This window comes from Natator depressus, chromosome 7 (genome assembly GCF_965152275.1).
Source record: "Natator depressus isolate rNatDep1 chromosome 7, rNatDep2.hap1, whole genome shotgun sequence".
NCBI classification, from domain to species: Eukaryota; Metazoa; Chordata; order Testudines; family Cheloniidae; genus Natator; species Natator depressus.
The window spans coordinates 28,228,379-28,284,446 of record NC_134240.1 but is presented as its reverse complement, the minus strand read 5'-3'; the positions used below and the strand labels follow the sequence as shown (position 1 = coordinate 28,284,446).

The window sequence follows — 56,068 nt, the reverse complement described above, 5'->3', positions numbered from 1 at the left end:
CAAGTCTTGTATTGCCGACAAAATCTCACGCTTGTGAGGAAATCCTTGAAACAGGCAATCAGCACCAGTCAAAAATGCTTTCTTCAACAATTCACCATCTTGAAAGGGTTTTTTCTTCTTTTGGGCATCTAGGGCCAGACTGTAACTTACAAGCTGTCACACATAGGGTGTTGGGGGTGTGGAGCTGTCTGGCCCAGTGGCAGCTCTGGAGTGGTTTCACCTCCTCATTGTGAGAAATCTTTTAGCTACCTGGACATACAGAGCAAATGCACAGGATGCACCATGTTTTTTAGGATGGTGTAGCTCATTCTGCCCAGCACATCTGGCCAGCTGCATAGGATGATGCAGCCAGGCAATGGCCTTGTCTTTTCAATATCCCCATATGGGTGACTTCCGCAAATGGAAAGTAGTCTCTGGGTATGTCTGCACTGCAGTCAGAGGGGTGATTACAGCACACATAGGCATATCTGAATTAGCTTTCATCTAGCTAGCTCAACCAACAGCAGCAGCCGGGAAGCTGCAGCAGCATGTGGCTTCCTCCTCCTCCCCTCCCTTCTCCCACAAATAAGCCAATCCTCTTATAACTGAACTTGCAAAACAGAAGCGGAATGAATTTAGATGTAATTTCCTCTCTGCTCTTTATGAGGCAATCAGAAAACTGAAGCTGCTGCTGCTCCACCTCCACCCAGACTCATCAGGCAAGTTGGTCTGCATTTGTGCCCGGTTGATTCAGGGGCCTGAGGCCCTACCACCTCCTTCCCTTGGAATCAGGAGGCTCCCGGACGTCATGGAAGTTAAAGTTCCAGCCTCACTGCTTAGTGTTTGGGGTAAAATTTTCATGTAAGGAGCTCACAGCTTAGAGGAGGAAATGAAACCATTCCTGCTTCTGAGTCAGGCAATCTAAGGGAGCAGCACCACATGTAATTGCCTTTGGGACTGTGACTTCACAGCACCTCCGTGCTCCATCCAATTCGGGGCACGTGATTAATACACTCAGACATCTAGTTGTGATCACTCTGCCAGGCCCAGGCTCCTACCACACACATCCCTCTCTGCCTTTCAGACAGGACGGTTCACCTTTGAAGCAGCAGTGCCAGCAGAAGAGCAGGTAAGTGCCAAGCACATAGAGAACATGGCTACATCATAGGGTTTTGGTCATTTCTTACATTGTAATGGGCTGTTTCTCTAACTGTGATATAGAAACTATGGGGTTATTTATTTTCCTCTAGGAACTGAATTGACATGGCAGGAATCTTTGTGGTTTAAAGGACAATGTTCAATAGACTGGGCCCCAAAGCCCCTCACCTAAAAAGTTGGTTCTTATTGTCTGCCTCCCTCTGATGTGTTTTTTTAAATTAATGAAGAGACAATGTTTTAAATAAGTGAGACTAGTTCTCCGCCTTAACTTTTCTCAAGTTGTAAATGTGAGCTCTATGGGACTGTGTTAAATCTACCGAAGTTAAAAAAAAAAAAAACCCAGTCTTTAGCTTTTTGAAAACAGTACAGCCAAATACTACACAAGGAAATAGATACATAAATGTAGACTGTTAAGGGAGTGCTCTATATCAGTGGTTCTCAACCTTTCCAGACTACTGTACCCCTTTTAGATGTCTGATTTGGCTTGCATATCCCCAACTTTCAAACTCATTTAAAAACTACTTGATTATAAAATAAGACAAAAATACAGAAGTGTCAGAGCACGCTATTACTGAAAAATGGCTGACTTTCTCATTTTAACCATATAATTATAAAATAAATCAATTGGAATATAGTTATTGTACTTGCATTTCAGTGTATAATATATAGAGCAGTATAAACAAGTCCCATCTGTATGAAATTTTAGTTTGTACTGACTTTGCTAGTGCTTTTTATGCAGTCTGTTGTAAAACTAGGAAAATATCTAGATAAACTGATGTACCCCCTGGAAGACCTCTGCATACCCTCAGAGGTACAGGAACTCCTCACTTCAAGTCCTCCTGGTTAACATTGTTTCGTTGCTGATCAATTAGAGAACATGCTCGTTGAAAGTTGTGCAATATTCCCTTCTAACGGCTGCCTGCTTTGTCCACTGCTTGCGGGAAAAGCAGCCCGTTGCAGGTAGCTGGTGGGTGGTTGGAACCAGGGTGGACTGGGAGCCCCCCTATCAGATCCCCGCTCCCCTAAATTCCCTGTGCAGCAGCTGCTCAGCAGGCTATCAGTTGCTGGCAGTTCAACGGTCCCTCCCCCCACTGCCATGTGCTGCTCCTGCCCTGTGCCTTGGAGCTGCTCCCCAAGACTCCTGCTTGCTGTGTGTGGGGGGAGGGGAAGAGGGGCTAATGTCAGGGTGTCTCCCTCCCCCCTGCTCCTGCAGCCCACTTACCCCATCTTCCATAGAGCTGGGGGGACACACGGAGGGAGGGAGCTGCGGTAAGGTCTCAGCTTGCTGATCTAATTAACAAGGCAGTGTACTTCTGACCCCACTCTTCATACTTAAAGGGGAAATGCACATCTCTATCTCTCAAACACACACAGGGTGTGTGTCTCTGTCTGCCCTCTTTCCTTTCCTGCTGCCTTGTAGAGTGTGAGAGTTAACGCTTGAGGACTCAGCCAATTGCTAGTTCATCATTTAGCAGTAAGGCATTCCCTGGGAAATATCCCACCCTCTGACTCCTCCACCTCAACCAAGTTTCACAATCATCATCACTGTGTACCAGTATTAAATTGTTTGTTTAAAACTTATACTGTGTGTGTGTGTGTGTGTGTGTGTGTGTGTGTATATATATATACATACACACACACACACACACACACACACACACTAGACTATAGTATATAATATAGTCTTTTGTCTGGTGAAAAAAATTTCCCTGGAACCTAACCCCCTCATTTACATTAAGTCTTATGGGGAAATTGGATTCGCTTAACATCGTTTTGTTTAAAGTCGCATTTTTCAGGAACTACAACGTTAAGTGAGGAGTTCCTGTACGTGTACTTCTGGTTGAGAATCACTGCTCTATATCTTTGAATGTGTAAATGGACAGTTAATAGAGAAGGTGCCAGTAGATGGCACTTAGGAACAGAAAGCATAGTTCTTGGGTTTTGTAGGCTCAATGAAACTTGTTGTGAGCTGCAAATGGCTTCCTCTTGCAGCTGTTTACATCATTTCTTAACACAGACCAAAAAGGCATCAGAGGCCTGCTTCTGATCTCACACAAGTTTTACTCTAGTATAATTCTAAAAAGACTTCAGTGGCATTATGTTCTGATTTACACCATGGTAAATTAGATCAGGCTTATGACAAGTCTCATCATTCCCCCTCAACTAATGTCACACTTGAAATGCCAATATATTATCATCATTTTGTCATTACTGTATATAATCTACTAAAACAGTTTTCAGAGATTTATAGTTACAGAGGATGTACTTTCTTAAGGAATAATAATTAATAATAAACACTACCACATGATTATTATTTATGTGTTTAGATTGTTATTTTCAAATGAACCCAAGGGGACTTTGTTGCCCAAATCCCATTGACATTAAATGGGAGTTCAGTCCCTGACTCCTTTCTGCTTCTTTGAAAATCCCAGCGTTAAAGCACAAGGATTGATTAGGTCTTATCAGGGGCACATCTGAGGAACCCACAGCATATTTATTCCTCTTTCCAGTCCTTTGCAGAAGGACATATAGTGCAGTGGCACAGAGCAGTGTTCTTTTCAAGCTCCAGTATTCTAATAAATCTAAGGAATGTTGTCATATACCTGGAGTAGGGAGTTGCACCAGAAGTGCATTTTGTCTAATGTACCCAATATATTAGACACAATGAAGGCATTAACTCATTAAAGCATATAAATGAGTAAAGTTTTAAGATAAATCAATTCTGATGGCTCATGATGTTGACACTGTCAACATCTGCCTTTAACATTCCATCTGTTGTCACACTGTGTCAGATTCACTGATGCATGGTGGCTCACTTGGGCCTCTTTGAAGCTGCTGCAGCGAAAAACCAGAAGTAAGAGCTGATTAGACAAAGCAGTACAGAGCATACTGGCTAAACTTCCCTCCCCATACCCCAAGTTTCATTTCAGGCTGAAACATGCCTGTAATATTTTTACAAAATACAAACATTCATTGAATTAACTGTGTTATTAAACACTCAAAAACCCAGACTCGCAAGAAGGGAAATAAACTTATTTCAAGTAATTTTATTCTATTCTCCCTTAGATCAATTTGACAGAATTCAATACTCTGAATTATACATATATCAGCATAAAAATGCCATTATTTAAAGTGAAAAATATTCCACCCAGAATGTTAAAAGCATTATTTCATCAAAATATCAGTTCTGCCTCTCCTCTTACTAGTTTTAGTCCATTCACGCTTGATTTACACTACTGTGAGTTGGAATCAGGCCCACTGTAGTTGAAAATTATTTTAATTCAAGAATTAATGGTTTCATGTGTAAGTATTTAGTTCTTTTCTAATCTGCACACAAAGAACTATATTAAAGTAACATTAAGTTGTAAAGTCAAGTGCTTAGAAGTTAGGAAATACCAGAACTAAGGTTGCCTGTGCAACCTTAATGCTGCCCCCCTGTGTAGATACACTCTTAAATGACTTGATCACATACTCTTTTTCCTCACAAGACCCTTGCCTCATTTCCTTCCCTCCCTCCAGCTTCCAGTTGCAGACCCCTTGCCCAGCCAGTTCCAATTTCTTTCCCCTCTCCATTCCCAGTCTCACGAGACTTCTTGTTGCTGTCCATTTCTCTCCCTCCCCTGGGTCCAGCTCTTGTCCATTCCAATCAGACTGCTTCCTCCTCCATGCTGCCTGCATTTCTGGTTAAGTGACATGCTGAAACCCTTACAGTGAATAAGTAGCTAAGCAGGAATTCAAACTGAGGCCTTCACAACTCACAGCAACTTGCTCATTACTCTAGGAAAACACATAGAACTCTGAATCTGGGGAAAAATCTGGCAAATTAAAGATATGTTTTATTTCAAGACTTAAATCATTTCAGTTCACCTCCACGGCATTAACCTCCTGAATACATTAAACAGAGTTTCCCATATCCTCCCTGATCTACCTATTTCCAGTTTAAGGAATGACAGCTCTCAAGTGAAGATTGATCACTCTGTTTAACTAGTAAGGAATTATCATTAAGTTACTCACATCTATGGCAAATAATTAAATATTTTTATAATAGCAACAAAAAATTATATGATTGAGTCAGGAGTTCCTATATTTTTACTCATGATAACAATAACTAGTTCTTCCGGGCATAATCCTGCTGTGCTCACTCAGGTGAACTCCCAGTGACTCAAAGGGAGTTTTGCCTAAATGATGGCTGCAGGAATGCAACGTATGAGTGAGTTCAGAATTCTAAGTGCTGTAATGAGACGCTCTGTGTCCGTGTGGAAGCGCATTGGGGAAAGCACAAAGAAGCTCATGCTCATTTTAAAATTCTGTTTTTACAGACACAGCAATGGACAACTTTAACTTCTCACTTCCAGTTCTCACCGGAAAACAAGGTAACGTAAAGGGAAACATGGAGGCCAAGGCCTGCGGCACTGTCACACCACAATCTATGTCCCAGCTTTTGCTGTGCTGGCCCCTGAAAGCTCAGAACTTGGCCCTTCTGAAAATGTGCCTTGAGCCATCTTCTCCCCGCTTGTAAAAGACTTATGGAAACCCTCCTAAGGCGCATGCGTCAGACAGCAGGCGGGCACCACGTCAGGCTGAGTCACTTGCATTTATTCTGGTTTCTCTTCTGATTTTTTTAACTCTTCTATTTGGCATTAACACAGTTGAGGGGATGGGATTCTCCCGCACATCCAGACCTCTGTACACTGCAGCAGGATGAACTCCTCTGTCAGACACATGGCATTGCACAGGCCCAGAGCCAACCGCAAGCCCCATTGTAGGAGTCATGCTGTGACTCTGGGTGCTCTGGTTAGGTCTGGGACACGGAGCTCCTCACAGACAGCCTCCTGAGTTGCCTACATTACCCTGGGGATGTTTTTGGCCCCAATCAGCCCAGAATCCCCAGAACTCAAAGATAGCTTAAGGCCACCTCTGCCCTCCATCCTGCGATGCTGTGCTGTGTGTCTTGCGCCACCAAGAGGCATAGCCCAGGAACTCACCCATTATGTTTGCCAACCTACAAAGAGATTAAGGAAGAGAACAAACAATGAAAGAATAACATTAAGTTTCCGTGAGAGAATCCTGGAAGAACGTCCATCTGGGATCCTCTAGCCGCCATTCCCCCTTAGAGATAGGCTGGAACATTTTTATATTTGAGGGTTCAGTATCCAGAAATCAGAATCACACCTACTATATACACCAGACCCCCGCTAGAATGCAGGATTTGGGATCCATGTGCCATACCGCATTAATGCGGGGACCGCGTTAAAATGAATTCCAATTTAAGTAATTCAATTTGGGATCCGTGGTCGCGACTGCGTGATATGTGAATTCGTGCTATAAAGACGCATGTTCTAGCGAGGGTCCAGTGTATGTCACAAATGCAGCTCAACAGTCAGGGCCTAGCTTTAATCAGATTTTGCTCCCTTCTGATTCTGAGCTCAACCGCTCCTACTCTAAGGGTATGTCTACACTGCAATTAAAAGCCTGTGGCTGGCATGTGCCAGCTGAATCAGGCTCATGGGGCTCAGGCTGCGGGGCTGTTTAACTTCAGTGTCGACGTCCAAGCTCAAGCTGGAGATCGGGTTCTAGGATCCTGGGAGGTGAGAGGATGCCATAGCTCATGTTGCAGCCAGTGCCAGAATGTGTACATCACAATTAAGCAGCCTTGCAACCTGACCCTTGCGAGCCCAAATCAGCTAACACAGGCCACCTGAGGGTGTCTAATTGCAGTGTAGACATACTGTAAGACATACTGTAGACATGCAGCCCACATGCTCAGGGTTTAGCTGATCACCATATTTGGGGTCAGGAAGGAATTTTCCTCCAGGGCAGATTGGCAGAGGCCATGGGGGTTTTTCGCCTTCTTCTGCAGTGGGGGGCATGGGTCACTTGCTGGAGGATTCTCTGCACCTTGAAGTCTTTAAACCACAATTTGAGGACTTCAATAGCTCAGACATAGGTTAGAGGTTTGTTACAGGAGTGGGTGGGTGAGATTCTGTGGCCTGCGTTGTGCAGGAGGTCAGACTAGACGATCATGGTGGTCCCTTCTGACCTTAAAGTCTATGATTCTATGAATACTCCCTGATGAGCAGATTCACACTAGTACCTTTTGGTACCCACTCTGTTTTGGCCACAACCTCTAGCATTAAAAATATTTCCCCTTCTTCCTCCACTGAAACAGTAGCATTGCAAAGGTACCAGGACTGTGTTATCAACTTAAGAGATTCTCTTGTTGAGTAAAAACAACGAGGAGTCCTTGTGTTACCTTAGAGTCCAACAAATTTATTTGGGCATAAGCTTTCGTGGGCTAAAACCCACTTCATCAGATGCATGGAGTGGAAAATACAGCAGAGAGGTATAAATACACAGCATATGAAAAGATGGGAGTTGCCTTACCAAGTGGGGGGTCAGTGCTAATGAGCCAATTCAGTTAAGGGGAAATGGGCTATTCTCAACAGTTGACAAGAAGGGAAGAAAAAAAATCACTTTTGTAGTGCTAATGAGTTCAGTGTAATCAAGGTGGCCCATTTCAAACAGTTGACAAGAAGGTGTGAGTATCAGTAGGGGGAAAATTTGTTTTTGTAGTGACCCATCCACTCCCAGTTTTTATTCAGGCCTAATTTGATGGTGTCCAGTTTGCAAATTAATTCCAGTTCTGCAGTTTCTCATTGGAGTCTGTTTTGGAAGTTTTTTTGTTGAAGAATTGCCACTTTTAAGTCTGTTATTGAGTGTCCAGGGAGATTAGTTGAGTAGTGGCAGACCATACATTTCTCTATGCCATTGTTGTTTTTCATACAAATTGGTCAAGTGTTACTCCTTTTCCTAGAAGCCAAACATGCTACAGGGACCCATGCCCATTACCAGAGCTATGTAAGAGCATGACAGTAACTCCTCATCACAAGACCATCCTGTAATGCACCTTCTTTAATTGTATAAATATCTTTTTCCTAGACATTTTTCAGAAAGCTTTTGCTGCTGATGCTGATTATTTGGAAACGTCTGAGAAAATGAACCAGTCCTTCTGGAAATTGTTAATAAAATGTTTAGCCACTGTTAACCCAGCCATCCTGACCGCTGAAGAAACACACAATGTAAGTTACTAAGGAAACCTCATTTTCTTTTGCTCTTTGTAAAATATTAAGTATTTCCTTATTGGCTGCATGGTTTTGCTTGTCCACTGACCTATGGAAACCCTTTGGGAGAATAAAATGTAGAGCCTAATCCTCATTTATGCTAAAGTTCCTTTATGCTTGCCAGAGCTGCATAAAGGGGCCTTAGTGTTAAAGAGAATCATGGACAAAATTTTCCTGCAGATGTGAAGAAATTAACTTTAAAAAAATGTTAGCTCCCCGGTGTATTCCTCTGTATCTATTCACCTGCTTTCTTTGAAGCAAGGACACTAATGCTGAAGTTATAAAATGGCATTGCAAGCTATTCAAATGATCACATGTCCATTCAAGAACCTTGTACGCTATTTCTCCAGTCCTGGGACTCAGCCACAGAGTAGGATGAAAAGTTTAATGCTATTGCACCATGCCACAGTGATGGCTTGTGGGGTAGTTCAGTGAAAGTAGCATGGGCTAGGGGTGTGAGTACTAAATTGGAAGCCAAGATTCTCATCCCAACTTTGGCAGAACACATTTCCCCTTCTGTAAAGTAGGGGTATTGTTGTGCCTTTCCTAGATGCGTTGTGTGATGCTTATAAAGCACTTTAATAATAAGTGCTTGGTTTTATTAGTAGGCCTGTTGGATGTGTACTTACCTTTCTTTCAGCTCCTTAACAGAGACATAAACTCATCTGATGAGCGTGCAGCCTCCTTGAAGACCATAGGAAAAAAAGGAGTTAATGCAATGGTTGTGCTTTACCTGCTGCTAAAGGTGAAAGATCTATCTGCCTACAGAGAGCTGCCCAGCTCCAAGAAAAATGGTGAGTATTAATTGGCTGCACATCCGTCCAGACCAAATCTGGGATGTAGACAAGGAGTAATAGCTGTTTTGTTAAAAATGGCTGTAGCCAGACTAGGGCTTTAGTTTTATTTCAAAACACTGAAGTGTGCTGGGAAGGGAATAGAAGTGAATTACAGTAAAGTGAACAGAGAAAGTGCTTAGAAAGATGTATTGCCCAGGTGATGATGGCAGCCAGATGGCTAGAAGCCATTTAGACAGATGGCGACTGTACTTATTCTAGTTTGCAGGGTTTCTCTGGAAAAAGTCGTTGATCATTTAGGGTTGAGATCCTCACTCAGTGGTAAAGTCAAAGGAGCTGTGCCAGTTTACATCAGACCTTCAATTTCCCCCTCTTCTGATTAGACTAATCATAGCAAAATTTTAATTCTCACGTAGACTGCAGCTGACCTATTGATCAAATCAGCAGTGCACTGAGCTGCCATACTGGGCAGACAGCTGTGCTGATCTGGTGGAAATATTTTAGCAGAATTTGCCATTGTGTGTCAGGTGATTCTGTGTGCCTCATCTGATTTCCCTGGGAAATTGGATAACATGGCTAATTTTGAATAGAAAGTGTACAGAATTTGGAGTTTTGATCTTTGAATCTGAAAGCCTGATTTTGCTTGGGATAGGCCCTTTTCCCATTCAAGTAAGCCTATTTTTGAGCCAAAAGCTTATAAAATATGGCAAGTTTGCGGGAGATGTGAGCCTACATTCAAGTCTGTAGTGAGTTATGAAAGAACACAAGTTGCCAGTGGCTTTGCCTTTTGCTGAACCTATTTCACCACCCTCTGTTAGGAACATGGAACTGTTCATCTCAGGGTGTATTTACGCTTGGAAATTTACCAAAATAGCTGTTCCAGAATAATTATATCCTGATTATTAAGATATATTCATAAAGGGTGAAATTCATCCTTGTGCAGAGGGCCTATGTCCCACCCTCCCCCAAAGCCTACTTCAGAACAGGATGGGACTCAGAGGGCAGGGACTGTCCTTTTGGTCTGTGTTTGTACAGTGCCGAGCACAATGGGGTCCTGGTCCATGACTGGGACTTCTTGGCATTACTGTAATACAAATAAATAATAAGATACATAGGCCTTGTTCAGGATCTCTGTGCAGCATTACATTTAAACCCATAAAGAATTACCTAAAATACACCAGTGACTGCCAAGAATCCCCCACTGCTGGGAGTGTCTGGAGATCCCAAGACCACCTGCTTCTTTGGAAAATTTTCTCTGGAAACATTTTTCAAATGTCTGCAACCCAGTTTTCAGAGCCCAGAAGAGTTTAGCAAGCACAACGTTTAGAGCTCTGTCTTAGGCCTACAAGAGGATGTTGGTGGTGCAGCACAATTCGAGAGAGGTAATGAGAGATCAAGATTATAATGGGAAAATAGCAGCCCAGAAGTTGGTGAACAATCAAGTCCTCCAGCAAAACCACCCCTCTTGTTCTACTTTTGTCTGCTTCTGGGCAATGTGAATTTTCATGGGAGTTGGCAGCATGGACATGGTAAAGCCCATGCCAAGATGTCTTGGGCTCCCACCACAACAGCATTTTAAACATTTTTTTAAATTGTGGCATTAAGCATTTGAACACTTGTTTATGCCATGCTTTCGCTTGTGTTAGTTGCGGTGCTGTATGTGCACTAGCAAGCAAAACAAAGTTAAGATTTGATTTTCCTGGAGGAGCTCCCTTGTTAATAATGCACGACCGTAAAGTAGGAAAACCTTAAATATTAGTTTCAAACAGAATATATTTTATGTCTGCATTTTAACAGATGAAAAATTGAAACTACTTCAGGAATTGGAAAAAAGGGTCACATTTTCACAAGAAGAAAGTGAGGTTGAAAGGTCATCTCGGGAGCCTGCAGAGACACAACCACGAGGTACAGAGAGAGTTTGTCTTGCTTTCGCTTGCAATTTAATTGTAAAAAAATGTAAATTATTGGTAGTCTGACTAAAGGCTCAGATATTTACACAAGAGAATCATGTGCCAGTTACATAGGGATTCAAAAAAACCCCTCTGAAATAAGAAACTATGCAAAATGGAGATGTCAAAAGAGCAACATCTTTAGATTCACCAGGTGCCAAAGAGTAGCTATTGGTCTCTAGTGGAGAGGTGGTATTTGGGTACTGATAGTCCCTATAGACACAAGGAGCAGAGCGAAGTCTCTGGGACTAGGGATGGGATGATGAAAGGCAGGCAAGCAGGAGAACAGAGGAGGTAAGAAGCTGGTGCTATGGTTGTGGAAAGTAATAGAGGCAAGCTGCTGAGGGAGGGAGTAATGAAGGAGGACAGAGAGCACTGCAGATGGGGATGGTGGTAGGGGGGAGATGCAAGTAGGAGACACAGCACTGGGGTTAAGAAGAGTGATAGAAAGCAAACACGCCGCAGTAGGACAGAGCCAGTACACACCATACAGATGTCATGTGCCAAAGTCTGGCATCCAGGTAGCCATTTAAATATTTGTATCTTTTTCCATTTTGGAATGACACAAACACAAATACCAGCAAAATTCCTGTCCATGCACAGATCAGTGCCAAAGAGAGTATTCCTCTAACCCCTTCTATAGAGAAAACAAACCTGAATCCATTATTCAATTCTTTCTAAAGATTTCTCACTTGAGGAGTGTGATGGGGTCTACTCACCACAGCAGCACCTCCGACTGGCCTTCATGGTGATTAGCTCTGCCAGTCAGTGCACCCTCTCCTGTCATCCTCTCCATCTGGAGACCCACCTCAGTCCAAGTACTGCAGCATCCTCTTCATGACTCAGCCCTCTGTCCGTATCACCCATTCTGTTTCCCTATTCCGGGGATGGGTACCACTGCTCAATAGTCAAGCCACTTCCACAGCGGCGAATGGGGGGGGGGATCCAGCCCTTCCCACTGCTCTGGGTCCCAACCCAAGGACTCTGTAGATAGCAGCCTATTGCTGCATCTCCTTAACTTCCTTCAATGCTGCTTCAATTCCCTATGACCCCACACCTTCTTCACCCTCTTCTCAGGGCGTTCAGCCAGCAAGTCCCAGGAGCTAGCCAGAAGCTGCCTCTTGATCCCCCAGTCCCTGCCAGCAACTACTCTGTCTAAGGAGCTACCCTTGCTGCAGTCTGCTAGGAGCACAGTCCTTACTCCTTGGGCTCCCACAGCCACTGCCCTGCTCTGCCCTGCAGCTCCTTTTGTACTAACCCGCTTGGCTCAATTGGCGGCTCCGTGCAGCCTCCCTCTGAGTGGCTGCTTCCTGCCAAGCCTCCCTAGGCTGCCAGGGGGACTCACCTCCTTTGCTCCTTTCTGGGACCGGATGTGGCAGGTCCATGAGGCCACCATTAACCCCTTCCACTCTGGTGTGGGGTGAGCACCCCACCACAAGTAGGTTAGAGGTTTTAGCAGCTTAAAAAGATATTGTAAGGAGAGTGCTTTAATGCTGTATCAACGCACATCCCTTTCATAAAGATACATTTCAGTGCATAACAACATTGACTTTTCCGGATTTCTTGCCAAGTGAATGCTCATATGCCTGCACTCTCCAAGGTGTTCCTGATGTGTGCTGAAACCTGTGCTAAGGCAGCTCATAAAGTAGTTTAAAGATCATACAGAAGTAGCTTCTAATAGCTATAGTACTTCACTATCATTTCTTTCATTCTTAGCAACCAGCGCTGGCAAGAAAAACGTCTCTGTGGCAACAGTTAAACCAATTTCTCACAAACAAAGTCAGGAAGACCAAGACCATGAAAATCAAGATGGAAGTGGTATGCAAATAAGCCTCTCTTTCCCATAGGGGCCCCCTATTATCATTAACTTTCTAGCACCCAGGACCAAGTGATTTGTATTTTAGAGGTGAAAAAGAAAAATAACTAGGTGGCTCTTTATACAGCTGTGTGAAAAAACATGGACTCTGTTACTTTCTGCAACTTTCTGGCCTCCCTGTAGCTGCACTTCTTGTGCCACATGCATAAGCACAAACACCAGCCAGCGCTTGGCTGTAGAAAGGGACGATAATTATGACAAGCATATGTGCTATAGTTATTAGTATTTTATCTCTTAACTTTTTGAGATGTTTGCATAGTAAATCATTAATATTAGAGCTGGGCCTGGAATGCAGTACCAGCTCTAAAGCCCTTCCCCTCCAGAAACATGGGAGAGCTCCCATCTGGATCTCAACTTTTTGTTGATTTCAGTTCATACCTAGGGTAATGGTTGGGCAGAGACAGCTATTGAAATTCATCTAAAGAGTTCAAACGCAAATTACAGGTGTCATTTACAGTGTCCACAGTCAGCCCCCCAGAATTGATTTGAGGAATATAACTAAAGTCAATGCATTGTTTTTTGTTCTCAGGACTTTTCCTTCCCTGTGAAAGAAACCACAAAGCAAGTGCAGTCCAGATACAGAAAATGTGTGTGATAGCCACATACAGATAGTAACATCCATCAGCCCGTAGTAGTGGCCCATAAAATGTAAAAAGTTAAAGCTTTTGACATTTAACTAACCATTCTAAATGTCTCTTGAGTCTGATTAAATAGCAACATGTTTAGATTGACATCATGAGCTATAGTTTGTCACATAGGAGTCTCAAAGTAAAATAGTACTCCATCATCTAGTTCAGGGACTAGGATACAGCAGCAGGGACTAGGATACAGTAAAAATTATTTACTTTCAGTTGCTGAGTAATGTTGTGTATAAATTACTTTCCTTTAGAAGCTAAACGGCATAACCCACAACCAATACCCATTTTAAAGACTAGGGGCTCAATTCTGCCTTTAGACACACTTGTGCAAGTGTACTGATTTCAGTAGGATTGCATGCATGTGACTGAAGGCAGAATTGGGCCCTCAAGGCTTGCTAATTGGCTGAATATTTATCTACTGTATATTTGTGCACTATTTTAGGTGCACCAGGAGAGGTTGTCCCCTATAACGAATCAGGTAAATTCTCACAGGTTACCACCCTCAGCAACTTCACATGGATGGAAACAGACTTGTGTAAAAGAATAACTGCATGCTTATAAATGTGCTGTGTCAATGCACCTCTTTTCCTGGAGTGCCATTAGTCTGGCTTTAGCTCTGGATATAGCGTGGAGACTATATTCATAGCTTTGTTTGCTCTCTTCCTGGTATTTGACAGGTGTTGATGCTGATTTTTATTACATCTTTCAGCTGCCTTTTGCACAGCTGACGAGGGGATAGCGACTCATTGGTTAGAACAGCCAGGAATGGATAGGATCCATATACAATGTTTTTGGTCATTCCTTTTAAGGAGGGGCCTAGTGATTATGATGAACAGTTGTTCATTCTTCCTCAGGACGCTCACATGTGCCATGCTGTTATTCGACCCCTTGTTCAATGTGGCTATGAGACTGTGAGCTGTTTGGAGCTTGTTTTCAGTAAGGTGATGATGCTCAGCTCAGGTTTCCTTCTAACCTTACCGAGATCCTGCAGTGTTCATGCATTCCAAAACCTTGGCTGAAATAGGATCCTGGATGAAAGCCAAATGAAAATCCAGGTAGAGGCATTGCTAGGCAGAGGGAGCTTGATTCCCTAAATTCCATTCTCCATGTACTGCAAGGTGGCAGCAAGAGATGCATCCTTACTAAAGACCTGTGTGCCCCCTGCTGCCGCACTGGGGATGCTGTAGTGGCTGAGCTGATTGCCCTCTTGTGTTCTCCACTTCATCCCTCCTGCTCCCTGGGCAGATGTCACATTAGTCAGCAATCAGGTTCTGAGAGCAGAAATGCTGGAGGAGAAGTAACCATTTTGGGAGAATGCCTGCTCAACCACTCCCCTCTACTGCAATAATTGGCAGGGGTTGGGGCAGGATAGGCGTTACTGCCGCCTTGGAAGTAAGTAGAGAAGGGAGTGGTTCTAGGAGGGACTCCCTAAAGAGTGATCCATTGTTAACAGGATTGGGTAAGATGCCTGGGAGGTCTGGATAGTAAGGAGGAAATGAGCACATCTGAACACGCTCCCTGAATTCCCAGGTGAGGGCGGAGTCCTACCGTGGCTTTTCTACGGTACCTTTGGTGGGCCTGGAGATGCCGCCTTTTTTCACGGATGTGGACTTCACCACAGTTACCCACACCTTTGCTACTTCCAGGCTAGACTACTTCAGTGCAGTCTACTGTGCGTGGGGCTAGCGAGACATATCTGACTAGAACTGAACACTGCTGCCAATTTCATGTGTAAGTTAGATTGATACATACACATAACACCTGTGCTCCATGCTGGGCTGCGCTCACTTCCAATGGCAATTGTGGGGATTGGGTATGAATTATAAATCCCTAAATCATCTGTGACCCAGCTACCTCAAAGAAAGTAGTAGTCATAGCAATTGTGAGCAGCCAAAATGTTTTTGCTACCTGCTCCTCATGTTGAATTCCTAGGGTGCTGGAGGGCCCCCGTCTCTCACTTACTCCCTCCTCTAGTCTGGACAGCCCAATCTGGTGCCCTTTTTGATGTCTTTTTCCTGTTTTGAGTCTCTAGATGGATTGTGATTTGTCTCTGGTAGAGTTGACAACAGTGGGGAATAATCTCTTGTGTGATCAGCTGTTGACAAAAGGCACATTGTTTTTAATTGTAAATATGCATGTGTGTTGTAATGAAGGGAATGGCATGAATTGATTTTTGTTTTAAACTACAAGGGACTAAGTCCTAATATTTTGTTGCTTTTCAGAGATTGCAAGACGAGAAAATGCAGCTGCTGCTGGTAAATATAAAAAGGCAAACAGAGAAGTTCTGTTTTCCCTAGAGTATGTGTGCCTTTTCTTTCATGTATATTGTATTTCAGTAATTAACTTTGGGTATTGGAGAACTATTTGATCTCCAAATCCATGGTGAAATTCAGGGTTCATACAAAACCCACATGAACCAAAATTGCTGTACTTTACACAACTGTTCTATTATTAATAATTTGTATAACTATAGGTAAAATGAAATTCACCCCATGCAAATCATTTGTATGGTGAATTCAGCTGAACATAGGCAGAAATAGCAGAGGTATAGCTTGTGATGATTTAGCCATGAAAGTGTTTCGAGGGGGTTGCTTTAGGCCTTGTCAAATGAACAGTGAATAAGAAAAGAAAAATCTTCTCATCAAAACTGTTTGGTTTCAAAATTTGGCTAGAAATATGGTAAAATTTCCATCCCTTTCTGATTTCTTTCAGTCCATCCCTAGCACAAGAATGGTATCTCACAGTGGATTTTGGTAATTCTGCCTTCAGTCCTGGTCAAATTTCTAGTTAACATATTCAAAACTTCTTTTAAGTCTCAAGAGATTTGGGTCAGTTTTTATTTTACCCAAACAGGTTCCTCTCCCCTCCCCCCCCCCCCAGATCGAGCTCTTAATTTTGGGGCTATTATAGAAACTCTTTGTCACAGGTCAGGGCAACTGCACCTATATTCCCCCTCCATGATCCAGCATGGACATCCTCCTTTAGGCTTCTAGCTCCCCAGCTGTCACCTCTCATGGGCGAGAGTCATGTCTCTCTTCCCCCTGACCAGGGTATTTCCAGGCTGCACAGTTCCCTGTCTCCATTGTGAATTCTCTAGTTCGTCAGACTGCCTCAGCAGGCCAACTGTGCCTGCCTTCCTCAGAGGCTGCAAACAGCATGGTTTTTTCTGAGCAAGCCTGTTTATTCTTAAGGTGAAAGAATTGCAGAGGAAAACATTAAAACAATAAAAATCTACACACCTGCTAATAAAGCTTCCTAGAGATCACCCCAACTCAAAGGGTTCAGGCAGGTGAACAATCCTTCAAATCCCACCCAGGGGTTTGCCTCTGGTTTCAAGTTCGTAACTGCCTTGGCTCAGAACAAGCATCTCCCCCCACGAATCTGAGAGTCACTCCTTTATACAGTTGAGCCTCTGATTGTGTCCTCATGTAAAAGGTGATCAGCAGTCAAAAAGGGCCCCTCAGCAAGCTTCAGAAGGAATACCTGGAAAACCAGAGGGGTTACATTTTCATACACTTCCCTGTAGCAACTTCCTGGGAAGCCCACTTAACTTTAAAAGTTCACATGGTTCCAAATAGTCCCTTGAAGCACAAAACACTTTCCTCCCTTGAGACGTTACTTATAATCCCACACTAATGCATGAACATTTGCAGTTTTCATACCAGGAACTCTTGAAGTTAAGTCAGTAGGATTTAACTTAATTCAATAGGGTTTGTCCAGGTTATTGCAGGAAGTTGCCATATCTGTCATACACTTAATCAGCCGATTACAGCAGATTCAATCCCCATCGTCATAATGATGAGTAATTTTCATTTATTCCGTGATAGTAGCTGCGGCCCTAGAAAACAGATTTAAGACCTTAGGGCTCAATCTGAAATGCCTTGTTAGACAAAACTCTGGTTTATCTGGGTCTCAGTAGGGTCCTGAGATACTGCTACTGCTTCAAGCTCGATAGGCTGGAGAGTTGAGGGCCAGAGAAATGTCTGCTTTTAAGAGAATTATGTTTTGCTAATTCATGTGGTGTAATAATACAGCTCCTTCTAAATCATCACTATCAGTTAAAAGTTCTGTTTTGGGGTTTTGTTACATCTTCCTACAATCACTAATTTGATCTTTTTTGAAAGGCCATTGTTAGTCTTTCCTGGGATCAATATTACAATGATTTTCAAAGCAAAATTCATTTCAGATGCTGAAAGTAAAACAACCCATCAAAAGTTATCTATTTTAGAGTTACTGTTGCACTAACGGTGGTGTCACTTTCCTCTAGCAGGTGAAAAGGTTACTTACCTTCAGAGATGTCAAAGACAGTGGATAAGAATACGGAAAAATGGTAAGAATCTTCTTTTATTTAGCTGATCCCAAGCCTAGAGAATCTTGGGCCAAAGAACCTGACCTGAGGGCTTTGGCTTCAGTTCAGCAAGGGACTTAAGCAGGTGTGTAACTTTAAGCATGTGATTAATCATTTTGAAATTAATGGGACTACTCATGCTTCAAGTTATGCACATGCTTCACACTTCAGTCTAGTAGAAGTACATAAGGCAGCTGAGGTGGAAATAGAAATGATTTATTATAACTGCTGTAGCTGAACATGTATGATCAAGGGCCATGATTTTAGTGATATAATTTCCTCTCTCTCTTATTTCAGATGTATTCTTTCATTTTGTCATTCTTTGCTTTGGCATTGGAACTGCACTAATTAGCTATTACCACTACAAAGGTAAGACAGGACTTTAGCGTAAGGATGAATTATTGTATTTTGGAAGACAGAACAAAACCAAATACTTGTATTTCTTTTATTCTCTTTAGACTGGATCATTTCTCTTGGTTTTGGTTTAATCACCTTTGCTTCCCTAGAAACCACCGGAATATATTTTGGTCTTGGTAAGTGTATTTTACAGTACCTAAGAAAACAAGCAGCTTTATATCAGTACCTGGAAAATGCAGAGTTTAAGTGATCATGTAAAACACACGGATGTAGAAAAATGCTAAAGATTGAGATTAGGTAAAATATCACATCACATAATCCTCCCCCACATTCAGAATTACATGCCGCACCTGGCGACACACTGGCCTCTGACATTTGAAACAAGACGCTGACTCATTTTCCCCTGCTTACCAATCACAAGTTCTCTGAAGATACAGAGACACATTCTCCAGCAGTGGTTAAATAATACTATCCTCACAACATCTGGCAAGGTGGGAGTACTCGGAGTTTGATTCTGTGAGGTGCTGGACAACCTCAACTCGTATTGAGAGGAAAGGCAGTTGAAGATGCTCAGCACACCTTGCAGGAATGGCTCTCCAATCAGAAAACACTCAAATATTGCTACTTGGAATTAAAAAAAAAAAAAAAAAATCTTCAAGTGATTTCATTGGGGGAAAGTGCAGTTCACAAACTTAAGGTTTCCTGTTACATCACAGAGTAGTAGAAAGCTCCTTTCCTTATTTAATATTAAGGCACTTGACAATTTGTGGAACTGTTTTGTTGGCAAGCAACTTTGTTCACAGTCAGTATTTTGTTAGCAATAGAACTGCAGAAGGACCTAGTTTAAACAGTCAAACTGAAACACTTTGATATTTGTCCCCAACAAACATATACTCACCACTTGCCCTTTGCTATTTCACTTCTTCTATGTTGAAATCTCGCTGGTCCTGAACAACTCCTGTATTTTGTTTTTAAATAGTGCATCGAATTCACAGTGTCCTTGACAGATTCATTCCTCTGATTCAGAGATTCAAAATACCAGGTAACACCACATTGTTGCTCAGTCTTATTCTCTGTAGATATATTTCCGAGCTATCTCAGAGCACCCCATTTCTACTGGGGCCAGAGAACTAGCTCTGTTTTTAAAAAAGATTGTACTGTAGGTTATCATTCATTCCTTGAGCCCGTTTTATTTAGAAATTCATTTCTCTCAATTGAGAGTGGCAGTGAATTTTCACATTCTTAATATACTGTGGAGAACTTTCGTTACTTCTTGGCAATGTTTGAATGAGAAATGTGACTGAACTGGGAAAAACCCCTACTTTTTGGTCTTCATACAACTATCAGCTAATGTCTGAATGTATGAAATGTATGAAAATTGTATGAAAATCCAGACATGTGGCATGGGGGGAGGGAGTTTAATAGTCAACCCAGTGAAGTTCATTTGAACAGAATTCTCCTGACAGTCCTGTTTTTTTGTATCATCATGTAGGTATTAGAAAAGTTGACTGAACAGAAGATCTGAGAGTTCAACAATTTTCTGGATTGATTGTACTAAAGTGAATAAAGCTGTTTTATGGTGCAGTCATAAAATCTAATGGCTATTATAAAATATTGAAGCATTAACCATAAAATTTGTTATTCTCTCCACTGTGGAATAAAAACTGCGGTACAGTAGGCCTGTCCTTTCCTTTGACATGTTTTGTGGCTCAGTGCAGCCAGTAAAATAGGCTATGTTTGTTATAAATTCATTCTAAGCTATGCAGGTAATACATCATGTTATTTTCCCCACCCATATAATCGTGTCGGTCCCACTTGAGAGGTCTGATCCAAAGCCCATTGAAGTCAAGAAATGACTTGCATAGACTTCATTGAGCTCTGGATCAGGCCCTTGATGGTTTAAAAAAGTCTTTGGAAACCCTTGTGGGGTTCTTTCCCTCCCCCACGTTCTGGGTCAGGTTTACTTTTCATGTTGCACCCACCTAAACCTCCCCGCTAGCACCAGTGCTGATTGGAGCTATTCCCTTTTGGCTAGAGCCCTGCATAAGAGTGCTATCTGAGCGTGTGGACTAGTCAAGGCTGTTTTTCAAAGCACTTTGTTAGCACCTTTCCTCAAAGAGGCAACCTTGGCACTCAGAAGCTCTGCTTTCTTCACACCTTGTGAAACCATGAGCCAGGCAAACCTCAGCTGCTTGCTTGAACACCAATAGTACAATTACTTTGGATTAGATTAATTTATTGTAGCAGACCTCGATAAACTGTGCTTAGAACATAATGACGTGCAATGAAAACCAGGTGAGATGTTACACACAGTGTATAGCAAAATGCAAAAATGTATTAGTGACAGCAAATTTAATTTCTCTTCCTGTGACAGCAGTCTGAGGAAAAACAAACAAGTGGTTCAAAAAAGAAAAAACTAAATAATGAACTGCAGATTTGGAATACCTGTCATTTTATAGGGTTGGGTTTTTTTTTGCAAATTTGTAGAACTATAAACAGTGGAAAGTGCTGAAGACAGCAAAAAAAGTGGTTAAAAAACTAAATGTTATACATTACAGTATATGAAGGCATAAAAATGCACGGGGAGGGATAAGTAAAAAACTGAAAAAAAGACATCTTAAGATATTAACCCAACACAGCCTATTTTAAGGGCAAAGGAACTATATTTTCAGTCTTGCTCAGCAGACTAGAGAAAATAAATTGTAAGCATTTAACGACTCTGACCTTTTTTGCTTAATTTAGCTCAATTTGTTTATTCAGGAATAACATTAATTGTGAGGTGGTCTGCATGAAAACAGTGGATCACTGAAATAGATGTTTACATGAAGAATTAATGTATTAAATTAAGAGTGTTAATAGTAGCATTATTGAAATGCTCATGGTCACAGCTAACTGATTATATGCATTGTTTCTATGCCTTTGTTGAACAATCCTTTGTCATACATAATGTAACTTCACTTTCAAAACAAAAGTCAAGTTCAGACAAAGTTAGAACTGCTCAAGCAGACTGTGTTTGCATACTTTGTAATAGAACATTATGAACGTTTTCATCCTGCGCTCATAACAAAGGCTAAGAAACATCTTCCTTTTCTTCTGCTGTAGAATATGTCTTGTTCTAGAAGGGGGTGACTCAGCTTTCATAAGCTGTCTTCGGCAGGGTTGAAGAGAAAGGGAACAGTATATCCTCCCTCTTTGTTGAATATACTGAAATTAATATTCTGCCAGAGTACTAACCTACTATATTGTGCTTAATCAAACTCAGGGCAGAAAGGTGAGGTAAACTGGAATTCATAAGAGGAGATACTGCCCATGGACAAGTTATCACAGCTCTTGTATGTGGGTCCTTGAATACTGCATATGGATAATCTAGCTCATCACTAACATGTTTTCCAAAGAACCAGGAGTGAGATCCTCACCTCCGCTCTAACCCTTTTATGCTGGGTAAAATGGATGGGGTGATGAAAAGGAGCCCTAAAAGCCCTAGTTCTGTCTGGGAGAGAATTTCCTTCGCACAGGCAGACACTAGACACTCAAGAGGACAGGCAGCAGGCTGACTTACAAGGACACTCTTACAAACCCTGTCATAGGTGACATGCCAGGGGTAGGAGGGTGTGTTAGGGGCAGGGCCACAGCATCACTGCAGAGATTCTGGGAAGTGCTGTGGCCCATAGTATATCCCCAGGAGGTTGCCATAACTTAGAGGTGTCTAAATTATGCTGCGGGCCTCTCCTGTTCCTTGAAAAGCTCAGAATCAGGAGGTCGGAAAAGTAACTTAAAGCACCTTAGCGCACCATCTCTCCGGGCTACAAAATCTGTGCTGCACCTCGTCAAGGCTGAAGCATAGAATCTCATCCTAAAGTTTTTTAATTGGTGTGACCCAAGGACCTCTTGATGCCAACTGACAGAGAGCACTGGAGCATAGAAGGTTTACAGGGATCCCCTGGGTCTGGTATCTACATTCTAGCCTGTCAAAGTAAGTCATGTCATGTAAGGTCTCTAGTGAAAACCTGTGTCACATTGGTCATCACAATCACTGTAAGATGTATGTATGGAAAATGTGAGGAGTTATGGGGGGGGAGGGGAATCTTAGCCCAACTGGTTGAAAATGTTAAGAAAAGGACTTGGGGTAAGCTAAATTGTAGCAGCTAGGGGTATATCTTGAGAGTTAAGTTTAGGCTCTAGAAAGCACGTTATGATTTTGTTTTATATTGGAAACAAATGGTTACATACTCATACTTTCTACCACTGGAATCTGTTCTTTGATAATAAAACTTATTCTTGTTTTCACTATCTGTGTATCTAAGTGCTGTGTGTTAAGTGATCCCGAGTTGGACCTTGCAAACAGGTGTGTACTATTCCTTCGAGAATAGTGAAATCAGAGTTCTGTGAGCGTCCAGTGGATTGGGGCCAAGCACTCCAGAGGAACGCTGGGTGTGATCGGTGGTCACTGTGTGCCTATCGCTGTATCGAGAGTGTGAGACCTGTGAGGGTAATGCTTGTGGTGCCAGAGACTGGTGGATTAAGGGAGCTGATCCACAACAGGCACAGACAAGACCCCCCCATGCTGAAGTGGTGGTAGCAGGGTGCCTCACAACCCTGGATACCGCTGGGAGGCATCACAATGGTGATATATATAGAAATATAAAGACCCATGAGAAGAACTTAAAGAAGGTGTTTCAAACTGGAGTATGCTGGGGAGGAAGGGGGAATTATACAGTGTATACACCTGTTTCAGGGGTTTCTTTGAATGGAAGTTCACAATCCAATCGAGCTTCTCCTCCGACTTCATATATTCCTGCATTTGAGAATTCCCTGCTTCTTATAACAGAAAATGGACACAGTCACAAATTCAGCATTCAGACCTAATTACAGAATTGAGCAGAGAGAGCTGCTGGCCTGGGAGGGAAATAAACCCTGACAAATACATTATGTAACTAACAAACATGGCAAATAAAATTGTGAAAAACAGGTGAGAGATAAATGGAGGCATGTTCCATGCCCCAAAAGACTGACATTCCAGAACAGTATGAAGTGACCTAAAAAGACACCAGGATGTTTATATTCAGACACCACCACACTGCATAAAAGCCCCTGTAAGTAAAATGATTTAACACACTATTTTGTTTAAATCTTGTATTTTTATTAGACCTTCTCTGCATATATTTTAAGCACCTTCTCCTCCAAGTCACAGTATAGTTTTGAACACTGGTCTGATGTAACACAACGTGCGATGCTTCAAACTACTCTGCATTCCTTGATTTGGAAACTGCCACTTTAACAGCCTGCACGATGGCATCTTTATCAATGCCAAACATCTTAAGGAGCTCAGCTGGTTTCCCACTTCTTGGCACATGGGATACAGCCAACCGAGTGACTGTGATACCGGGCTCTCCAACTAGAGCACCTGACACTGCTTCTCCAATGCCACCTAGGAAAAAAGACAGTAACATTCATAAAATTCATAGTGTCTAGACTAACAGGCTATTTCTGCATAAGCAACTTGCTGCAGCTATTAAAATAAGGACAATTTGGAAGACCTAAAGGTTACAAATTTGTTTTGTTCCCATGATAAGGCTGCAGTATCAGCACTGTCACCTCCTACAGGCTAGACTTAGGCAAGCCAGGTTCAATTCCCCACTTCACCACAGACAGAGAGACACCCAGGCAAGTCACTTCAGGTAAAATTTTCAAAAGATCTTAAGTGATTTATAAGCACTTAGGACCTTAACTCTTACTGAAAGTCAATGGGACTGAGGCACCTAAGTCAGCTAAATGATTTTGAAAATTTTACCTTTAGTCTCTCTGTGCCTCAGCTCCCCATTTGCAAAATGGGAATAAACTTTCCTATCTCACAAGGATATTGTCAGGTGCTCAGATACTATGGTAATGGAGAGCTATATAAATATATTTAAGATAGAGAGAACTCTCAAGAGGTCAGCAGCATCTTTCAGAATCTGGCACTGAAAGACAGATTTACTGTAACTTTGCACGACAAGACCATCACCTCAGCAGTGTGAAATTAAACTATTGATTTACACTGGCCCAGCAGCCACCTACATATGGTGCAACCCAAGAGAATGTTGAATTTATAAAAGCACCTGAGTTAGGTTCCTAACCCCCACTGAATTCAAGGGGATTTAGGCACCCTGGTTTAGGCATTTTGTAAATCCTACTAGATGTCTATCAATCTTTAGGTACCTAAATATCTTCGTAAATCGGAGGCTGAGTCATTGCACGATGCTGGGAGAGAGGTAGAAAGAGGAGTCATCTACCAACAACAGCTGCTGGAGGCTGTCTTGCAGAGGCAGACACAATGGGCGGGATTCTCTTGGGCTACACCATGTGTAGGTGGCTGAACCAGTGTAACTGTATCAATAAGTGAATTTCACCCTGCCAAGGCAATTGTCTAGTCATGCAAAGTTACAGTAAAAACATCTATGTAGAGCGGAGAATAGGTGCAAAAAAGCACGTGCTCAGTCAAACTACCAGCATTGGTGTCCTGGAACAGTGGCGTGTCTAGACCAGTATTTACAATGATGCTATCTCACGCAGGCTGAAACACTGACCACAAACCCCAGTCCAGGACAAACCCACAGTGACAACATCTAATGATGCTGTACTTCATGTTTGTTCCTCTGATGACGTCCCTTTTAATGCTTCCCTCCCACGCAGAACAAGGCTGACACGTAGATCGTGGAAACAGCAATCTGTTCCCCTTTGTGTAAGGTAAAGTCTTGCCCTCACAGGACACTTTTACACAGGGAAGCCACTGAAGACTTGTGCAGGCAGAAGATATTTTGCCATAGGCCCTACGCATGACTTTTTACCCCCCTGGTGCTTGCCAGGTACCCCACAGCAACGACAGGGAATATAACAGGCCTGGCAAGCCGCTGCTGCACAGATTATGGAACGAAGAGAGGACACTGGGAATGTATGCCAAGCAATCCAGCATTGAGCCCAGTGACTCAGGGAATGCCAAGGAACTGCACATAGCAGTGGCATCTATTACATCTTTTAACACACTGGCTGCTGTATATGCTCTCTGCCGGCCAGTGTGGAGAGGCAATCACTATAGTCCCACAATCACCCTACCACCTCTGAAGTTTATAGCATTAGCAGGAACAGAAGGATCAAGATTTCACCGGATCCATGTTTAAGGAAGGACCCTAACGGAAACGGTAACTACAGGGGGCCTCTAATTAACCCAGTACCTTAAAGAAAAAACAGAGACTTTCACCCCTCACGATCAGTTTCCATTGTTAAGGATAAATTTGCAAGGAAGATGGCTGGAAACTTTTTTTGAAAGAAATAAAGCCATGAGATCAGCCATGATATTTCTGAGTCTCAAAAGTCACGAAGAGACTGTAGGCTTGACAGGCCAGCTCTGTGGGCTATCACTAAGGTTGCAGGTCTGTCATGGATTCAGTGAATTTCCGTGACCTCCGTAACTTCTGCAGCAGCAGCAGTTTGGGTGTGTGGGAGGGGGCTCGGAGCTAGGGGTTAGGAGGGTGCGGGGGGGAGGCGCTTACCTGGGGTGGGGGTCCCCTGCAGCTCCTAGGCAGAGGAAGAGGGGGGGTCTTGGCACCAGGCCCCGGCCCTGTAGCTCCCAGCGCTTGTGGTGGGAACAGCAGAGGCACTCCTGCTCTGGCCCCTGCCTCCACTGCCTAGGAGCTGCAGGGACGTGGAGCCAGGTAGGAAGCCCCGCCAACCTGCCCCACCAGCACAGGTCCCGGGTCACCTCCCCCAGCAGCCCCGGACTCCCCCCTGCCCCCACTTGGAGCACCCTTGCCCCCCCTGAGCACTCCTGCCCATTTTAGTCAGGGTGGGTATTTTTAGTAAAAGTCATGGACAGGTCATGGGCCCGTGAATTTTTGTTTACGGCCTGTGACCTGTCCATGACTTTTACTAAAAATACTGGTAACTAAAAGATAGCCTTAGCTATCACCACCTGAAATCAGCTTACCTTCAGGGTAATGGTCTTCCACAGTGATAATTCTGCCTTTGGTTGCTCTTGCATTTTCAAGTATGGTTATCTTATCCAGGGGTTTTACAGTGAATGGATCAATCACTCGGATGTAGATTTTTTCTGTAGAAGTGGAATTGTAAAGTTATTGTACAATATGGTATGTGCCTTTGAAGAATGTGAGTTAAAAACTTCTGTGAGAAATGCAGTGCGAAACCCTGAGAGGCTCTTGCATAATTACTGAAAAAATGGCTCTAATGATTTCCAGAATATGATTTGCAAATTTTTTATTCTGAACTCATGAGTCATGCATGCTCCCTTCCCATTCCCTCAGTCCCTGGAGATGGCTCCAGCTCTCAGCACAGAGACCTTTACCTCACAGTAAATGCAGTATGGTAGCTGGACCCAGACTGAAGGCTTTTCACACACAGTCTTTATTGCAGGTCATCTGCTACTTGCAAACTGTTTGAATTTCACAAACCACAATCGCTACTTCTCCTCTGGCCAGCAATGCAATCTGAGTTTACTCTGCCATCAACTCAGAGTCTGAGGCCCATGTTTTCTGCTAAGGCACAGCACAACTCAAGGGCATGTACAAAATGGCTTTAAGCTACCTTAGCTTCCCCCTGTTCTTGGGCTTGCTGCATGTTGAGCCAGCTCTCACATATGTCAGAGCACCCTGAGGCCTGGTCTAACTTGTACCAGCTACCAACCACTGCAAGGGGCCAAGGCAACAGCCAGGGATCGCTGAGGCACAAGGAAACCTCTGCCACGTTATGCTGACAGTTAGGGGATGGCTTAGGAGCTGCTATGTCAGCTCTATGCCATCAGAGGATGCCCCTACAATGGGGTGATCCCTGTGTGGCTGGTTATACTGACTTCAGGGCTTGCGGTGAAGTGCAAAGCAGTTACAGTGTAAAGGAGAATCTGGCCCTAAGAATCAAACTTACAAAATGCCGCAAGCAGCACAAGGTCATGGTAGAACCTCTATCTACCCAGGCACAGTGTGCAGAGCTACCCACTAAAGCCATTTGAAGCATTAATTGTATCACACTCCGAATGTCTTGTAATCTATTCTTGGGCATAGGTTATTGAATTAAGAGGTGGATTTTGTTGGTCACATTCTCCTATTATTCCACTGAGGGATTTTTGTTTACTCCAAGAGACGTCAGTGGACTAGAACATTGTAAAGGATAAGGGCTTCCTGCTTCTATTTAAATGCTGAGGCACTGATCGAAAATCAAGATAGCAATGAAACATACCTACAGCAAGAAGCATTGTGTACCGAAGTCCTATTTCAATTATCTTATTCCTATTATAGCAAATAATTTATGCAAAACATTTTAAATAAACAGTCAGATTTGTTATTCAGTATGCCTGTTAACTGAAACAGAGCTAAGTGTGCCAACACAATTAGTCCCTTCCTTATATAGTGTTTAGCACATTCTGGGCACAATAAAAAAATAAATTAGTACTCAGCCAACTGGTTCAGATATCCTAGAAAAGCTTTGGCTTACTGCAGTGTATTAATCCATCTTCAAACAAACAATATACAAGGCATAAACAAAAACTAATGTGATAAAATAATGCAGGACTTAAAGAGTAAGTGTAAATGATAATATTAAAAAAATTTCAGAGACAGGTGGTACTTGTAACCCAAGGCAGATGTTATCATTTTGAGTCCTGGTTGTTGGTGTAGTTCAATGGCATCCAGCCTGTGTGCCACTGTATGCCGTACTAGTGTATTCTGACTGGCTAAAGAGAATATTTACAGGCTGCATGAGATGCATATTGTGTATTTCAATTAACAGGAGATCAGCTGTTCTAGAACAGGTTTTTATATTTAAATGAGTTTCTGATTAGCAGAGTTTACATTTATCTGTACAGAAGACTCAGCTATCCACCAATCAGGTTGGCTGGTACTGATTACTTATCTGTAACTAGACCTAAAGAAACCTCCATTCACCTTTCTTCAGCTGCTCTGCTGCAGCTAGTGCCTCATGCAGAGTCACTCCTGCTCCAACAACAGTGACCTGGTCATCCTTACTCTTGACCACCACCTGAGAGGAAAAAGCAAATGAGAATTATAGTTTCCTCTTGATGATAAATATTGTTGATGGCTATTTGACTAAGATTCCTTTAGTTTTCTTTATGTATTGACTAGGTGGAGACAGCATACCCTGGAGAAGAAGGGTTTTTTTAAGAAGGAACCTGGTATGTTATTTCAGATGGCACAGTTCTCTAGACAGTACTTACCTTGGCCTGTCCAATCTGGAAGTCCTCGTTGCTGCCATAGATAACTTCATTTTCAGGACGACTCGTCCTTATGAAACAAACGCCCTGTTTCCAAAAGGAACACAGCCTGAGTTACAAAAACAGCTGTGGCTAAGGCATTCTAATTTTTATACACATAAAACAAACTTTCCAGAAATTGATTTTTTTCATTCCACTTAGCTCTGGGTTTCATCCCTTCGATATTATCAGTGGTTTTATTGAGCGAACTTTCCCTGCCCAACAATTCTCCCTAAATCCATCACTAGTGCTTTTCAATTACCACTACTCTCAGTCATCGCTGCACAGTTAACCTCTTTGTCATGGTACACAAGCAATTTAATATCTTACTTCTCTTCCAAAGGTCATCCAGTTTTTGCTTCTGGAAATGAAAATCCTACCTGACCTAATTGGGATTTAAAATCGTACCACACTGCTAGAAAAGCTAAAGATCAAAAAAAACTAGGCAAAAGAGGAAAGCCTCAACTAAAAGCGAGGAAGTTTATATTCTTTCTGTTCATTTTCAAATGCTCTTCCAAAGGAAAGTATCAATTCTTTTAACAAACCACTACCTGTATTCCTTCCCTCTTTTCCCTTGCTCTTGCTCTCCTGCTCTATGTTTTGCATCTCTCTTACGATTGGCCATATCTGACACACCAACATCTCAACCCTGCTTTGCTTAAGGCAGCATTAGGAGAGGCACAGGAGCAGCAACTCAGGTTATTCAATCTTGGTTTCGGCAAACACTCTTATTTTAGTCAACAGGAGTTTCACACAAGCAGGGACTGCAGCACCTGACGTTTTGTTGCCAGCAATCTTTGGAGACAATGGATCAAATTCAGTCAAAGACAGCCTGGAGTAAGCAGGAACATAAATGGATTTATCCTCAGATCCCCATTGTGAGATGGGCAATGAAATCCCAGAGAAGTTAAGGGATTGGCTCACGGTGACACAGGGAGTCTGTGGCAGCACCAACAGAATTTAGATCTCTTGAATCATAGCCCAATCTCTTAACCAAAAGTGTTATGATCTCTTGAATGACAGCCCAATCTCTTAACTCATTAACAGGAGACTGGAAGAAAAAGGGCCAGATCCTCAGGTAGGGTACGTCAGCATAGGTCCAATGGCGCTACAGTGACTTACACCAGCTGAGGAACTCCCCCACATGCTTTAATTTTTGTCCACTCCATCCCCAATGCCTCTAAGATACACTCAGCTGGGCTGAATGTGTACCCCACAGAACACCACACTGGGGAATGTTATGCTTTTTGCCCACCCACTGAATACCACAACAGAGCTAGTTACGCCATACCATTCCCCACATTTTTGAACCAGTTTAGACCCAGTTTGTGACCATTGTTCAACCATTTATGCGAACGTGCCCTAGAGTACAACACATCTCCCATTTGTGCACTCAGCACCAGTCAGGGCAGAGTTTGTCTGTACCGGAGCTGGAGCTCTAATTTCCAGCTCAGGCAGATATACACATGCTAGCTCTGATTGAGCTACAGCGTTAAAAATGAAGCGCAGATGCAGAAGTGAGAGCAGCAGGACAGGCTAGCCTCCCCGAGTACAATCCCATCTGAAATCCTAGGCATGTACTCGGGTGACTAACCCATCCTGCTGCTTGCACCGCTGTGGCTATGCTTCTATTTTTAGCGTATTAGCTCAATCAGAGCTAGCAGATACAGCCGTGACACTGGCAGACCAGGTGGCAGCATATGTCAAGGCCCCAGGCCTCACTGAACACTTACAAAAGCATAGCTAAAAACCAGTTTTGTTTGCCCATATATTAGCATTATCAAAATAGATATTAGATGTTAAGTTGACAGGAACGTGTTTAGACTTTTTAAAATACCTGTAGGGTGCTGCATGTACTGATGTCACTTATAACCGCTACAGCCCATGTTATAAAAAAGGGGTCTCATACATGCGGCCCGCGGGGTTATTTTCTGTGGCCCGCCAACTCCCCACAGCCCCCCGCCCCCCAGCATTTACCTAGAGTGGCTCCAGCCTGGAGCACATCAGGGGCAGGGCAGGCTCCCTGCCTGCCTGCCCTGCCCTGCTCTGGGAAGCGGCCGGGATGGGGGGGGGGGAAAACGGGCACAGGGGTCTGTGTGTTGTCCTGGTCACTCCTCCGGGTACCTCCCCCGAAGCTCTGGCTGCAGTTCCCCATTCCCGGCCAATGGGAGCGTCGGGGGAGGTACCTGGAGGAGCGGCCAGGGCAACACACAGACCCCTGTGGCTCCCCCACCAGGTCCCAGCCGCTTTCCGGAGGCAGGGAAAGCAGGCAGGGAGCCAGCCCTGCCCCCAGTGCACACCAGGCTGGACCCCCCCCCAAGCCCCTCCTGCACCCCGACCCCCTGCCGCACCCCACACCCCTCCTGCACCCCAAACCCCTGCCCTAAGCCCCCTGCTGCACACCTCCTGCACCCCAAACCCCTGTCCTGATCCCCCTGCCGCACCCCACACACTTCCTGCACTCCCTGGGGGCAGGGAGGGGGTGGGAAGAGGCGGGGTAACAGGGGGATGGGTGATCAGTGGTGCGGCCCTCGGGCCAATGTACTAGTCCTCGTGTGACCCTCGTGGTCATTTGAGTTTGAGACTCCTCGTATAAATTATACTGAGCATTTGCATTCTAAACCTCTGTAATTGTGTAACTCACCAAACCTGTCCTGCCTACAAGATGGCCCACTGAAGGCAAATGGGTATTGTGTAGCATCAAAGGAGAGAGGCCTTGTTGATTGCATTCCTAACTCCCTCCAGAAAGGAGAGAGCTATGCGTGAACTCATCCCATCAGTTTGGACTCTGGAGTAGAGGGGAAATCTAATTATAGAACATACCACCAGTCTGGGGTGTCTGCCCTGCCTTTTGACAGTCTGACAGTGCCTTTAGACACTCCACACAGCATGACAACATCTATCCAAGCTGGAAATCACACCTACAACTCCAGTATAGACATATCATCAGACTTCTCTAACTGAAGGAGATGTGTTGCCACAATGCCAGTGCCTTTGAAACTGAGGCATACAAAAGATGGGCTAGTAACAAACAAAATTTCCATCACTTATTAAAAATACATTTAAAACAAATACATATTTTCCAGTTCAGAAATGCTATGGCACAAACCTTAGTGTTAGCAGCTATTTCTACTGCTTTTTCAACAGATACAGCATCGCTAGGATAAAAGACAGTTGAATTGGGAACAGCACGGAACATGCACAGATCTTCCAGCCCCATCTGAGAAGGTCCATCCTCACCTAAAAGAAGAAAAAAAACAGGCACAAAATGGAATGACTGTCTGCTCTGGGGACTCATTACAGCAGAGAAGGTCAAAATAATATATATCAGGCACACAGAGGACATGCAAGTCTACCTGCTTCAGAAAAGAATCATCTTCTCTTTAAACTTGGAACCATCTAAATAGTAAATAAGAAGACAGAAGGAAACTAAAAAGAAAGAACTAGGGTTATAAAGAAAAAAAACAAAAATAAAATGCAACAACAAAACAATAGGAAAGAAAGAAGCAACTAAAACAGGAAGTGTACGGAAGTAAGAGGAGGAGCTATAAGACATCATAGCACCTTCAGATTTACAGTTCAGCACGGAAGTTTTGTAAGCAAAAGTTACGCTCAAGTAAATGGTGTCACTCTGGATTTAGACTGCTGGAAATGTGAAAGGAAAATCACTTCTACTTCATCAACAGTTAATAGCCCATTTGATATGATTATTTTCAGATTTTTATGTTTGTTTAAAAGACTAAATGAGGATCCATATATTGTAGTAAATAGTCTCATGAAAGAGCAGTAAAAAGTACAGATATTATTCATTTAACTGTTCAAGTATCTTATGGCATAAATTGCAGGTCTATAAAAAGACTCGACACAGAAAAGCGTTCTGTAAGCCATGAGTCACCACAGTTAAAAACAAAAAAACAAAAACCCAACAGAATGCCCTTATGTAATAGGGCTCTGGAGATGGCACTATTCCAGACTAACCCTGCAAAGACTCCTGAATCCAGTCATGTCACTGCCTGCAATGGCAAAGGACAAGCAGGAGCAAAGCCTATCTGTTACAAAAGAGGTTACAAAAGAGTTGACGAGAAAGGAGAAGAAGAGTGTGTTTTTATAAGAGAAGCCCCCCCCCCTCCCCCAAAAAAACCACAACTGAGGAATTTTCAAACAGTACCAAAAAAAAGAAGTACCAAACCCTGGCTCCTATGTAAGCTCAATAAAAATAATGTCGGAACCAGGGCAAAAGTGAACAAGGGGTCTTAACCCACAGTCATGACATGGGAAAAACCTCCCACTGACATGCATGTACATACAAGCACTTGCACTGAATGGGACTTCAATAGGAGTTTTCCCATCATTAAGTCTGCACAGTGGTTATGCTTCCCATTGAAAGTGGCAAGCAGAAAGGCAGAGACAACAACTAACGGACAAAGCAAAAAACCCTGAAATTCAACACTACTAACAGGCAATTGAATCAAAACCCAAGATAAAGATTCTAGTGTTAGTTCCACTTCCACTTACATTTCAGGCTTTTACAATCCACCTTCAATATTATCCATTATTGTTTAGCACCAACAATGTTCAAGGTGCTTTACAGATAAGTATTAAGAGACAGTTCTGCCCAAAAATTACTATTTAAGTAAAAATCCTGTTAAAGCAGAAATCTGGCATACAAGGGCAACTAAGAATAGAAAAAAGAAAAGGAGTACTTGTGGCACCTTAGAGACTAACCAATTTATTTGAGCATAAGCTTTCGTGAGCTAGCTCACGAAAGCTCATGCTCAAATAAATTGGTTAGTCTCTAAGGTGCCACAAGTACTCCTTTTCTTTTTGCGAATACAGACTAACACGGCTGTTACTTTGAAACCTAAGAATAGAAAATTATTCAAGTTTTTATGTAACAACCCCCCTGGCTCCAACAAAACCCAAGAATGTTGGGGTTTTGAACTCCCCACAAAATGGCTTGAATGACAAAATGTCACGTGATTTGCCAACATGTTATAATCACTAATATTGTACATTAAAAACAATCATTAAGATGGCAGAGATATTTAAAACATTCATGTACACATTGTAATTTCTGTTCATACACATTTATACTGTCCACTTATTGGCTTCTATAACAGACTGTAATGGCTCATAAACCATTATGATCTAATCAGGTGACTAGCTATTTTGTTGTTGTTGTTGTTGTGTAAAGTACATATTTACAAATCTGACTCTGACCGTTCATTTATTTTATTGGCCCAATTTTCAAAACCACAGAAGCCCAGGATCACACACAATTGTGTGCCCAATCTTCAGTCAATTTCCACCACTGGCCAGTTCAGGTTCTGAACTCAGTGTGAGCCAGGGGTTTCTATAGAAAGAATTTTTTTTTCCAAACAATGTAAACAACAATTCTTTTTGAGCCTTTCTATCTCAAAAGGACTCTTACCAATTTTTCCCAAATATTCTCCTTTGCAAGACTGTTGGTAGACATACAAAATTTTAGGTGCAAAGAAGTTTTTTTCAAAAAGGTTAGAAGTGGGGACAAAATCCAACTTATAATGGAAACGGTCTTATAACCATAACTATGGAGTCCCCACTGTAGCTCCACAGTAAAACAGTCCAAATTACAAAGGCCACGAAGAGATCAGAAATCACTGCTCTCACATCAGATGAAGTGAGCTGTAGCTCACGAAAGCTTATGCTCAAATAAATTGGTTAGTCTCTAAGGTGCCACTAGTACTCCTTTTCTTTTTGCTCTCACAAAGGCAGTTCAGCTAATTACTGGAGTCTCATTCTCCCCAGCCAGTGAAAGCTAAAGATAGACACTGATTTCTCTGATGGGGAAGAGGCTCTTGTTCCTTTGGATTTTGCTGCTGGTTAAACACATTAGTGTTAGATTGTGGGAGCTACAGACTATGAAAAGAAGGGAGGACTGGTCTTTACATAACAAGCTTTGTAAAGAAAAAAACTCTTAATGATACACCCATGCCATAATCCTATATGCTATAGCGGGTGTGGAGACACTCAGCTATAGCTACATTATGAGGCTTTTAGCGACATGGCTGTGCCGCTGCAGCCATGTTGCTAAAAGGCACGCATTGTAGGTGCTGTTTGTCGGCAGGAGAGCACTCACACTGACAAAGCACTGGTCACTCCGGTGCTTTTTGTCAGTTAAACTTTGGTCGTTTGTGGGGAATTTTATTTATTTATTTATTTTAACACCCCTGAATGACAAAAGTTTTGCCGATGAAGTGCCAGCGTAGACAATCCCTAAGTGTTTGATATGAAGACATATAGTACACAACCATCCACTGAGCTGGGACAAGGCTCCATCTTCCAGCTTGTCTACAGGAAGTTTTTGTACTGCTTTATACTGGCTTGTGGTAAAGTTAAAGTGGTACAAATCCATAGTGTGGATGCCATTATACTGTATAATTTATATGTTAGCATAGCTTATTCATGTACATTTAGGAATAAACACACTATATGAAAATCTGCTCCTGCTTTCATTTTGCAATCTTTATGCTTTTCGCTCAGTCCATCCCCCAGAATAAACAGACATGAATTGAGCAGTTGTGGAGGTAAGCAAAAACCAGAAGGGGTACTGCAAATTCCTGAACTGTGCACCTACTTCATAGATCCTAGTTTTCTAAGCTATCTGTAAGGTTAAGAAATTTAGCTGTTAATAAGTTTATTAACGACTGCAGTAAGTAAGAAACACTTGATAAGTCAAAATAATTATATCAAATGGGTAAGTTTAAACAGCAAGTGCTATCTCCCATAACAATAATAAAAATAGACTAATATCTAAGACCAACGTTGTATCTTTCATAGATCTCATGGCGCTGAACAAAAGTGGGTATCATTATTCTCCCATTTCAGGGATGGGGAAAAATGAGGCAGAGAGAGCAAGTGACTCTACCAAAGTCACACAGCTAGTCAATAGCAGAGATGGGAATGGTCATCACTGAAGCCACTGAAAATTTCTGGTCAATAACCCCAGGTTGCACTTACCAATAGAAACGCCACAGTGAGAGCCACACAGATTGATATTACTCTCAGAAATGGCAGCCATACGGATCTGATCAAAAGCTCTGGTGAAAAAGGTGGCAAAGGCACTCGCAAAAGCAACAGTCCTGTCGCGAGTGGCACAGCCAACTGCAATGCTCACCTGGGAGGAGCAAGAAGAGGTAAGTCAATTAACAAGGAAGGGTACATGATGGTCTGTGGGAGTTTTCACTGTGAAACCTCTTTATCTCTTGTGACGAGTACCTCCAGAAATTCCTACTTAAAATCTCTCTCTTTCACTAACTTCAAATCTTGTCCCTATTAATTGGATCTTCACCTAAGGAAAGCAAAGGCAATTTCTCCCACCCAATCCTTCTGCTGTGGAAACCCCAGTTGTGTCCATTCTATTTATTTAATTGTAATTGATTGTTTGTATAGCATCAACATCTTTTCTTCACCTATTTCCAGTCAGCCATTTTGAGGATTCTCAGACTTGACTTCCTCTTATCTTTTCTTTTTCTGTAAATGAAGGCTGTGCATTTTCAATCTGGAGATTTTACTACCTCCAATTTGCAGAGAGTGATGATGTAAACAGCTATGGATGGGTTTCTCCACCTTTGCTTCGGACTGATGTCTACCACAAAGGTGCTTCACCAATGTAGATGAGAGCAGAACATAGCCCTATGTCAGGTTATCATTAGAATCCCTTGATACATTTACACAGTACCTTTTATTTCATTATCACAGAGATATTACTCTGCTCTTGGGGCTGATTTTCTCTCACTGACGTGAATGTAAATTAGGAGTAACTTCACGGAAGTCACTGGAAGTATACTGAAACGAAACATGCGAGAGGAGATCCTGTGGTCCTTAGGCTACAAGTTATTAAAAACCAATGGCCAAATTCTGCTCTCACTTACACCCAGGCAGTTTCATTTGCTTCAATGAGGTTGCACAAGTGTCAGACAGAATTTGGCTGAAAGAACATTGTATTATTCTATGACATAATAGATTTTTTAACCCTGTCATTATAAAAACCATAAGGACAATATTGCCTAATTTTCTCCCTCTGTCCTCAATTTTTTACACCCACTCTTGTGTTACAAATTGTCAAGCTGTGCCATTCTATATTTCCAGTCAGAAGAGAGAGTTAACAAGTCTCTTGAACTGACTCTCCACAGATCATGTTGTGGGATATGTTGTTACATACACTCCGTTTGCCTCTTTGCAAGTTCTGCTAAGAAGCCAAATATTGCGATTTTTTTTTAAGTCGTCTGTTAAAGATGCATTTCCATTGTGTTGTTATTCCTTCCATGTAGTTTTTTCCTAAGCAGAGGGCAAATCAAATTACAATGACTGGATAAACACCTAAAATCAAATGCTAAAACATTTATCACCAGGACAAAATTATCTAAAGTCTCATCTTCTGCTGCAGGGTACACAGTATTTCATAGAGCAAAGGAAATAATTACCATGTTCTGTTCAGCAATATAGCATTCAATGAAGCGGCTGGGATGTTCTTTCCTAAACAGGTCAGAGAAGGTGGAATTCTTTGTGTCTCCATCTAAAGCAATTACTCGGTCACTGGCATGGCCCAATTTTGCAAGTGCGAGGCCATAAGCTTTGCGGGTAGCCATCTTTGAAGAGGAAAATAAAACAGTACTGTTACTAGGTTGTGAATGGGATTTGTTTGTTTGTTTGAGGTATGTTAAAATATTTTATTAAAGTGTAAACTCTATCAAGATTTTAAATGTAAACTATCAAGACACATACAAGAAATGTAATAAACCCAAAACAGAAGTCAGAAGAGAAAACGATAGGGAAAATGCAATACAATACAGTGTCAGGTCTATTTAGTCTGAATAGAACACACATATACTTGCTTTTCTTTAAATCCAGATATGATGTCTATAATCTACTATCTGCACAGTCAAAACTGTATGCCTGTTCAGACATTTAAAAAAAAAAATACGTAGAACAAAATTCCGTATGGTATAACCATTCAACAAACAACTTTGTTCTTCACTCTGATTTATTTTTGGCGGAGCACTTCAACAAGAAGATGAAAATATTAACAACTCTATGGAAACTGAACACTTATATTCAGCCACAGAAGTGACTTCAATGATGTTTGAGAACCTCAGTGTGTGGAACAGCTGCTATAGGTGACTCACCCACAGTTCTCTGCCCTTTAAGCTTCGACTTGAGTGCAGGATACATGGCAACTAACTAGTGTGGACAACTAACAACTTAAACTCACACCAATATTAAAGGGTTTGAGGCAATCAGTGAATTCCTCCCAACTACCATGTTGGAAATTTGGAGTCAAACCCTTATCATATTCACGCAGCTAGTCTCTTTTAAGTCAATGGTTTCAATTCTTCTCCCATTCGCCCCATCATGTAACTCCACAGGTGTACATGAGAGGACAATCTCGTCATCTAAATAAGGGGAACATGATTTAGCCCTTTCTTCATAAAAACCCTGCCCATTTAAACACACTATCCCCCAGCATCAGGCAGGTCACATGGAAGAGGAGCAGAGTTAAAAAGGAAATGAATGGGGAACACCTATGGTAGACAGGTGAAGGACACCGCACAAAAAGAGAACTGTTTTTATTTATACAGGGTCTAGTGTAAGACCCAGAATTCACTGCCATTCATTTGGTAAATAATTCACCCAACAGAATAGAAAGTACAAGGAAGCACTTTCCTGGACAGCATTTTTTACCTCCCTCTCATCCCTAAAACAGGTACATGGTAGTAGACAGTGTGGTACCTTTTCTCCTAGTTTGTAATCTGGTGCAGATGACATCTTAATGTTTCTAATATTTATGACTGGTGCATCCTCTTCTGGGAGGGCTGGGGAAAGCTTTTTCTTGCTCTGGATTTTGCCATCAATTTCCTGAATGACTTGTTCAGCCATGTTTTTTGGAAGGGGCTTACCATGCCAGTTTTCCTTATCTTCAATACCTGCATTTAAAATATATAATAAAATGGAATACGTAATATAAGGAATTAAAGCCCGTAGTCTCACAGTCCTTATCAAGGTGAAAGTGCTGAAATCAATGGTTGCTCTAACTGAAGGACTTCACTATTATGCCCATCGTGAACAGTAACTACATCATCCATTCGCATCAAGCAAATAAAAAAACATTAACGCATAACAGAATAGAAAAGATCAAATCCTTGGTATTCTACATCTATGGGCCTGGAGGAGCAGCCATTCCATGCATGGAACTCCCAGTGGTTCCACCTGGAATTGTGCACTGAGCACCTATAAGACATGACCCCATAATAGTAACAGAACTTAATTACCAAACACATACACGAATTTCATATGAAGGGCATGTCTTCACTGCAATCGGAGATGTGACTGCAGCTCGGCTTGGCATACGTGCACTAGCTGCAATCTAGCATGGATAAAAATAGCAGTGAAGACACAGCGCACAGTCTTTAGTACAGGCTAGGAAGGTAAACACGCACCCAGGGTCCCCGGCAGGCTTCAACATCCCACGCTGAAGCCCATGCCGCCATGGTTTCACTGATATTTTTAGCCATGCTAGCTAAATTAAAGCTAGTGCAGGTATGCCAATCTATGCTGCAAACGCACCTCTGACTGCAGTGTAAACATACCTACAGTGTCAGCAAATACCAGTTAAGTATGTCAAACAGCATTCACGCCTCAAAAACTACATGAATGTCCCATCGTTTAGGTACCTATTCAATCTAAGACAGACCTATAACTTTACAATATGAATTAAATAGTTTCATACAGTTTTAACCTTGTGTGCCTAACAGTACTGGGAGAAGAACATAAGCCTTGGCAAAACTCCATTACTCTTGCTTGCTTAGGTCACAAAAAGATGAGCATTATGCATTCCCATTTCTACAGATCCTTTAGGTGATCAGAAAGAGGAATTCACATCCTCCCACTTAAAATTTGTATTCAAATTCAGTAATGGCAAAGTCCTTAGTGCATTCCAGAGTATAGTTGGCATTTTTATTATAGGCTCAGTGTCATGTAGCCAGCACGCCTTTCTGGCCATGCGAGAACCAATATAAAGCTTTCTGTCAGCCAATACCATCTGAGAAGTACAACCAGTTTGGACAGTTTTCTTTTTGTCGTTTACAAGCATTGGGCAGAAATGAGAGGAAACATTAGTTTCCTATACACCGATAAGTGTTAGATATGTTTAGTTGTCAGTATCAAAGCGGGAAAAGTACTTTTCAAGGCTAATGAAGTGTTTAAAATAGGGTCTTCGGTGCCACCGTAAATTCCAAGTTAATTCAGTAAAGACTCAAGTGGCTTTAGCTACTACAACAGCTTCCTAATGTAATGCACCTTAATGAGAATTACAGATTATGTAAAGTAAGCATGGTATATGATCAAGTCTTGGTGCACTGAGCACTGCACATCTAACATGGATTTAGTGTCATATTTGTGCACACTATCACTCCTTCTGAGCCACAAGAGGTCAGCTGACTCTGCAGCAATGCTACTCCCATCCCCTGCTCAAATGGAGGATTCTCTCTGGATCAGCGTACGGGCAGGGAAGGCCAGGAAGAGAGGTAATTGACCTAAGGGGGATGTGTATTGTTCCCATGGAAATTTTAAAGATGGAGTAATATTGCCTGAGGCTGATTTTCCATGGCATTCTTCCAGATGAGGGAAACCCCTTTAAGGAGAGTCTTAAGGGCAGTCATTAGTGGGCAAAGTTCTGCTACGGTACTGGGGATGCTCTAAGCACCCAGAGTTCCCACAGAGGCATGAGGCTTCTGCACAGACAGCCTGGTGTTATGTACAGATCTCAAATAACCACCGGGCGAGTAGGCCAGACTCTCTCTTTCCTCTGCAGGGGGGCAAACACTGATGCCTTCCCAAAGGGAGGAATGTAGGAGGAATTCAATGGCAGAAAAACATCATGGAGTCTCCTCCCGCCCCAGGTTTCACCATATGGAGCATGATCAGATCCACAGTTCGTATCAAATTCCCATCTAGTCCACCAAGCAAAGACCTGATCAGCCTGGGACAGCATCCTCTGTTTTAAGTTGATTAAATAAATATCTAAGATTTAGCTAATAATTTTTTGTAAACTTAAGTTTTACTCAGAAATTTGAAAAGCACTTCAGATAAAGAAAATCAATAGTTTATACATTTCATGAAATTGTTATCGAGGAATTGAGTTTCATATACCAAATGTAGAGATGGAATAAAGAGAGGTTTCATTATCTAGATTAGTCTAAGGTCAGGGTTCAGTGCAAGACCAAATTGTGCCTAGAGTTCAGGTTCATATTCAACAGCACTGAAATCTCACCAGCTCTTTTCATGAAATTTCAGTCCCAAGTGATAAAGATCCTCAAGAGATCTGGGTAGATTTCAGCCATCTTGCAATTCTGGTCGCATACAATACAGAACTGGAGAAAACTTTAGAGAGGGTTTCAATTTCAAGAAATCCTCTCAAATTCAAAAGGTTGCTGATCTGAGGGCCTGACTTTGGCCTGTTTCTAACCAATCAAATGTTAACTTTACTTACCTTATGTGCTCTTAAATGATCATACCTTTATGAATGCTGTTTGAAACATTCCTCACATATAAATCATACAGACAGGTGCCATTAAATTGTCATGTTATTACCTGATATTCCTTTGCCTTTTAAAGTCCTTGCAATAATGGCAGTTGGTTGATTTTTGGTCTGGCCAAAGGCTTTGCAAAGCTCCTCCACACTGTGCCCATCCACTATGAGAGCATGCCAGCTAGGAATGCAAACATACAGATTGTTTCTAAAGGGTTCATACAAATGAATCTCTGCAAGAGTTAGTAATAATTAATAATACTTCATTATGATACAAGGGGCTCTCAAAGCACTTTAAAATATTAATTAACACTCATGAAATCAGTAACAATCACACATTTTTCAGATGAGTGAAATAAGACAGAGATTAGGTAATTGCCCATAGTCAAACAGCATAACAGTGGCAGGGTGGGGAACAGAACCTAGAACTTTCATCTCGTAGGTCCCTATTCTAACCCACTTTACCACACTTCTTGCCATATAACAGCTACCTTTCATTACAAGAGCAAGTGCCCCAAATTAAAAAAAAAAAAAAAAAGAATAAGAACAGACATCTTAAATTGTAAAATAGTGTAATATGGATCAAACTATAATTTGCCTGTGTAACTTCTATAAGGTCCTGTAAATACTTGTGCACACATGTAAAAAGTATTATAGATCTTTAAGCTAGCTGATGACCTTCCAGGAAGCAGTAAAAATATAAAAACATTTTTTTTAACAATAATGTTTTTCCATGCCCATAAGAGAAAAAGGACATTTTATCCCTTCTTCCTGCCCCCTGTACACCTGAGGCCCCCCCTGTTTCTCAAGAGATATAGTACACATCGCCAGATACATAATTCTTGCATATTTTTTAAAAACAATGTAAGGTCACTAAAGTACTAGATAAGCTCCTGTAATAAATCTGCATGAATAAAAGAGCTTTATTAAAAAAACAAAGATTAAAAAAAAAAGTTCAGCTTTGTATTGTTCTTTCAATACAGAAACAAGGATCTGATCCTGACAAGCAGTGAGAATATCCTGCATGGTGCTCTGAGCAGTTATCTGAATTCAATTCGCATTTTAATATGCATATTTGAAAATACCTGGAAAACAGACACAACACATGGTTTCAAGAAAAGAGGAAATTGAACTTCTTCCAACCACATACCCAAAGGCTTCGCAGCGTTTTTGGTAGATCTCAACATGATGCTGCAGAGGTGTAGGGTCACTTTGTCCAAGACGGTTAATGTCAAGTATAGCAACCAGATTGTCCAGCTTGTAGAACCCAGCAAAGGCCATTGCCTCCCACACGGAGCCTTCAGATAGTTCCCCATCCCCAAGCAGACAATAGACTCGATAGCTAGAAAAGGGTGGGTTTTTTTAAAGTTAGTCAGTATGTCAAGTTACATAAAAAACAGGACACAATATTCAATTAGGATTATACAAAACTAGTATGAATCTCATTAAATAGAATTGACTAAAAATATTATAGTCTTTCTTTATATAAGTGTATGGTCTTTTTCCTTAGATTTTTTTCCCCACACTGGTTAATACAATCTGTGACTGATTTAAACTCCCACATTGGTACAGTGTTGTACACTTGTATAAATGATTGAGGTTTGTAGTATCTGGTACTGAAACTGTTGGAGTGAGAATATTGGAATATATGGATCATTGGGTCTGTTAAATATTCCTGGGGGAATTCTGTGCCACTGCGCAATGCAGAATTTTGCAGAAATTAACGATGTGCGTGCAGAATTCCCGACACCACTAGGGGCCACTATCTCTGGCAGAGCCCAGCTCACAAATAGAAGACAAAGCCGGGGAGAGGGGGAGGAGGGAACTGGAGGGTTCTCAGCTGTTGCAGTTCCCAGCACCCCCTGAAGGAAGGAGGTGGCATGCAGGAAACTCTGTGCAAGCCCAGGACCCAGCATCAGGCTGTTTCTCCCTCTGGATCCCTGGGCTCTAGGAGGATAGGGGATGTAAGTGTCTGAACTGGGGGTGGGGATGTCTGGGCGGCAGGGGGCGGCTGGGCTCTGGAGCGGGGGAGGAAAAGAGAGGGGCAGAGATAAAAAAAACTGGGCTGTCATAGGGGTTTCTTTAACTCTCTACTCCTGTGGGAATTTTTGTGTGTCTGTATTGGTACAGACATATGTGCTGACAGTATTTTGAAGTAAATTACCAAAATAATTGAAACTGGTGTGATTATATAGTGTTATTTTGACTATGTAAAATAAATTAAAAATTGTGATAGGGAATAATTAAACTCCAGAGAAAAAACTTTTACAGACAGGTTTCTCTCATATGTATAGAAAACCATGTATAGTAAATTAATTTTTTTTCCAGAATACCATTTATCATATTTCAACATTTTGATTCTTTGAATCTTTTGGTTTACATGAAAAAAAAGTTTGTTCTCAGCATAGGTCTTTGTGAAATTTTACACAGTTTTCCTATTGATTTCAATGGGAGTAAGATTGTGCCCAAATACTATTTTGTATTATGCCACTAGTTATCTAAAATCAAATTCAAAATCTCTTTAATAATTCACAAGATCTTCCACTATTTTAGTCCAAATACCACTCCAGTTCTAAATGTGCAACCCTCACAGGTAAGTTTACAAAATACTTGGTAATGTGTGTCCCTGTATAAGAATGCTGTTGAGCACAAATAATAATAAAAAAAACTATTAAAAATGGTAAATATAATGTGAAATGTATTGTATTCTTACATCCCTTGCCTCCAGATCCAAGTCTATTGTGTGATATATTGATAGGGAGGAAATGCTCCATTAATGGCAATTATAATGGTGATAGAATGCAGTTGCAAGCTAAGATACATGTAACCTTGGGAAAGGAGTTGTAACAATGAATCTTATTATAATTAAAGCTGGAGTGAACATGCCTGTTAAACACTGTCACTGTGACTAGGCAAGATCATTGACAATGCAGGAAACTATCTGAGGATTGCTTTTTGCTTCCTCATTTTATTTCCTCATTTCAGCAGTTCCATTTAGTATACGCCTTAGAAAAAACACCTACATTTTCATTTCAGAGAAACCGTAAGTCAGACTGGGCTAAACTATATAGTAAGAATATGCATGATCATCCATAGCAAATATAAAAGAACTATATAGTTTTGCAGACTATTTCCACATACACTGAACTCATTCTTAGGCAAAACTCACAGTGACAGGAGTATTACCTGAGCATGGACTGCTGGATTCAGCCCTTTATGCTTTATCTTTTGTCACCATTCCTTTTTTGGATGGCCACACAGGACTCCATGTAAAACAAATACTGCCTGTTGACTATCACAACAGCAATATATTTACCTTCAAATATATAATTTTAAAACAAAATTGAGCAAAAGGCTATTAAAATTAAGTATTAGAAGAGCTACTAAACTATTCCATATCATCATAGTAACGGTCATCTACTAAAGCACACTTCGTAAGATGCTGGCCTAAACTTGATAATTCACTCAGACAAATTACAATTCCACACGTATTGGCTGCTTTCCAACACTACATGTAGTACCACTATTTGCTGCCAGTAATCACAGGGTAAATTATTCCTACAACTACCACCTGCTCAACTGTATTAAAATCAGAAAATTATCTTTCACAGAAATGATTTTAAGCTAATGAAGTGTAGGGTTTACTACTATATTAACTTAGCAAGCTGCATTTGAACGTGCTAAAACTGTCGTATAATATACATCAACCGTATTAGATTGCTTTCTTCCTCAAACCATGTGTCTTTTGACATCTACTTTCCTTGTCCTCCACCCCGACAAATGGCAGAAATGGTCATTCCTGTTCCACTGGAGTTGTACGGATTTCAGTTGACATTTTGGACCCCTATTTACAGCCCAGCAGTGCTCCCATTGATTTTAATAGGTGTACAACCAGGTCCTTGTGCTTCATATTTTCTTCACCACCTATCTTTACCCTGTAACAACTATATTCAGCGAGGTTCTTCCCTGTGGGCATAACCGCTTTGAAAGAACAGCGGTTCTCCATATGCTGAAGGCTTGTTGCTACTCCACATAGCATGCCACCTTCCCTCTTCAGGAATAGTAACATCACCCTTGTAACGTTGTCTGGTTACACAGGAACAGCATACATCAATTTTTGCCAGTCTTTGGATCTGTGCAATTTTATTAGCTAGGCCTCTCAATTGGCCACCTTTAATTTCAAAACTGAATTTGGAGTTGGGGAAAGGAGTGGAAAATAATGGAATAAATCATTTTTGATCAGAGTAAGAATACAATCGGTTTTCTCAGCATTTTTTTTCCTCCCCGACACAGCTACAAACACTAAACACTGAAAAGGATTACCTGGCTTTATCAAAGTATTTGCCAGTATAGGCCATACCGCAGGCAGCACCAAGTCCCTGACCAAGGGATCCAGTAGCTACATCAGTGAACGGTTGTTTCTGAAAATAAAAAAGCAAGTTACTTTGCAGTTAAGAACTTCAGAGACTAAATTCACAGGACTAAATCCTGTCTTGATGAGAAAGCCCATTCCCACTCCAGTAGACTCTCACAGCAGCAGGACAGGATTCCAATCTGGCACTAAGAAGAGATTAAAGAGATGGGCCCAGGCCAAGATCCATTCTAAATCAAGCTTGTAGATTTCGGCACACTTGAATGGAGTCAAAGTCCCTAAGCATGCTGCCCTGTCCCCCTTCTCCACTGGCAGTACAGCTGGCTTAGCAGCCACAGTGCCACTGGCTAACTGCCCTGCAGCTATAAATTGATCCCATCAGAGAGAGGGTGGAAGTGGTAGATCAGGAGTTGACACTGAAAAGAACAGCATTAGCTTCCAACAAATAATCTGAGGTGCCTTGCTTGAAGAAACCTTCTCTTACTCTTCTCCCTGGGGTAGCGTTAGTGACAGCAAAGAGCTAATGGCTCTGGAGCAGAGGCTCCATCAGGAGTGGGGGTGAAAAGCCACTGAGGCAATCGATAAGCTTCCTTCGAAACCAGGAGATGCTACATCAGAGTTTCCCCACAGGGAAAGAAGATGAACCATCCATAAAAGTGGTTTGCATGGGGACATTGTTGGTGTTTATAACTTTACTAAAATGTTAAGATTCATATTCTTGGGCATCCACTTCTATTGGGACATCCAGTTCTCTATTTTGCTAACCACAGGTGCTACCATCTTTTTAAAAAAAAAAAAAAAAATCTTTGTCTTTACTGTGCAGTAGTTAGCAAACAGAACTTGTTGCATAAAATGCACATACTTCCTGATTCACATGAAGCTCCAATTTTAAATTATTAAGCTTATTCCTCAAATACTTACTGGTACAGGGTGTCCTTCCAAAATGGAATCAATTTTCCGCAAGTTTAATAATTCTGCTTCTGGTAGGAAGCCTGCCTCAGCCCAGGCAGCATAGAGAATTGGTGCCGCATGGCCCTAGAAAGAAAAACAAATTCTAAACAAAGAGCAACTTTCCACAGTATCTCGATACCAAAACAAAATAAAAATGTGTAAATAAGATAAATTTAGCTCTGTGGACCCTTTATGTCCACCAAAAGTTTCTTTTTAATGCGAGGGACCAAGTTCTAAAATGCTTGCAAACAAATCACTGCTTCATATTGCCTCTAAGCCCTTTGAGTTCCTTTCAGAGACCTGGGATTTCCACAGATTCTTGCTTTTACTCTCGCCATGGTCCAGGCCTGCACTACAATAATTAGACTTCTAGCCAAGACAGACTGAATGTGACTTCCTTCATACCTATTTTAAAACTCTTATAGGAGGTCATACTTGAGTAGGGATAGGTTCTCTCTCAGGTAGGTACATCTAATCTCATGGAAGACTTCAAGTATCAAGACAGACACCTTAACATGGACTCTGTATTCGATGAGGAGCCAGTGCAAAGAATGAAGTACTGGGTGATATACCCATGGCGACCAGTGTTTCTGAATAGATGGGATGTTGAGTTTTGTTCCACCTGGATCTTTTTGAGGGTGTATGGATTTAAGATTAGATACAGTGATAACAATCAAGATTAGAGGTCTTGAATTCACAGGTCACTGTGGTCAGGTTTGAATCTGATATGAATGGGTATAATCTTCGGGTCAACTGCAGATGAAGTGGTCATTTTTTTATAACCGTAGCTACTTTGGCACCCAATAGCTCTAGGAATCCAAAAGGAACCCAAAGCTGTGGAGCAGTTTAGCAATTCAAGGGCAGGAGCCTTCAACATTGCAGGGGTGGGGGTATCTAAGCAGAATCAATTACTTTGAAGTGATTCCCTTTTTCTATCAGCAGCATCTCAAAATTTGTCTGGTTTCTTTAGCTACCTTATCCTCATCCAGGATTCATATAGGCATCAAGGAAGCTGAGAGACAGCACTGTTTCTGTTTTACGCAAAGGATATACAGAGATGGCTAGAGAAATTGCTATAGACATTTCCTCTGTAGGGGGTGACTACCTTTGTAATGTCCCAAACTTCAGCCTGGTCATACGAAAACTCAAGATTTCCTATTTGCAGCCCATTCTGCAGCCTGCTGGGATGCTCCCTAGTTTCAAACAACATCTGGTACAGAACTACACAACTACTTTTGCCACTTTTACTTAACAACACCTGACATTTGAAATGCCACTCATCATAAAGTCTTCCAAAGAGCTTTGTAAACTTAAATATATACTCAGGGATCACTGCATCTGCCACTGAAGACGCTAGCAATATGCCAGCGGTTTAACAGAATTAAACACTACAGAACAGTTCAGAATAGAAAATAGAGGACATCAGATAGACACTAAATAACAAGGATGTAATTACCTGAGCTGAAATTTAGCCAGAATTCCAAGCTATCATCCAACTCTGGCTAAAAGTGCCATGGAAACTTTGATGACCTCAAGCAGTCAGGACATTTGTTTTATGTCTTAGCTGAATACACCTTCAGGAGCACTGTTCTCTTTAGTACCTTACTAGTGCATAGGGGAAGAATGTCACCCACTGAACTACCAACGCTACTGCCTACCATGCTCCTTGTAAGGCTCCCGACAAATTACTAAACTGACAAAGCTTAACATCAGAGCTCTGAAAGGATCACAGTAAAGGCCGCATGGCCACAGAGAGAAGAGATGTCACAGAAAGCTTAACCATAACTTATGGGTTAAAAATATACATAATGGCATAATTTCTTGGAACATTAAAAAATAACCTTTGCCTTAAGATGACTTTGCTTCTGGATATATTTCACGGGCAGTACCGGGAAAGAATATATAATTTGTAATTAAACAACTTAACTGCTTAAATAGGTTGTATGTTACACCAACACACCAATGCTTAGAAATCTGGCGATTCCTTTCAGGCACTACGTTTACCCTTTCCCATGTTCAGCAAGATTTTATTTGGCATTTTCCTCTTTGTTGCATATAATAATCTTAAAAGTCTTTTGAAAAGATTTGTATTGTCATTACTAGAGCTGTGTACTGATAAGGACCCTAAAGTATGACAGTGAATAGTAGTCAAGAAAACAGGTATGTTTATTTAACAAACAACTAAATCTATGAATTAGAATGAGAAGGTATAGCACAGCTAGTTCTGATTCTTACCTTTGAGAGTACAAACCGGTCATTGCTGGGGTTTCGGGGATCTTTCGCTTTGTACCTCATGGTATGAAAAAAGAGCACAGACATGATCTCTGCTGCACTGCAACATGATGTCGGGTGGCTACAAGACAAAGCCAATACAAGATTATTGCTGCTGCCTACTGTCAACTTGCTTTCATATCATTAGAGTACCACCGTGCCAGTACTCTAACCCTTATCATTAAAATACACAACTAAGTGTTTTTGATAACCCCTACCATTTGCTGTTATCCTACTGCTGATTAGCTATACTTTGAGAGCATCCGATGTCTTGTTATCTAAACCAAAGTGGATGTTAAAATGCAGGTCTTAGTGATAAGGCACTGGCTTATCTGTTTGTGCACTCCATTCCTGAAACCAAGGAATGTCATCACAATCAGCAATTCTAAGGTGTAAGAGAGAATATGCAATACGGTGCTTGAAATTTATCAGTAAGAGTGAAATTCATCCTGAAACAGAGGGCATGAGCAGAGGTCTCCATGCCACTTAGAACTCACATTAAGTGAGCCGAGTTAAGTGTGGTATAGTGTCTTGTGCAGACCCTTTGCACAGGGGAGAATTTCACCCTCAAAATGCTGCGTGTTTTATTTTTGCAAAGAGCTCTGGGACATTTAGAACTGTACTACATAAATCCCAATTACATTCTATCTTATATCATAAGAGCAGCTAACATAAAGGGACTTTGAGAGAATGTGTCTTATAAGACAGTATTAAATAATAGACACATTCCTCCATTTTATTTTCATGTCAATAAAACACATTTTTAGGTAGTGAAAATTGGAAGGATAATTTAATGATAATCAGTTTATTTGCAGTAATTTTAAAAACATGATCAGTTCTACAACTGAAAAATGATGGATTTGTTTGGATGAGTATTTTCTATATTTACAGTCTGAAATATTGAGCCAGTGAATACATTTCAGTAGTTGATACATTTTGGGGGCAATCTTGCTTCCATTAATGTCAGGAGCACTTTTGCCATAGACTTCAAAGAGAGCACAAAGGAATACTTCAACCATAATTTACTACAGAAGCTCAGAGAAGTGTGCACTCCAATTTCAGAAGTTAATCATGCCACAGCATATCAACCAGAAATGGGTAAACATGAAAAATGTTGTTTCCAGCTCTGGATGGCAAACTCTTGGGCTGTAGTGTTTCAAATGTCACAGAAAGGTACTCTTACACTGTTACTTGTGTTCACTACCATAACTTAAATAATTACCATCTGAAATTACTATCCACCCTTGTATAGTCAGTCTATGGTACCACTCCCCAACAAACGAACACAAAAAATTGTATACCTGGCTGTGATTTATAAACGTCTCTGAAGATACACATGAAAAAACAGTCTTAACATTAAATGCATTCCTAATAGAAGGCATTTTTAGCCACCTGTTAACAGGGCCTCTGGTTTTCACCATTTATTTGCCAACCACCTAGCAGGTATTTGGGGTCTAGTAAAGATCCCAAAAAGTAGCAATTTTCAGGCATTTATTGATATGAAACAGGACTATTCTTGATCTCAGCACTCACAATGTGATGATTTAATTTAGGCTGTAGACATCAACACTGGGCTTGGAAGGAAACTCCAGTGTTCAAATTATAGAGTGGTTTTCTTGTCTACAGATATTTACCATTAAGTTTTTAATGATATTAATTTAAAACCTGAAGCCCTATTTGTAAAGCAAGAACAGTTTAGTCAAGAATGTCACACAGCAAAACTTTTATTTTCCATTTCTACATTTCCCATGCATGTTAGGATTCATAAGACAGTTTACAGTAGAACTTACATCAGAATACACTTTTGGTAGCGAGACTTCTCTCCCACCCCTGTAATACTCTCTTATTTCAATCTGAAGTAAGTTAGACACATGCAAACACACTAGCAAAATGCAGAGTAAAGATTAGTGTCCATCCCTTAAGTAAGTACTCACACACAGGGAACCAAAATAATTAGGTTTAAACCATGATTCAAACATATATTAGTAAATATTTATACATATGAGTTAATCACTAAACCTTACATGCTCGTTTAAAGTTTTCATTCTTTTAATTGTATTAACTTTATACTTAACCATATTTCTATGAACTCTTGGTCTTGGGAAAAAAGGTTTTAAGCAACCTAGAATGGTGAGCATGTGAAAAAAAAATAAAAAAAATGTATAAAAATATAAGAAGTCAACTCCAAAAATATGCTTGTAGAACTACTGGTTAATTAAATGCTTTTTTAATGATAGAAAATAATCCAAGATGAGATTGATTTCCAGTATCCGATGTACAGTCTCAAACCAGTGTACAGAATTTTGTTTAATCAGATGAAATATGATGGTCTATTATTGTAGTCATTTTTAATTTTATTAGAATACAGAGAGCTCCACCGGTGCTAAATTACATTAAAACTCAAGGCACTGTTTATTAGGTCTGAGTCTTTAGAAAAGAAGTTATTTAAATTACTATTAAGAGAAAAATATGGCAAATAATATCTTTACTTTATTCATCAGAATACACTTCCAGATTCCATTCAGAATGGACATCCAATTTTGAATTTTAAAAAGACGGTGTGGTTTGTAAACTTCATTGCCACCTGGCTTTTATAGAAGGGCCACCACACTTTGGAACCTGTTTCCATTAAACAAGAGATTAAGAGGAATTAGGTTCTGTATTTTGGGCTTTTGGGGTGAAATCCTGGCTCTGTTGATGGGACCAGGTTTTCAGTCTTGATATGTATGTAAATTGCTACACACTTCAGCTAAAAAGGGCTTAATTAAAAAGAACAATAATGCCAAAAAAGAATGAATGCCAAAACTAAAAAAGGATAATTCTAATGTAGCAAGATCTGTTCATATCCCAAGTTGTGAAACTTAACAGCTTCTAAAGAAATTCCTGCAGCTTCCACTTTTAAGAGAGTCTTATCAAATCTTACAAGGAAACCATTGTTTCAAGAACTGCACAAGTTCACCCTTTAGTTTTTTCCTCAAACACCGTAACTCCTAACAGTTAAGATTCTATAAGCTTTGGCCAATCAACTGCTGGCATTAAAAAAAGGACCATCTTCTTCTCTGTGCAAAACCAACGAAGATGCAGCGCCAAATATGGCAGCTCGGCCTTCACAATTAGCTAAGCCAAATGCACCAGCTGGAAAAAAAAAAATTCATGTAGAAGCTCACCTGACCTAAAGAAAATAATAAATAAATTAATAATAAAAAAGAGAGTCACCTTCATCATTGTGTGTGATTGGCTTAGAGTCCCATATTAACGAGACTCAATTTTAAGGAAGCTGGCAGGATTCATTTGCAAGCATTGCACTCTTATCACTGTGAAGCAACAAGACTGCCATCAACACAGTTGTGCAAGACGATTTACTAAAACAAGGAATAGAAACACATAATCCCAGACATCTGTAACTATGGACACTCTTGGGTGATGAACAGAAGCAACAATCTTAATTCTGAATTACCTAAATTTTGTAGTTTTGTTAACTGAAATACTGATTTTATATTTATTAATCTATTTTGATTCCCAAATATAATTGCAGTGGATTAACAGGAGAATTAAAACAAAACCCCTCTTTGCCCATAAACTTCATTTTTTCACTGGAACAGCCTTAGCATCTCTAAATTTCACATACAATCATCGTGCAGGATCAGGTTTCCAGATCCTTTAGTCCTCATTCAGACAAAGCTCCCATTGTCTTCAATGAGAGTTTTATATGAGAAAACACTGCAGTAACTAGTTAATATAGCTACCACCTCACAACATTGCTTGCAACACAGGTCATAGTTCACAAAGTCACTTCCTTCAAGGAAGTCCACAAGTTCTCTTTTGTTCTTAACTGCTTTAATTTCAAGCATTTCCTGTATTTTTTCTTAATCCTATTGCTCACAAATCATCTTTTAAAACCAAATATTAACATCCTTAAAAGAGTTAAATGTAAAATGTGACTCAGACATACAGTCTTTCTTTGCAATAAGAATGTAATCAAAAGTATTTGTATGCAGTGTTGTTGTGGCCTTGTGGGTCCTAGGATATTAGAGAGACAAGGTGGGTGAGGTAGTATCTTTTATTGGACCAACTTCTGTTGGTGAGAGAAAGCTTGTGTCCTCAACTTCCACTGACTTGGCAGCTAAAAGGAAAAAGCCAAAAAGTATCTTCTCGGTGTGAATATGGAGTGACAGAAAGCAACCCTAGACTTTCAATTTTTAATACAACTCTCTCAGAAACAAAAGGTAAAAAATTGCTTATGTCAGAAATACAGTGAAAGATGTTTGCAAATTGAGAGACAACTTTAAAATATTTTGTAGTAGAGTTGCCTTTCCCATTAAGGCCTTAGTATGCAGTGATTATTTGTCCAATTCTTCTTTTTGAAAAGATGCATTTGCAGCCACATTTCAAAAAAGAGTAAACAAAATTTAAATAGCAAAAAGATGGAATACAAAAAGGCAGCGTTTCCCAATGAAAAGCTTACGTGTGATGACTGGCAAAAACTCCGGCTTTAATTTTATATAAATAAATATGGATAGTATTTTTTCCATACATACAGCAGGATCAAAGCAAGGCCAAATCTGGAACCGGCAAACTTCAGAGCCTGAACTAAATCCTGTCCAGAGGCCTAAATTAACTGCCCATTTGAGACTGCAGGCATTTTGCAGATAATCCCATTTGGGCTAACTTGAAATTCTGTGGAGAATTAGTTCCAACAGACAGGCACAAAATGAAAAAGAAAAGATTTGGCCCTAGGCATAAATTCTTTGGTTTTTAGTTCTGCATTAACTTAACATTCCTGGTATTTCTTTCCAGTCATAGTATATTTACTAGTACAGTGAACCTATACACACTTTGTTAACAATTAGATTTCCCCGAAAGGGTCATAATTAAACTGTCAAAATGTTAAGTGCACGCTTTCTCAATGTGAATCCTGTCCAATCTTGCATCATCAAAGCTGAATCCATGACTAAAAGAGGCAGCACTCCATAGAGACAAAGTGTAAATCACTCCCTCCCTCAAAACAAACAGAAATACCGCCCCACCCCTTCCCGGACCCACTACATCCACTCACACCCCATGAACATATACCCATAGCGATACAAGTAGCACATTCAGAAGCAAGGGAACATACATCCCTGATATTTAAGTTATCTACCTGGGTGATCAATAAACTGGCAAGTTTTTGAAGCAACATCCCCAACATGAAAGGTTTTTTATCGCTATCTTCATCACACACATGCACTCCCTATATACCCATCTTCCATCAACATCCATTCCCCCCACAGTTTGCCTCTAAACCTTTGCATACACCCCAATACCGTACAACCTTCCACCCAAAACTGCACATCCACAACCCTGCATGAACCTCTAATCCACATGTAAACACAGTGCTTAATTTGTAATGAAGGAGGTCCGGGGGTTCAAGCAATTTATTTACATTCATAACTGATGCAGTAAGCCCAGAGGTGCCAGGGCTATGAATCGCCAAGCTGAGATTGCCAGGGTTCAGCCCTGGCACAAATTAAACACCATGTAAACATATATCCCCACCCACACATACATACTACAGAACTTAATACAAGCGGAAGAACTAACGTGAATTAGGTTTTGCACTGGGTCTTTTGATATGTGCTAAAAATGGTTCCATATAAATTCTCAAATGCTACATTTTGCACCTACAGAAAGGGCTTCACTGAGCTGAACCAACGAGTTCACTTAAAACTCACAGTGATTCTAATATAACAAGCTTTGCTCATGGCAAGCTTGGGAAATACAACTGCTTCAAAACTCCAGATCTCCTGATGATGAAAATTCTCTCAGTTCTGCCCACCCCATATTGTGTATTTGCTCCCAGGACAGGAGCATGCTGCTCTCAGAAATAGCATGCAGCACTGCAAACATGGCTCATGGCTTACACATGGCTCAGCAGCCATCTGCTGCAGATTTTGTAATTCAGTCAAGTGGCAAATCAAGGGGCAAATTCTGCTTTCAGCTACTCCAGTGAGACCGTACTGAACTCAAATCCAGAAACTGTAATGGCCAGTGTACAGATATACTAGAGGGCAGAATCTGGCCTGCTTCATTTCACTGGCCAGGTGACCTGCAGATTGGGAAAGTGGGAGAACAGAGGAAGAGAGAAGCGAGGTGCTAGGATGACTGATGCAAGGGGCAGAAGGAGGGGGCCAGAGAAGAATTACACACAAGGCCTGAGACTGGGGGCAGTGATAGAGGCTGAGTAGGGAGCAGTCTGCACGAGGGGGCAGAGATAGGGGGACTGCAGAGGGGCAGTCTGCACGAAGGGGTCGGCAGGGTGGCAGTTTGCACGAGGTCGCAGAGCTGAAGGATTGGTAAGGGGGCAGTTTGCACGAGGTCGCAGAGCGGAAGGGTTGGTAAGGGGGCAGTTTGCACGAGGTCGCAGAGCTGAGGGTTGGTAAGGGGGCAGTTTGCACGAGGTCGCGGAGCTGAAGGATTGGTAAGGGGGCAGTTTGCACGAGGTCGCGGAGCGGAAGGGTTGGTAAGGGGGCAGTTTGCACGAGGGGGCAGCGAGGGGGGGCGCCAAGCTGCACGAGGGAGCAGAGCTGGGGGTCGGGGCACGGCAGGGGGTCGGGACGGGGCAGCGTGTAGGGGCGGGAGGAGCAGGGTGCGCGGGGATGCGTGGGGCGGCAGCCAGGCCCCAGTTCCGGACTCACCCGGAGCCGGCGGCGGTGGTGGCCCGGATGGAGCTGATGCGCAGCCGGCTGGCCGCGTCCTTCAGGGCCTGCAGCGCCTGTTGGTCGGGCTTGTGATAAGCCTCCATGGAGCAGCGGCAGGGCGCGGCGGGTCAGGCCTGGGCTGGGAGCAGAGTGAGGGACTAGCCGCGCCGCTTGCCGACTCGGAGCGAGGCAGACCCAGCCCGCCGCGGGGCCACCCACAGGCGGGGCCAGCCCGCCCGGAACCGCCCCCGCCCGCCGAGGGGATGAGCTGGGCGGCGGCGGGGCGGGTGGTTGCCATGGGGATGAGGGGGCTGGGGATGGTGCACAGCGGGGGGTGTAGCCACCGGGGTTGGGGGGGCAGGGTCCTGTTCCGGGGAACTCCCAGGCTAGCAGAGGATCTCATCCCGCTTAGCTTCCCCCTTCGCGGGAGAAGTGGCTGCTTTCTGCCCGTGCAGCGTGACACAGCGGCTTTCCTCGGGGCATCGGCACCGCCCCTGTGGCTGCCCCTCCGCTCTCTGGGCCAGGCTCCGCGGCAAGCACGGGCGAGGCAGGCTCGCCATGGCGCGTGTAGCACACCCCGGCAGGGATGGCGGCGCTGATCCTGCAGCCTCTCCTGCGGGGAGGAGCCCGCGGGGGGGAGGGGGGGTAGAATGGCAGGATCCGCCCGCTCCCCAGCTAGGACGGGCCCAGCTTCGATCTGCTCTAACCACCAGGTAAAATAAAACGGATCTATAATCCACTCAGTGAAAACAAA

The 56,068-nt window shown here is 41.9% G+C and overlaps 2 protein-coding genes across 2 annotated transcripts; one reads left to right on the top strand and one right to left on the bottom strand.

Annotated features, from left to right (window-relative positions):
- Positions 1 to 658: 658 nt before the first annotated feature.
- Positions 659 to 19,732, top strand: TMEM40 (transmembrane protein 40). The gene is made up of 12 exons (XM_074959610.1): positions 659 to 1,108; positions 5,457 to 5,510; positions 8,077 to 8,216; positions 8,899 to 9,052; positions 10,850 to 10,957; positions 12,718 to 12,819; positions 15,738 to 15,770; positions 17,783 to 17,845; positions 18,161 to 18,232; positions 18,322 to 18,396; positions 19,200 to 19,262; positions 19,713 to 19,732. The coding sequence occupies exons 2-12, from the start codon at positions 5,465 to 5,467 to the stop codon at positions 19,730 to 19,732; spliced, it is 876 nt and encodes a 291-aa protein (XP_074815711.1). The 5' UTR covers positions 659 to 1,108; positions 5,457 to 5,464.
- A 3,603-nt stretch (positions 19,733 to 23,335) lies between these two features.
- On the bottom strand, positions 23,336 to 55,563 carry TKT (transketolase). Its single transcript, XM_074957790.1, has 14 exons — positions 55,312 to 55,563; positions 48,602 to 48,719; positions 46,337 to 46,450; positions 45,367 to 45,464; positions 42,194 to 42,385; positions 41,106 to 41,224; positions 38,247 to 38,440; positions 36,941 to 37,105; positions 35,475 to 35,631; positions 31,585 to 31,715; positions 28,440 to 28,523; positions 28,150 to 28,243; positions 26,184 to 26,306; positions 23,336 to 23,648 (listed from the first exon to the last, which is right to left on the bottom strand). The coding sequence occupies exons 1-14, from the start codon at positions 55,416 to 55,418 to the stop codon at positions 23,461 to 23,463; spliced, it is 1,884 nt and encodes a 627-aa protein (XP_074813891.1). The 5' UTR covers positions 55,419 to 55,563; the 3' UTR covers positions 23,336 to 23,460.
- Between the last annotated feature and the right edge of the window lie 505 nt (positions 55,564 to 56,068).

What these genes read in the sequence shown, in the direction of transcription:
- TMEM40 (XM_074959610.1), top strand. Translation starts at nt 5,465, where the DNA reads ATGGACAACTTTAACTTCTCACTTCCAGTTCTCACCGGAAAACAAG. An exon ending in TGAAAATCAAGATGGAAGTG is followed by an intron (nt 12,820 to 15,737) that starts GTATGCAAATAA and finishes GTTGCTTTTCAG; the next exon opens with AGATTGCAAGACGAGAAAAT. An exon ending in CGGAATATATTTTGGTCTTG is followed by an intron (nt 18,397 to 19,199) that starts GTAAGTGTATTT and finishes GTTTTTAAATAG; the next exon opens with TGCATCGAATTCACAGTGTC.
- TKT (XM_074957790.1), bottom strand. Translation starts at nt 55,418, where the DNA reads ATGGAGGCTTATCACAAGCCCGACCAACAGGCGCTGCAGGCCCTGAAG. An exon ending in AAAAGGCAAAGGAATATCAG is followed by an intron (nt 38,441 to 41,105) that starts GTAATAACATGA and finishes TTTTAAATGCAG; the next exon opens with GTATTGAAGATAAGGAAAAC. An exon ending in GGAAGACCATTACCCTGAAG is followed by an intron (nt 23,649 to 26,183) that starts GTAAGCTGATTT and finishes CTTTTTTCCTAG; the next exon opens with GTGGCATTGGAGAAGCAGTG.